The 72,089-nt window shown below is 28.6% G+C and overlaps 1 protein-coding gene across 1 annotated transcript; it reads left to right on the forward strand.

Moving 5' to 3' along the window:
- The first annotated feature begins 27,557 nt into the window (after positions 1-27,557).
- LOC129969218 (activin receptor type-1-like) lies at positions 27,558-48,747 on the forward strand. The gene is made up of 9 exons (XM_056083671.1): positions 27,558-27,890; positions 30,206-30,309; positions 34,854-35,064; positions 35,941-36,140; positions 41,420-41,519; positions 42,705-43,075; positions 44,820-45,069; positions 46,147-46,277; positions 48,218-48,747. Exons 1-9 carry the CDS (start codon positions 27,821-27,823, stop codon positions 48,359-48,361), a joined length of 1,581 nt encoding a protein of 526 aa, XP_055939646.1. The 5' UTR covers positions 27,558-27,820; the 3' UTR covers positions 48,362-48,747.
- Positions 48,748-72,089: the final 23,342 nt, after the last annotated feature.

A 72,089-nucleotide genomic window follows, 5' to 3' on the forward strand; every position in this document is an offset into this window, starting at 1 on the left:
CCTGCTCATGAGAGGAACAATTTATCAACTCTTTAGTGTTTACTTGATTTCGTTTTGTTATTTCTTTCTTAATTCCTCGGTCACAGATTAAAAGCGGACAGTCAAAGACCGATTTTAATTGGTTCGCTGCAGGCTGCAATATATCAGGAGGACGGACTCTTTCTCTTAAAATGTTAGGTCAAGATAAATATTTGCATTTCAGATTAAAGGTAAATGCTTTGAATATTTTAAACTGTGTAGTAGTGAATTGAATTAGCCTTTCAAATAAGTTCTATTAAAATTATAAGCCAATAGATATTTGATTATTTTATATTTAGATTATATTTTATATATTATTAGATATATATTAGATACATAATTTATTATTATTTGTTTTGATATTCAAAAATATATTACACTTTTCAATAATTATTATTTTTAACGCATGCAAAATTCGAGAAAGAATATATGCTGTATAAACACAAATAATTTTTGCACAATTATTTTCGAAATAAAATTGTTTAACACATTTATCATGAGGGCCAGTTAAAATTATGGAACAGATAACATTATTTTCTTTGTTACTTTTCCAGAGATCAATATATTGCAAAAGGTACAACATTATCACAAATTACAGCAGTTGGTCTGTTTGTAAGGAAGAAAGATAAACACATTTCTATAATGTCAACAAGCCCCTACCTTAACAAAAAACTTGACGATCGCTTGATGGTAAATTCTGAATTTTTGTAACTAAAATGAGAGTACTCGAAAATGCAAAGGCGATATCTCTACTAGACGAGATCGATGTATTCTTCTAAAAAATACCACGCCCTATGAAAAAATTTATATAAACTCGAAAGAGCCAGTCTAGTGAATTCTCTCATTAGACTGTTGATCGCAGAGCTATCTCTCTGCTTGTTTGCTCAGAATTATTTTCTTTTAAATGATGTAATTTTTGCATATGTTCAAATACTATTTGCTATTCTTCAAATGCTATTTTGATGCCAATTTAAAAATTTTTTCGTGGTTTTTCTTGCGGAACAAAGCGGCGTTATTCGTTATCGAGATTATTATTTTTCTCAATGTAACATTCCGAACGAATTTTGGCAATAATGTTATTTGAAAACCAAAATCTTTTTATCATTTTAAGAATTTCTTGGATCCAAATTTAAAAAGAAGTTGAATTAAATAAAATTTGTTCGCTGGTGTGCTATTTTTTTATTTATTTATTTAGTTTGAAATAGTGAATTTATACCAATATAATTCCAACCAACAAAGAGCAAGAAATGACTCTGTTACTTAACTTTAAAGAAAGTATATTGAAGTACTTGCTCTGGTGCAAATATCACAGACATCTAAAACATTTTAAAGTGTTTAATTATTTCGAAGTAACTTATGTTGTTCGAAATAATTATTATTATTTTAAAAAATTTAAATAATAATAATAATTTTATTTATGCAGCAGAATGTTAGGGATCTTCTATAAATTATGCATTAGAAAATAAATACTATACATTTCATAAATAGTCATTTTAGAATTGTCAAATCAAAGCTGTCCCTGTCTTACTTTCTGATTTGATTTAATACTATTTCAACCAGAAAAAAAAGTGTGTTTAATTTTTTTCCCCAATTTTTTTCCCTTTGGGGCAACTTTTATTTTGTTTATTCAATTTCCACCCCCATCCAAATCTTCCAAAGGGAAAAGAAAAATATTTCTTATTCCTGCTTTCAAAGAGAATCCAAACGAATAATTCCCAGCCGAATATCGAAACGCAATTGTAATGCTAAATATACGTGAGATCGGTTTCGTATATCCTTCGGGTGGAAAAAAATTCTGAAAGCATCTATTTCCATGTGTAAGGTGAGAATACAAAAAAGTATTCTGATGAAGAAATCAATTTCTAATGCCATTCCCATGACAGCTCTGTTGAGAAATCTGTTTTAATGAAGTAGTTGATAAGAAATATGAACTCTTTTCAGAAAAGAATATTCTTTGGATTGAAATAACTGGTTCTTATAATTCAAATTTGTAATGAAAGCTTCAAAGAATTCACAGACGTAATAATATAAAATTATGCTTCATTCCCTCACTGCAGTTATTTTCGAAATTCTGCAAATGTTAATTATAAGAGGATCAGGAAATAGTATTAGATTTTGTATTATTTTATTATATATTTCTTAGTAATATAACTCTTATATATCTCTTTAAATATATCTCTTAAAAATTCTTTCTTTATTTTTCGGATTTTAAGCTTGGAACTCGTTTAGATTTGCTATCAAATAAATTATTATTCATATGTCTGAGCTCTTAGTACACAAAGCAATATTTGTATTTTTCTATTTATTTAAAATTTTGCCTTTGAATTTTTATTCTTTAATATAATATTGGTTTTCTTTTATTGCCTTTTCTCGGTGCATTTCTGTTTCTTTAATACTTTAACGAAAATTATTTATTTTGCCTTTACTTTACTATTTTTATTACTAATTTATTTCTTTTTTCAACTCTCTTATAAAAATTATCGCAATAGACAGAATGGCTCAGATTAGAATTAATTTAAAATAGCAATTTAAATACATGGGTATTTCTTTGATGATAAGTGACCTGAAAAGAAATTGGGTCTTCGCTTTTCTTATTAGATAATATAGTAATATGATTTGCGATCTAATTTCCATCATAAAAAATAATTAAAAAGCAGAAAATCGTGCATAAATATATATATAATTTTTTAAGGAAAGTGTATTATTTACATTTTAATATACTAAAAGGTAATACACTTTTTATTGTAACATTCCCCGTTTCCCAGTACTGATAAGACATTTACAACCAGTTGTGTCGTCGCTGTTACTTACTAAACTCTTCGAGATAGCCAGATGGCGGATGTTTTCACCTGGGTGGTCTCGCATCTGTTCATCATCGACTGCAGTGAAAGACCACATGTGGGGATTCCTCGTCCAAAAGATATTGATAGTACCTTCAAAGAGAAAGGGGTGTCCAAACATCTGGATGCTAAATGTTTCTCATTGTGAAAGAGATAACTCCGTGTTTCAGAATAGTCAGTTATGAAAGGTGCATCACTAAAAGAACCTTCCCACGACCTACTGGCGCCACTGAGGGAGCATATTGCTAAACCCCGATTGGCCAAAAGAGAGCTCAAATGACCGATGTAAATTAAGAGGCGGAGATTGTCGCCGAAATAAAGTGCGGAGATTTTTTTTAGAGAGAGGAGAAGAAACGTATTGCAGGCAGACTGTTGGACTACACCCACGAGTTCGGAGTCCGAGAACAACCCCTGAAGTAGTCGTGTTGACTAACAATATGTTAGTTCCCTGTGGTGTTGTTTCTCCGTATTGATGGAGAACTGAGTTTAAAGATAAACCTTCGACTTCGACTGTTGTGTCTCCTACGACGGGTGTAAATAACTATTTATTTAACCACTATTAGAACAAGTTGTTCTTTTGTATATATAGGGCTGTAAAATAAAGAATTGTCTGGAAATTCTGCTTCGTTATTTGATAAGTCTAGATCAAGACATTACATTAGAAATTATTTTTTATTGTTTTATCATTATTAGTTTACAATGTGTTTCATAATATAATGCATTTTATTTTTCGATTTGATTTTTTGAATTTGAATGAATTTCCTACAAACGTAATTCATAATTAACAAAATTATATAAGGTCAAATTTTTTTCTATTTTCTTAAGAAAGTATAGAGTGTTATTTTTTAGGGGGGTACTAAATACTAACGACATAATCAATTAGGTATGTGTCTTTAAAGTTTTTCGTTACAAACATTTACAAAAAAATAATTCCTCAATTTTCAAAAAATATTTTTTTGCAATTAATAATTACCTCTGTTATTAATTTTTGTATTACTCATATATTTTTAAATTGCGACCGTTTGACTTGTATATTTTAAGTTATCATTATTAGGAATAGCTGGATACAGGAAATTTCTGCTAATATTTTTATGCTTGATATCCTAAACTGATTTTCTTAGCTCATCTTTTTCAAAATCACATATTCTACAAAATGTTGAAATTTAGGCACAATTTATTCCAATTACTTGAAATTTTTCTGTATTTCTACATCATAAGTTTACTCTATCAAAAGCATTGGTTCACTCTTGAAATCTTAGCCAAACTTTGTAGTCAAAATGTAGGCGCATTTGTGGTATGTACAGTATAATTCGATATATATGCTATATAAATACAATGATCATCTATTTAGATATTTATTTACCTTTTTTTAATATTTATCACTATACTGATACGAATTTGTAATTTTTCTTCGATGCATAGTTGACAAGAAATAGAGTTTAATGAATAAGTAAAACAAATCTTGAATGGATGCCGGATCAGTCACCTCGGAATTCAGAGATAAACATGGAGATCATTTGACGACGTTGGAGACAAAAAAGGATTCAGAATATTCAAGAATCTTGGCAATAGTTTCATTAGAACTTGAATTCCAATGTTTGCCCAAGAATATTCGATGCTCTGTCATAGGTAATCACTGAATTCCTTATTTCTCTTCATATAATACATGTATATTAAATAATGATATATGAAACATTTGATATATTATAACTATTCAATCAATTTAAAAATTCTTAAAGGATTCTAGACATTATCGCTCAAAATTAAATTCTTTGAGCTTTTTATTATGTTTTAAATAAAAATGAATTGTCATAATATGAAATCAGATAAAAGTGTTCTAGGAAACTAATTACTGAAATCAAAATGAAAAGTAAATGCATTTCATCGAAGGGAAAAATAGGTTTCAAACTTCAAAATAGTTAGAAACCTGCATGCAACTCTAAGATATTTATAAGTGAAAATTTAAATCTTTCTTGAAAATAATACATAAAATTGATATGGAAACTTAACGTTCAAATTCAAAAAGACTGATGACTGCTTTTATAAAATATATATATATATATATAGAAGGAATCGGTAAAACTAAATTTTTGTTATATAGTTTCAAAGTGCTCGTTTTTTTCCAGAAGAAGAATATCAATTATTTGAAATACTATAAATAAGCAATATCAGTTGTGGTCAAAATATTCCTCCTGATTGCCGAAATTAGAGAAAAAAATTGAAAACGATGGAAATAACTTAGTTTCAGGAACTGGAACTAAACATCTAGACATTATTTCAGATTTTTCCCTTCTGAAATCATGATGAAATTTCGAAAAATCATTGCTTTTAGTTAGAATATTAATAAAAACACTTTTCCCCCGCATCCGAAAAAGTACCGAAATGGCATCATTATATGTTAAATTAAATCTCTTTTCTTCCGCCTACTTCAATTCCGTGCTGTAATTACAAGCAAGCAGCTGTTGAACAGACAAAGGAAAGATTCGTGCAGATGATATTTAAAACAATTTCATGGTTAAAAGAAACAATAAATGAACAAAGGGTGGCAACTTAAAAAAAATTCTTTCGCATTTACTGTGAGCCTATTACTGAGAAAATAAGAGAAAGATGAGAAATTTGCATTCAGAGAGAGAACATTTTCTTTAAAGAAAAAGAGAATCTTTTCAGGTATTTAGAATCAAATGATATTTTTTTAGAATGGGTTCCAGACTCTCAAAGAAATGATCTTGTATGAATGAATACTTATTTTAAATGTTTTTTTATACGGTGATTATGGAATTTCAAATTTGCTGCTTCTTTTCAAATTATCATAAACGTAATAAGTATTTTTTTCTACCTAAAAATTCTTTATTTAATCTAATTGCTCATTGTCAAGCAGTCTCTATTTAATCATTTTTTCAAATGCCTTTAATTCCGTTTTTCTTATTGAAAAAATTAAGACTTTTTTTTTTATTTGCTCAACACATTTTGCTACTTGATAAAAATGTAACGGCTTAGGAGAAAATTCGATTTCTTTTTATCGGGCTTGTGATCTTTGATATCACATTTTTTTAATTATTTCATAACCGATCACATTAATGTTTGTAAAGGGGGGTTTACAATGGAATTATCCGTAAGAAAAACAACTCTTTCGTCTTCATATTCACAAAAAAAATAATTTTCTTTTGTGATTTTTAGAACACCAGTTCAAATTTTGTTGCTACTAGAAATATTGTAAATTTGTTTGATTATTACTATTTGCTTTTTCTTTAAAAATATTTTTAAAAATGCTACTTCATGGTTTTTTTTTGTTTGTTTGTTTGTTTTTTTTTTTTTTTTTTGCTTATTTTTTGTTGTAAAATGAGACGGCTATATATGCATTGCGTAGTATGTATTTAAATAAAAAGAAGCAAATATGCATTAATTTTCAAAGATCGTTTCTTTTTAGTCACCATTAACATTTCTTTTGAAAACAACAGCATCTTTTATATAAAAACTCAATCATTAGAAATTTTTATAAAAAAAGAAAATTTACAATTGATTCAATTTCAGAAACTATTCATTGAGCAACGTAGCAACTGATTTTTTTTTAAATAAAACATCTTTATTTATTTTTTACAAAAAATATACATTTTCATTTCCGAATAGCTTTGAAAAAATTACATAAATAAGCATGTTGCTCTAATTATTACCATTAATTTAAATGTGGATTCAAAATCTAAAGGCAAAAGATTTAAAATTTATAATCTGTTTCAGAAAATTTTGAGTAAAACAATAAAGAATTATGTTTACACTATTATAAATGCTACTAAAATTTTATAGAATCATTTTGTATGCAATTTTCAGAAATATAAATAAGTGTTTTAATTTTTTTTTTTTATAAATGTTTGTCTTTGCAACAGATTATACCAGTTGAATATCAACACGGTGATATTTTTACTGAGCATATAATCATTTTCAACTATGAAATATTCTGTGTTAAAAAGCCTTAAAATTCATTTTCAAATTCAGATCAGATTATTTAGCAAATTAACAAATGTTTTGACAAATTTCAAAAAATTTCAAATATAGTCGTGAAGTTTAAAATTTTGGTAATAAAAACAAACTTAATCAGAGAAACAAAGATTAAAAGCTGTATTCCATATCGAAAAGTAGAAATAGGTAATAGAAATCAAAAATTAATTCATATTTGAATTAAAAGTGTTCAAAAATCCATTGCAAATATGTTTCATTCTTTGTTACTTTGTATCAGAAGTTTTCAACATTTATTATAATACACTAATCGTACGCATCAATGAGCTGAACATCTCAACAAAATAAACATCTAGCGCAAAAGCTTTTTTCTAATCCTAACAAGTAATACGAAAGATTCAGGTACAGTCTATTTACCTCATTTCATGGATCAAAGCTGAAAGTACAATTTTCTTATTGGATCCACTGAATTGATCAGAAAAGCAAGAAAAGGAATACTAGAGAAAAATCTCAGGATATTCTCAAGTAAATCTCTCAAGAAGAATCTCCTCAACTCGTGTGATCCGAAATCAGTAGATTGCTAGAGCTATTAGGCTGAAGTTTTCTTGAAGGAAAATCTAATCATTCTTTTGTTTTATTTTTATCTAGCCGCCTTTGGCGACCAACCGGTTAGCCAATCTTAATGTTCGTTAAAATTTTAGTAATTAAATATTTTATGCAATTCCTACTTTAAAAGCTTCTTCATAAAATATTTTAAAACTTCAAATTTTAATAGTCATACAATTAATTCACTCATAATATTATACAGGTCTTCAGTCATAACGTAATATGTATCTCTCTAATTTTCTGTTAGCTCCCATAGAATTTATACTTTAAATTAAAGTAGAAAGGATTAATCTGCAATTCATATCATAATACTTTTTACTGAAACAAAGTATTTTTTTGTAATATGATTACTAAAAACAGAGTCACTGAGCGTTTTAACTTTATGGGCACTAAAGAATATCTTTCTTAATTTATGTAATATTTCAAGAATTGGTCTACAAAATTTTCTCAGATTCATCATGAGCAAATCGATTAATTAACAATGTTTCCTTTTAAATGCATCAAACACTAAGAAAATAAAACGAATCGTTTAAAATAATCGGTTGAAAATAGGTTCAAAAAAACTACTTAAAAAACGATGTACTTAAAACTATAAGCATATACAAAAAAAAATATATAACTAACATAAATGCAATTTAATTGTAAAAGCATGCAACTAACCTAAAAATAATTTAAATCCAGTCCGCATCCGTTGTTAATAATTTCACCAATCAGAACACAATGCGCATGCGTGAATTTTCAACGCCAGTTGGGGTAACGCTATGCAGATTAGTAATTTTTAATATCCTTTATTATGTTTTTTTTAAATTCAAAAGTACTTCAGAATAAATCTGAAAGATCGATTAATTAACAATGTTTAATTTTAAATGCATCAAACATTAAGAAAATAAACAGAATCGTTTGAAATAATCGGCCGAAAAATATTAAACCTAACCTCATTAGTTTGGAAAAAAACTGAAGCCTTACTCATTTGGCGGCGGGGAAAATTAAAGGATTTTTTGGCGGGAAAGTTAGATTTTAATTAATAATTAATATTCTAATTAAAAATTCAAAAAAGGGACCCCAGGTGCACCAGGACAAGGTATACATGTACCAAATTTGGTAGCTGTAGGTCAAACGGTCTGGCCTGTAGAGCGCCAACACACACACAAATTGAGCTTTTTATAAGTATAGATTACAGTGTTGTTCGACTTTCTTCCTCTCTATTATACTCAAATGAACAAAAAACATTTTTTGAATGATATTATTGCTAATAACAAAGTAGGTTATAACAAATATTAATATATTTTCATTCGCGTTTTATGATGAAGAGAAACACTTCTGCATCAATGAAACCTTGATTCGTTCATATCTCTTCATCAAAATAAAATTGCCCAGTGCCACTCTATTCTTACATCACATCCGCTAATTCATCAGAATCTGGCTGCACAAATATCAACTCTAGAGGGTAAAATTTTGCTAAAAATGTACAATTCTTGCTTTTTTAGAATAACTTCTTTGTCCTTTCATTTTCATTCAAAGAATAAAAAATAAAAAAATCTCTATAGGTAATTGCTGAAAATTTCTTTCAAACTTTGAGATATAAAAAATATACATCTAACTTCAGAACTTCCAATGAAGCATTCAAGAATTCTTCAACGAAAAGGCTTAATATTATTGAGAATAAAAGTGAACAAGTGATCAGGAAAATCCATCTTTTCAAAATCTTAAAAAAAAGAATTCGAATCCTTTGAGACTCTCAATTGCGATTGTTTAACTTGAGTTTCTGCTCGTCTGGCATTTTTGGACAATTCTTCAGTTTTATAACTGATCTGATTTTGCTTTAAATTTGCTTTTAAGGTTAAAATAAAAACTGTTAAAAAAAACTTTCTCAGAATTGTCTTTTAGAGATCGTAAAGAATTATATAATCTTTAAAAATAATTGTTATTTTATATTTTGCATTTTCATTCAAATTTAAAAGAATAATGAAATTATCTTAATTTTGATGCAAAATAAGCAATAAAGTTCAGATTTTAAAAATGTTTTCCATTATAAAGGCATCGTCATTTAATTTAAAGGTTTATCTAAAATAGGTTGTATCTTTATATTTCAACACATAAAAATGTCATAATGTAATTTCTCATAAGTAATATTCATTGTTTAATATTGCGTCCGTACGCAGTAAATCTCCTAAGGAAGATAGCTGCACTGATATAGTAATGGATGCAGAATCTACAGCCTTAATACCACACTTGCTGAACATTTGGCGAAAAGAATTAGAGACTCAGAATATTCGAGAACTTTGGCAATAGCGTTTTTAAGAGTCGAGTTCAGCACCTGTTCTGTAATATTCTATATCTTATCACGAGAATTATAAAAGATGGAAAAATTCAATAATTAGTTATTAAGCGAAGATTCTCTTCAAATGTTGATCACTTGGAAGTTCTTTCCGATCGTTTTGTGATTTAGGACTGTCTATTATTTATCTTCCTCTTGTGTCCTGCTGTTTAATGCAAATACTGTTTTGATCTGTAATAAATACCTTCCTTTGCAAATACTTTCGTTTGTGTTTTGCCACTGTATAGTCGTTTTACTGTCCAAAATAAATCGCCTTATTCAATTTGTTGGACCATTTTTAAAGTACAACGCAGGATTTTGAATTTTTCGTAACACCAATGTCAATAGCCAGGAGGTCTGTCCCTAGGAAATCTGTCTGACTCCATCCATCTCATTTTGGGTCAACCCCTTTTCCTACTTGTTAAGGGTTTGTGTAAAATATTTTTTTTTTAATATGGAGTCATCATCCATTTAAAATATATGAACCACACAGTTCATCTGATTTATTTTTATGAACTTAGTAATATCTGGCTCTCTATAGATTTTATATAGCTCAAAGTTACATCTTTTTCTCCAAACATTGTTGATTTCTATCCCACCAAGAATGGCTCGCAGAACTTTTCTTTCGAAAATGGCTATTTAATTTTATCCAGCTTTGATCAGGATCCAGGTCTCTGAGCCATAGGCAAGTATTGGTCTAATTAAGGTTTTATATAATAAAAATGTTGTATTTCTTGATAGTAGAGGGGATTTAAAAAAATCGCTTTAGTCCGTAAAGGCTTTATTTGCATTCATTAGACGACCTTGAATCTCCTTGACTATGCTATTGCCGTCAGTAACTATAGAACCAAGATAAGTAAAACTTTGGACAACCTGAAATTTGTGAGAACCAATTTCTAGATGGGATTCATGGGAGGTTCCATTATTTAGTATAGGCATATATTTGGTCTTTTCGCTATTTATGACAAGTCCCACGCTATTAGCAATCATTTCAAACAGTTCTTGAAATGATATTAATATTGTCCGCATAGGCCAAAATTTGTGTTAATTTTGAGAATATATTGCCTCTGATGTTAATTCCTGAATCTCTTATGAATTTCTCTAAAGCATTAAAAAGAAGACATTATAAAGAATTATAAAGCGATTATTATAAATTAGAATTGGAACATTAAATTAGAGATCATTAGAATTAGACATTATTAGAATTAAACATTATAATTATTTAAATTAAAAATTAATAAACATTATATAAATTAAACATTATTAGAGATTATTAGAATTAAACATTAGAATTGTTTAACATTATTAGAACGAAACATTAGAATTAGACATTATTAGAATTATAAAGTGAACATTATAAAGAATCATCCTGCCTGACTCCATTATTAACATTGATTTCTTCTGATAAAGATCCTAAGAATTTGACCCTGGAAGTGGTATTGGAATTACTTGCAACTACAAGTCTAATTAGTTTAGGTGATATTTGAAATTCAGCCAGAGCTTCATACAAGCGATTTCTTTTAATAGTATCAAAAGCTTCTTGGAAGTATAAAAAAGATTATGTGTAGTAATACTAAATTTTCTGGTCTTTTCCAGAATCTGCCTAAGTGGAAACATCTGATTTTTAGTAGCTTTTTCCTTGCGAAAACCACATTGATAACTTCCTATTTGTGAGTTTTGATGTTTAATTTCAAAATAAATATATCTATTTGTAACCATATTTAAAAAAGAATAATCGTGAAGCAGAAACATCACGTTTTCGATGTAGAATTTTAAGTATCATAAAATAAAATTTCAAATTCATGACGCGTACTTTCAAAGCACGTCATAAATATATACTCAAAGTAAGAATGGTATAGTAAAAAAATTTTCTTGCTTTTCTAAATAGTATCTAACGATACACGCACGCTTTCTTCATTTGTTGTTTTAGTGTTAATCTTGTGAGTCTGTTTATTTTTAATAGAGCTATTATAGAACTTATAAAAAAGCATGCTGGTGATTTAACATCCTAGAGATCGAAGAATCTAATGAAATATTTTCTAAATTTTACAATAACAGAACCGAGATGTCGCTAAACTATGCATTTAACTAACTATGAAGGCTTCTTCCTCACTAAACTATTCGTTTAACTGCTGTAACTTCTGATTTTAAATTTTCGATAATAGCGATAAATGAATTAAAATTATTTCAAAGAAAAATAAAGCGAAATGTCTATGGAGTGATCAAAAGAAGTTTGTTTGGGGTGATCAAAAGAAGTTTGTTTGGTCCATTAAATCTATCATTGGAAGTTTTCTATTTATAAATAAGCGGACAGATTATGGGGGAATTTATACTTGACAGAATTTCTAACTCTTACATGTAGCTGAAGATTAAAATGATCGACGGATGCAATTAAAACAATTACAAGCTACATCACACAGCCTAAAAATACGAAATATCGAATATTCTTTCCCTTTTCATTGCATTAAACTGAATTTGCTTTCCGAAATATTGTAAAACTGGTATAAATTTGCATATGAAAGAGAATCGTGTGTGTAGGCTGATATGTGCTTTGGTTTGTGCATTTTCATACATGCACTTGGATATATAATTACTTTGCATCCAATACATGTTTCCTAGATCATATAATTCTTTATTATATAAAAGGGTCTACTTTCCTTTCATTTATCTTACAATTTGTGTATTTAATTCATACTTATTTTTTATTCATGAATTCCATCATTTTCCTCAAATTTTATAGTAGTGCTTGGTACCCCAGTAAACAGTGTAGACCAAATAAAAATAAAGATTTGATCGCATGTTAATATGACTGATAACCTTCATTGCTTCCATTGGCAAGAAATATTTAAAATATTCATAGACGTATATTTAATATTCTTGTTTAGTACTTAAGCATTTTCAGTTTCACATTTAATACAAAAGATGCAGCTAATGCAAAGGTTTTCGCCTGTTTATAATACTTAGAAGGAAAAAGCAATTATTTTGTGAGTATCAAGATTCACTAATTATTGATATTAGTATATAAAACTGTATCATTTCCTGATACTCTGTGAAACATTCATGTGGCTGATTAATCTTCAGTGGAATATTTATCACAATTCCATAGTGCTCCTTTCAATGTCCTCAAAAAGTTTTAGAAAAACACTTTTTATCATCATCAGTGAGCAATGAAAAAATATCGTTATAACCATTTCCCTTGGATTTAGACCATTCTTTGTTCTATAGCTACTGTTCAAAATATCAAAAATTTACTTGACACAAGATTATATTTTTACTTATGTAAACTTACTTACTGCATAAAACTTACTTTACTTACTGCATAAAACTTACTTTACTTACTGCATAAAAAAGTTCTTCTTTTACATTTGAAAAGTAAAAGTGAATTTAAGATGTGCATGTCTCTAGTACAGTCTCTCCTGTTGTCAAAAAATACTGAGAGTTAATAACAACACACATGGAATTTAACGAGTTAAATATTTATATTATTATGTATACCTAATATTAAAGAATATATTTCAACGTTTCAGCTGTAAAAATTTAATTTAATAAGGAAACAGGAATTTGCCATTTTCGCTGATGTAAAATAAAAAGATTTATAATATTTTCCCTGCGAAATAAATGATCACTCAAATTCTTTGCTTCTATTTTTAATATAAAAGAATTTGAGTTAAAAATAGACAAAAAAAAAATGATTCTACTCTGCTTACTTTTTATTTCAAAAAATCAATAATATAAATGTTTAAATAAAGTGAAAGAAATTTTTACCAATCAAGTACACGATTTCATTAATTTCTCTTGGTGGATTTCCTTGTTAGTTTCCCCCTTCCTCCATTTAAAATACCATTAAAATTTACTTACAAATTTGGATGTGTAAGGAACATGAAAACTTTTAACGGAATAAAGTGTCCAAGCAAAAATAAAAAGGAGTTTAATTCTACATATTGTTATACATTTCTTTTTATTTGTCATTTTATTTGCATCTAAAAAAATATAATTTGATAACGAAAAAGGTGTGTGTTATTATTATCTTTGACGTTAAGTAAAAGACTTTTAAAGAAATTAATAAATAAACTCTCAAATTCTTTGTTTCTATTTTTATCGCAGTAAAGATAATCAAATCAAAAATTGAATCTGTAATATTTACTTTTAGTTTCAAAAATCCATAATATAAATTTACAGAAAAAAATCAGCGGAACTTTAAAAAATTAAGTACAAGATCTTTATAGATTTTTCCTGGTATGTATCTTAATTAATTACTCCCAGCCCCTATCGTTCTGTAAAATATCGTTGAAATTTACCTGTAAATTTGAAAATTCGAAGAACATGAAAACTGTTAAAGGAATTAAAGGCTTAAGTGAAAGTCAAAAAGAATCTCATTTTACAGACGCTTGTACATTATTTCTTTCAGCATCATGTTATTTGCATCTAATTATATTTCAATATGTTTTATTTACTTTGTAGAAACAGTTTTGAATTAAATATGTGGATCTGTTTGACATTTGATACATTTATTTTCCAAATTTTAATTAGTTTATCTATTTTTCCTGTTATATAATGCATCTAAACGAAAAGGGCAATGCAGTTTATCTAAAGAGTATCTTGTTTCTATTGTTATGCCTACTTTTAATTGGTACTAATACACAGATCCCTTAATTACCATTTGATTGGCGCAGTGTAGCCAAAAAATGGCTTTTGCGCCATTAAATCTCACACAAACAAACAACTAATACATAAATTCAAGACATCCTTCTTTCACACTTGAGGAAACTGGATACACTTTCAATAAAAATTCCTTAACGGGGCTGACGACTCTAGTCATAATGCTCTTCACTTTCTTGTCGTAGTTGAATCGTTGGCATTTAAATGATCCCTTTGAGAATCCGAAGTTATGCGAATTACATGGAAAAATATAAGAGTTAAGTTCCCTTTGAAGTGGGCGTGCGAAGTTTTGCCCCCATGTGGCCTCTCTCTTTGATTACCCCTATATATTTCAAGAACTTTTTGAATTTGTTTTTAATGGCATGTTTAGGCCTCAGCTGCTTGTTGATTACACTTGATCGTTAAATTCTTCACTATGAGAGTCATTCAGCTAGTCGTTCTTTATTCGAAAAAGAAACTGGGGAGGATTTTCTGGCCTTCATGGTATAACGAATCTTGAATGTAGCGAATCCGATGACTGCGATTCCATACTCCATTAAGAAAAGCGAATTAAGCTTTTGTAATAAGACAGAACAGTAATAAGACAGAACGAATTAAGCTTTTGTAATAATTTCTACACATATATTCTTTTCAATTAGACATGTTTTAAAGATTATATTAGAGTATTTTCCATCTAAAGTAAAGCGTTTTCTTCAAGTTACCTAATTTTTTTTTCTGTGGTGAAATTTATTATAGTGTTGTGATGATTTATACAGTATATGATCATATTCTGTGCTGAAAACAGAGTGAAAGTTTTTGAAAATTACATTAATGGTATCTTAAATTCAAAGCTTTGCTAAACTAAATAACTATAATCTTGAATTAAAATTTTGTATTAATTTCTATTCCATTAAATGATATTATAGATGTTGTTCAATATATTAGTCCGTTTTAATAATGGTTAGAAATCATAAAAGAATAAATTTGATACTCTGTGATTTTGTAAATCTTAATGCAAATTTTGCGTCTCAATTCTAACTATAAATATTTCACACAAATCTAACACAAACTTCCAAAGAAATTTATTAAAGTTATATATCTTAAATCACAATTTTGACATTTAAGAGTTCTTTATGTTGCAATTATAACCTTATTATTGTAAATGATGCATACTGTTAATCTCGGTTTTAAGATCTCGTGATCATAATTCGAGATCAAACCAAGTGCATCGTAAATTTCATAAAAACGAATTAAAACACCTCAAGGCTCTCGCACAAAATAATGAACCGTTGTAATATGATAAAAGCGTTATTACGTCAGTTAAAGATTTCGAAGTCTATACAACAAATTAGTCGAGCAATTACTAAAATTGGATGTTACATTGGCAAATCAATTTACTTTTCTTACATTAAATTTGTGAAATTAAAAATTAGTAGACATTTATTTTTGTTATGTATTAACCCATTCTCTACTAATTATTAAATATCAGATGGTATTGGATAAGCCGAAAATATTTTCCAAACTCGATTCGAGTCACTACGAAAAAAGTATTAATAGAATCTTTTAGTTTTTGCATTTTTGATCAAATCTTTAATATACCAAAACATAATGCATTAAATGAAATATATTGAAATTTCAACTTCGAGATTTTAAATGATATATTTGAAATTAAATTAATTAGACAAGTTAAATAAGTAAGCATGCATCAAATAACTGAATTTAGATTTTACTGCAATTAAAAATACAGCTATATAAATCTTGTAAGATGATGTTGTAAGATGTTTAGACCCCAATGAAATGAAATGATTAGCCTATAACCATCATTGAAATTTTTAGATGTTATTTCCCAAAATCAGTAGATTTGCTCTCCAAATTTTGAAAGATTTATCGATATTATTTTTCTATATTTAATCAATATTAAATATAACTGGCTTGGAAATGGTGACAGAAAAAAATAATTTGCAGAATCTATTGTGCACACAACCGCCCCCCCCCCCACACCTTTACGTGGAATTCAAATACTGAACATTTAAACAATTGAACATATAAATATGAACTTTATAAAGCAATTATACATTTCTTACAGAATCGGAAATAATAATGCTTTGGTCAATCGAAAAATTTATGAAACGTTTTCTGTTAAACTAACTTTACGCTTTGTTTTCTAGGAATCATCATTGCATTGAATCAGTATTGCAATTGAATTCATCATTGATGAATCAGCATTGAATCATCAGTTAGATCATAAATAACATTCACATTTAGAACTTATTTGTTAAATCAAATGTTTTTAAATGGCATGATGAATTTTATTCAGAAAGTTTTGATTGATGAGTAAAAAATTATTTCATCGGAAATTGGTTTTGGAGTTAATTTTTTTAAAGTTACATTTTTGAAAGGAAACAATTTTCTAATAATTTACACGATAGTATCTCTATTTGATTTTATTTTCAAATAATAATGTATTTGTTATTATACTTTGGTAATTCTAAAATCTACCAATGCAAATTTTTTACAAATATCATTTATTTTAAGCTCAAACAATTTATAAAAGTTGATACGGTTCCTGTAAGAAGTATTAATTATTACTATTTGTCAACACTCATATTTATTTTACTTATGCATTTTGCCTTTTTGAAATTTAATTCGTACACTTTTAGGATTAATAAATTAATTTACGTATTCCATTATATTTACTAGAAGAATATTTTCTTCATAAATTTTTTAACAACTCTAATTTTTTAAAATTATTTATTTTTATTAAAATATTTAAAAAAAAATTCTTCTCTTCTTTTATAACTTTCTTATTTTCTTTTTCTTCTTAATTATATTAACACAAATTTGGGCTAGAGTTAAAAATTGTGAATTATAATATAGTTCTGTAAAGTTAAATGAATTAAAAATATGGATCAATTCGAAATTTAAAATTTTAATCTATATATATATATATATATTACAATTTGAGCATTTTTAATTGGAATTTATAAGTAATTAAAGTCCTAAATGTTAAGTTTATGACTTATAACTGTACAAATTCTATGTTCTTCAGTTATGGAGAAAATAATTTCTTTTGTGCTGTTATTAGTTCATATTTCAATAGCTCATTTTTTTATGCATGGTAGTAATTATTTGGATAAACAGTAGATACGAATACATTTTTTTTTATGTAGGCACTGTACCTATGGATAAGACATTATTTGTAGGTACAGGGTACCTGAGTATTAAAATATTATTTGTAGAATTTCTGAAATTGAATTTACTTCTTTAGGAATTTAGAAGGTAACAAATAATAAAAGAAGGTTTTTCTTTCTCTTATTTAAACTTATTTTTCAGATTATTAATTGCGAGTATATTTTCAGTTTCATTCGAGGACATGTGACGCTTTTGGTTTGCATTTAATTTGCTAGTTCCATATAAATTGATTTAATTTCCTATAAGCACTGTATTTTATGGGGTTTCTTAATGATAAAATTTAATCTTTTGACAGATTATCGAAAAAAAGCTTCCGAAACTAATAAATTTCATAAGCCTAAAAGTTGCTTCACGAAGAATTAATTTATTCTTTGCAGCAGTCCAAAATAATTTACTTAGAGCTGCTTACATCACCAGTGGCAAAACTTATTAAAATAATAAGAATTAAATAGTGTGAAATAAATTTGGACAAACTGAATAAACAAAAAATTAATAAAATAATCATATACCGTTTATTATGATGGTTATTTTAAAAGAAGCAGATTTAAATCCAGTAAGAAATTTCAGCACTCTTTATTTCCTCTCAGCTGCATACCTAGTTTAAGATTCGAATTCTGAACGATTTTTTTAAAATGTTGCCAGTAAAATTCAATATTTTATTTGACTTCGCCTTTTTATTCAAATTCAGCTAATTTTCAGAAGTAAATAGAATGACTCAACTCCTGCAGGCATTCCTATTATTTGCATATGCCCTACATTTAAAAGTGTTTAAATATTTATTTGAAGTATTTTCAGCTGCAAATATACAAGACAAATTAAAATATATGTGCAATGTAAGTGTGCAAAGAATTCTGCAAGCAGAATGTCTAAAAAGTTCGAATTTTCTATATACTACGGTCAAAAATAATGAATTAAAAACAAACAATAATCATTTTTAAACATGAAAGAAACATTTTGAAAACAGTGTCAGACGTTATTATAATTATGTAAAATAAATAATAAATAAAAATAAAATTTTTAAAAATGACAATAATTTAAATATTTGTTTTTAAGCTGAAGATAGAGTTTTTTCAGTAGTTATTATACTGTTTGGTTTCCTGCAAGTAATTAAGTCTATGAGTTAGATTTAAACAATGTCCCTAGTGTAAAGTCTCGATCCAATAACAGGTAGCGTTATGATCAAATTCTTTATTTACAGCTTTAATACATAAAAACAACTCTTTCTCATCTAGGTTAAATGAATGATGCTATTTATAGCACGAAATTTAAACAAGAATAGTTCCTCGAACAAATTTGTAGAAAACGCCTTCACAAGAACAGCTAACAGGCGGTTGGCGTCTCAGGCTACTGCAGGGTTAGCTCTAGGAATCCACCGAATTTCCTTCGGGTTGAATTTTTCTCAGAAGTCCACTTCATACCAAGCTCCTCTCTCCCTCTTCTTCCGAAAAATCTCACCTTTTATCTTTCTCTCAGACTCCACCTTTTCTGTCCACTCCCTGTTACCCAATCACCGTTCAGAACAACCTGAATCGTCTCTGGTCGCCCGTGGGAAATGTCCATTGATGATCCACCCTCCACAATGGGAAAAATGAAGGACATCTGGACATCTGGAGTGTTTGACACTCTCGCCTTTCGAAGACACGATTTATTTCCCTGGGAAACGCACGTGTGGTTCCTTATCTGGATTAGCACTAATTGGCCAGACGACCGTACTTAAAAGGAGGGTCTTCCATTTGGAAATCTGGAGGCACTTAACACTGTGGGAGTTTCGTTGATGAAGAATGGCCCGGAATGTAAATTATCGAGTGTGGGAAAAAGGAATGTTACAGTGGTCACCCAGGGAAGAAGCTGAATCATTACACTAGACAGTCAGTCACCTCTCACAACTGTTGACCGCACTCGACTGTAATGATCAGACGAGAACCTGCTATTAGTGCAGAACACCTACAAATGATTGTGATCAGATATTGTATGCTCTTGATTAGATATTGTAAACGTTTTATCTGTAGAAACTGAACATATACACAAAGCTGTTCTTAATAAGTACCAAATTTATGAATTTCGTTGTTTTCAAGCATGCCATTTATTTATCTCTTACCATTCGGTGTTCAACTACAGAACAACAATCAAATTACTTAAACTTCGATTTTTACTGATAACTTCTATGGAAACTGCTCCTTTCTTGAAAGGAAGAAAATGATTTTGTAGTATGGGAACAAAAACGATTCGGTCTCTGTTTTAAATAACGCAACGTCACGATCGCCAAGCCTAAAAGTACGCAGACATTGGACATTGATGACATCAGATGATCATGAATATAAAGTTTTTTGAAGACAAATCAGAAACTGTAAATCAAAAAATTTGTGGTGGTAATATTATAAGCCAGATAAGAACTTCCGGAGAAGAGAGTACTCTTTTGTCTAGTGGTTATGTTACTCGGCTATGAACCCTAACGTTGCGAGTTCGAATCTCAACCCGCACATTGGTGACCCTGGTTCTGAACAACCGAATTTTTCATTCTGCTGTCGTGGCTCCATCTACCGGCAGCAACCACTCACACACACTCGCCGTCGCCCGCCATAACACTTGGCGCGATATCAACTTTCGTCGCTCGCCATAACGCCTAGCGCGATAATCACGTTCGTCGCTCGCCATAACGCCTAGCGCGATAATCACGTTCGTCGCTCGCCATAACTGGCGCGATAAAACTCTACCGACTCACTGGTGGGGGACTGTTATGGTGGTAATATTATAAGCCAGACAACAACTTCCGGAGAAGAGAGTACTCTTTTGTCTAGTGGTTATGTTACTCGGCTATGAACCCTAACGTTGCGAGTTCGACCCTCAACTCGCACAAATTATTTTACCACTTTAAAATGTAAAGAAAATAAACATACGTATCTATTCAATAATGACAGCCAGATTTTCGCAATCATTACGCAACCCTAAAATTAAAATTATATATATATTCAATAATGAGAGTCAAATTTCGGCAATAATTATATCGTACGAAAATGGAAAATATATATATATTCAATAACAACATAACAGCCAGATTCCTGAAATGTTAGAGCTTTTAGAGCTTTAATCTTTTAAAAGCTTATTTAAAATTCTAAAAAAGGAAAGTATTTATTTAGTCTTAAGATAACATAGGAAGAGGATTGAAAAAAAAAAGCAGCCAGCTTAATAATAGAAATGTGTGGTGGAATGAAGAACATTATGATCCGCGCAGTGGAAGCAAGAGACCCATGTTTTCCAGAACATTCCTTTAATGATCACATTTCACACAAAACAAACACAGACATTAACACACGGACCTTAACAAAACAGCATCTCCTCTCATTATAATTGCAATTGCAATGCACTATGGGATGCTTACCTAATCGGGCATCGCCATCTATTATCCAAAAAAAGAAGATATAGTAATACAACTGCTGCAAAAGTTGTTTTTGAAATGAGTAAAATAGGCGTAAAAAATTGATTTGCCAAATGTATAAGGAATTAATTTACATAATTTAAACACTATTCGGAATTTTATATGCTAACAAAATTATTTATCAAGAGATAAAAATTGATAAAAAAAAATGTATAAATGTAATTCACGAGAAATAACAGTATTGTGCTTCAGAGTCCAGTTTCCTGGGAATTTAAAAATATTAAAAGAAATGATGGAAAAGACTTCCATCCTTTTACCAACAATTCGAAGATTCTTCGAACTTTTGTTGGCAGCTATTTTCTTATACAAAAATTTAAATAGTAAATGAAAATAACATCCAGTCACAATAATTCCTGTTTATACGGCTTAGTTTTGCATTAACGAGGTGACTGGTTGTAATGAAAAATAATACATAAAGGCTTAAATTTTGCCTTTTTTGAAATTTAGAATTTATTTCATAAAGATATGAGAACTGCAATGTAATCATAAAAGAATTATTTCATAATTGTCTATTTAAATGAGGTGGAATGAAAAAAAACGTTTAATGTTTTAAAAGTCACCTGAAACCTCTCGTTTCCTCTGTAAGCTAAAAATTAAAAAAAAAAAAAAAAAAAGAAAGAGACAAAAGTAAATATATTTCAAAGTTTTTGTATGAATTTGTAATAAAATATTTTTACATAACTGAGAAATTTAACAAAATATGTGTTCCCAAAAAGTTTACTAATTCTGATTTTTAAGTATATTGGCATTCATTATTTCTTAATTTTATTTGGTCCATTTTGCGCCTCATTTAGAATGCAAGCTAAGAATTGAATAAATTTGTACTGACGAATTTTCAGGTAGTTTGAACCTAAAAAATACTTCTTGAATCATAAAAACTATTTAAAACTGTTTATTTTTCTATGTGTATGGAATCAATAAGATATTTATTTTGCAGCCAAAAAAAAAAATTAATGCTGAATGCATAATCTAATGATGTCTTATATCTAAAATTAATTATGTTTAAGATTAATTAATTATGTTTATTTTTTAATGAGCATTAAGGCAGATTTATTTTGTAATATCTGATATTTTCATAAAAAATATGAAAACAGAAAATGAACCTTAGTAAGTTAATAAACAAAAATGACTTTACTTGCTACAAAGTACAGAATTTGTTACGAATCAGTTGAAAATAAAAATAATTTGTTCCTCATATCAGCATATTCGTAAAATTACATTATTACAAGTTATCAAAGTACTTTATAGGAGAAAAAATAAATATCTTTCATTGACTACTTAAATTACGTCAAGGACAGTCTATGAGCCTCTAGGACAAAAACCCTTCCGCCAGATTTAAAACTAGAGAATATTATATCACTTGAAAACATTTTTTACTTTGCGTAAGTATTCTTCTTATTACCGAAATTTTGTGTATATTTTTTATAGTAATAACGTAGTAAATATTATTTTTAAAAAAAACAGATGATCAATAGTAATTGAATATCAAATAAAAGAAATGTTTAGCGATTTTAAAATTTGTAAATGTATTATTTTGGAGTAAATTCTGAAAACATAATGTAAGGGAAAAAATGCTCATAAGAAAAAGCTGAAATTTTACAAGAACGTATAAGATGGTATTTTCCATTGACTTATGCCAAAATTTAGGTTTACTGACTTGCAAAACAGTTCTTTGATACGAAATTTCACACAATATTATAACATATAACTTATTTCAAATGCTAAAAATTACTTTTAAATTATAAATATATGCTCAAATGTGTAGAATATTTTAGATTTTCACAAGAAATAAAAGGTTTAGAGTAATAAAGATATTGTTTTTCAAAATTACAAAGAAAATTCAGAATTTTGTGTTAACACTAGCCATTAATGGTGATTGCTTCATTCAAGTACTATAGTAAATTTCAAGTTGTTTCTTTTTTCTTTGTTTTCTAATATTTTTATTATTTCTAATTATTGTATACATTTTAGAGAAAAATGTTTTTAAACACAATTTTTTCTTTCTGTTCTCTCATGATGTGTGGTTTTCCTTATAAAATGTTATTTATTTAGAATCCTGTCTTGATTTTTAGGAACTTTATATTAAAACTATTGGAATGAATATAAAAAAACAGTGTTGAGCATTTTTAATTGATCCAATTTAACTATTCTAAATCGAAAGAATGAGTTGGTAGTCTAAATTTTAAGCAATTTTACGATTAAGTAATTATCTTTTTTGAACTTTTTTGTCAGTTATATCATAAGCAGATTTCATGTTTTTAAATATGAAGAAAGAAGGAATTCAATTTTTAGGAAATCAATTTTCTGTTTTATCTAGTTTTGAAAATCCTGTTATCCATACAGCATAAAAATTTTATTTAAATAATGAATGCATTGTAACTTGGCAGAAATATTGAACGGTGGGTTGGGGAGATGATTCCAGTTAAAAGTAATTTTATAATTTAAGGAAATGATGGTAATAAATTTTTTTTATTACCATTTACCATCATCTGAATTTTTTTTTTAAATTCAGTTTTCATGTTTTGAAACTATTTTCGTATTTTGTAACATTATTTTAGCACGTTAATTTATAGTTACAGATGAACCTTCTCTACTTTACCTTTTAATAAACTTTAATTTTATGGAAAAACCTTTATAAACATTTGAATACTTAAGAGATTTCATAAATTTTACATTATATGAATACTATATTATATGTTTATTACGTTTTTATTTTTTTAAAGAATTTACAACTGATCCAGTTCAAGACTTAAATAATATAAATTTACAGTTAAATTTCTAAATATAAGTATTTTTTAATTAAAAAATATTTTTCGAAATAACTTTTTAATTAAATAAAATTAGTATTTATACTTTGATTTTTATTGAGAAATTGAAACTCTATTTTAAATAGATATTTATTTCATCAAAAATAACAGCACTAACTACAATTGATTTGCGGAAAATCCAAATTTAAGCTTGAGAAATTCTTTTATCTTTTATTTGATTGATTTCGCCTCATATAGCGTTTAAAATCAGTTTAGCTAACATAAGTTTAATTCTTAATTTATATATCATTCAATATTCAAGTTTAATAATAAAAATCATCTTCGTTTATTTCGGCTATTATCTTACTTTTATAAAATTTAAATAATGCGAAAATCTGTTTCCTAATACCCGTTTAGTACATTTAATTTGAATACCCTTCTAGTACATTTAATAAGAATATTACCGATTCTTTATTTTCTATTAGTCTTTGCCTTTCGATTGTACATTTGTTATTCTCTAAATTATTCAAATGGCTAATTATTGAAAATAATTATTTATTACAGTTAAATTAAGTATTAAATTTGCAGCTATTTTGATTCAAAATTAGAGAAATTTTGTTGATTGCCCTCCGTTGATCTTGTCCTGCTCCTTTGTTATAAAATTTCTGTCGCTGCCTCTGCCATTGTTGAAAAATTGCCTTCTATTTATATTCTAGATTAAGAAAAATAAATGTTAAAATACAAACAGGATTTGAATGTTTAACCTTCTACAAGAAATAGTAAATATTCCAGTTCTCATTAATAATATTCCTATTTCAAGTATATTGCCTTTTAATTCTTATTATTATCATATTTTATATTAAGAATATGGATGTCAAAACAAAACCATAAAAATGTGAAATTTTGATTGAAATACTCTATGTCAATTGGGATTTTAATTATGTTTATAATGGTTTAGCTTTCAATCATAAAAAATCATTCATCTCAATGATAAAATATCACTTATTCAAAATATCAAATACTTATATGGGGTTTTATGGCACAAGAACTTATATGAAGGTTATACTGCGCCACAGTTTATTTCTGATTCAAAGTTTAATAAAAAAAAAAACAGTTTTTATAAAAGTGATACAAAAATAACCATTGGTAAAACGATGATAAATTACAAAAAGTCACAACGAAGCCATAATAGTGGGTTCAAATTAAGGAATAAAAAAATCTATAGATTTAAAAAAAAAAAAAAAAAAAAAAAAAAAAAAGGTTCTCATGTGTATCTCTGCCAAGCAACAATCGCAAAAACACTGCTGTTGTTCTGAAATAAAGCAAGCGCTGAGCATCAAAATATTGTTACGAAATTTCCCGAGGGCGTTTGGATAGTGGGAGTTATATGGTGTGAAGAACGCTCAATCAGCAGGCGGCAGTAGAAAATAAAACAACGACGTTTATTTACATGAAGACACATAGGACAGCAGAAAGACGACAACTATATACAGCACAACAGACGATTATCTTCAGCCAAGACGTGCAGCATACAACAAGTCTCTACTGTAGACAGTAGCGCACAGCTTAGTTCAGCACTAGCTTCACTCCGTCGCTGCTCCGCTTAACTCTGGAAGGCCAGTTCTTTACCGTCAATCCCGACTACCCTTCGACTCCATTGGTCCACGACTACTCCGATCTGGTTCACGACGACTTCCCGGCAGCTGCAGCTCCTTTAATAGGTCTCAGGAGGCGAGGCTAGAAGCCTCTCAACCAATCAGGAACGTTCGAGGCGTAACTCGGTTCCTACTGCACGGATCGGGAAAATTCTCGATGTTTCGGGTATAATCTATTTTGGCGCCAAAGTCGCCAACTTCGTCGCCAAGTCGTAAAATGGTCGCCAAGCTCTGGGACCTCCTATGTAACCAGCTATGCTGGGAAGCAGCATTACAGATTCGTAACAATATGCACATTGAATAAGGATATGATAAACTGTTATTCCACATTCACAATGTGTGCATATCGGCAATTGATCATTTAATAACAGATGTCTATGCATGAATCTAGTGTGACCGATTCTCAAAAGAGTTAAAACTATGTCATGTTATCGATAATTTGAAGAAGGTTAGTTTTCTATGATAGGTTTGAAGTTTGTTTAGAGTTTCCGAATCCCATTGAGTTTGCCAATTGATGTGTTTTTACCTGTTTCTTCAAATCATGCAGGTATGGGTGTAAAGTAAGGGCCACATATTCCCACATGGGATGGTATCCAGTAGAATAAAACTGTAAAGCCTCGAGATATAGTCTTATAAAATAAGTTTAAAATCTTTAAATCAAAATATTGAAGAATTTATTTTTTATGTTTTAATTTCTCTATAATATGGCTTAATTTTCAATATAAAAAAATCTTATTTCCTATAAATGACCTTTAAAAGTTTTCATTTCCATATTTCTGTGTTTCATTGATTTATACTTACAAATATTATGGAAAATAAAAATTAATTTCTCCATATTGACTACAAGATGGTGCAACCTTTGAACAATTCTCTTTAACCCAATTTAATGTATTAGTTAGTAATTAAGAGTTCTGAAGTTATTAAAATATTCTATTGACAAATCTGGCTCCATTAATTACACAAAAGTTTTATTTCCTAATACATGATAAAGTGAATGAAGATTTCATTAAAAAATCCCATCCTTATAAACATAAAATTTCGAAATAAAGTAAACACGTTTAGTTAATAAATAAATAATAATAATTAAAGATAGCAGAGATTATTAAGCTTATTTTAACAAGAACTACATTGTCATATTGAGAACTAGAGTATGCAAAATTGGTAGTTGGTACTGAATAACGAAATGAAAATCTTTAATTTTATACTATTTCAAACAATATTCTGATTTCAAAATTTACATTATATAATATCGTCTGTACTTGAGTATGTAAAAAAAAAGTTTTTTTTTTTTTTTTTTTTTTTTTTTTTTCCTTTTTTTAGCACAAAATCGAACAATGGTTTTATCATGTTGTTCGATATTGTGAATGCTGTTCTAGTATAGCATAAAGAACGCATATAAACATTTCAAAGCATCTTGTGCCATTTTGGAATGTATTGCTAGTGATCGATAAGCTACAAAGCGTTCTATCTAATATATAAAAATCTCGTGTCACGGTGTTTGTGTTCGTACTCCTCCGAAACGGCTCGACAGATTTTTATGAAATTTTTTATGTGTATTTGAATGTATGTATGAATTATGTGTATTATGTGTGTGAGAATAGGTCGTAAAGTATATTTCATAACGCTAGGTAATTAGGATGTCCCTATCCCGTCATTCCACGTTCAACGAACTCAGATGAGATCAACGCTTGCTTGAAATCACTTTGGCTTAATGTTGAAAAAGTCCAGCTAAAAATAAACATGCGCATCCAAATGCTACAAGATCCATCTGCTGACACATTCTCGGACAAATTGTTAGATATCGGTGATGGAAAAGTTGCTGTCTATAAAAATACTGGATGCATAAAATTGTCCAATAATTCCTGCACTATCGTTGATTCGCAAAATGCTCTCATTGACAGCATTTTTCCCGATGTACGCACACAATACATAAATCATGCGTGGCTGGCAGAAAGAGCCATTTTGGCAGCAAAATGTGTGGACGTCGACGATTTAAACTTCAAGATACAGCAGTTGTTGCCAGGCGACTTGGTATCATACAAATTGATCGATACAGTTTGCGATGCTAACGAAGCTGTAAATTATCCAATAGAGTTTTTGAACTCATTGGATTTGCCAAGCATATCACTACACCTTCTACGACTGAAAGTTGGATCTCCTGTTATTTTACTTCGTAACTTAAACCCACCATGGCTGTGCAATGACACGCGATTGGTCATTAAAAATACCGGGCTTTTCGATTTGTCTACATTCCTTAACGACGCCGGTTACTCGCGTTTGCCTCTACTCGTGGGAACTGACGCACTGTGCTTAAACTTTCGCCTGAACACGTGCTTTATTATTATAATTATTTTATTTTATCTAAGGCATATAGCTATTTTTTTGTTAGTTATATCGATTTAGTCTACATTGATTCTACCATGTATTTTCTGTTACTTCTTATGGTAGTTGCATCTGTTCATGAACATTCTGCCTCAAACACGACTGCACGTAAGTTAATTTTTCATTCATTAATGATGCATGTGCTTATTGTTTTTAACAAATGTCAAATTTGTTAATGTATGCCTAATTATGTCGTTTTTGAAATTATAATTTCACAAATTAAAAAATAAATACGATTACTATGTCATATTTTTAATTTATTTGTTTATTTGTTAATACAATAAAATCGGATCAAGATTGGTTTAAAATTTTATTTTGCTTTTAAAATTAATTTATTATAATTTGAAATTCGATGTTGTGAAAGTTAGATTTTTATCCAACTCAAGGTTGATTAAACTTGATTTTAAAAAAAGGGGTGAAACTAATAAAAAATATCTCTAACACTAATTTAAGAGTATGTATTAAACTATAAGACGCTTAATTTAGATATCTTAATAAAATATATGAAAAGTTTAACATTGATTTTATCAAGAATAGTGTACAGTGAATAATAATTTTTATATAAAATAATAGCATACATGTCATGCATCAAATTAAACAAGGAATAATCGTTGAGTCCTATTAGCACAGATATTGTATATTTTTATATTTTTATTTGTATTCTGAATGTTTTATATCATAAAGATATATAATCAACATTATTGACCATCTTACGTTATTTGAAAAGTGTTGATTTTGTAAACAATATAAGTAGTAATAATGCCAATAAAAATATTAAGGATGCATTCCTTGATTTACATTTCATAATAATGCAGAATGCACTCATATATATATATATATATATATATATATATATATATATTGCACATCTAAAAGAGATACACGTATTAACTTTTCACAAAAGAATTGGACAGTTAACAGATGAAATTGATTTTTTTTTATTGTATGAAGAAAGATATTTCCATAATCTCTTACTTTGTAGTATTTTATAATAATTAACATAAATATATGATTTGCAATATTCCATGTAATTTCTGTTAGGGTACTTGTGTACTAATAACATGTCATTCGCTTCATGCAATTAAACCTAAAGCTAACAAATGGCTTTATCATTTATTAATTTTACATGTTACTGCATGTTATTGGTAAACACAGTCAATAGACTAACATGACAACTTTTGTGATTAATTGTTGGCTGTAATAGCAATGACTATTTTGGAGGTTCATACACAAGTACTTTATTTGCAAGAGTGACAACAAAAGTTTACAAAATTCTATATTTAAAGTGTTCGATGCTTTACAAAAGCCATTTGAAACAGTCTAAAATATAATAAGAATTAAATTTCATATTTGGTTCATGCATTTTTTTTTTCTGATTTGAAATTTTCTTGCATTAAATTATTCTTTAAATTTAACATTCAATATTTAACCAAGCTTGATCACGACCTTGGCTTGATTACCAACTCAATATCTTTATTTCAAGAATTTATCACAGTTCTTGAGCAATTATTTAGAATTTTTATTTAACAGTCCTTCAATAGATATTTTGAGCAATGTCAATTATAAAAGTTTTTTTTTTTTTTAATTTTAAATCTGAAATATTGCAAAAGTAATTTGTAACAAAATGCCTATGTTAAAAATACATGATCTGAGAGCTTAGATGACAGTTTTTCTTATTAAACACTGTTTTTAATACTTTATCTTCTTATCAAAATCAAGATAGTATAATCAAATAAGTAGAATCAATATCCATTTCTTTAAAACATCTTTCTTGGAATTTTTGAATTCCATGATATCTTACGATGCATCTTTTAAGACTTAAAAGTTACCTAATTCATTAACATAGATAATATCAAATAACTTTTAGAATATAAACTTCTAAATATTGCATATTCTGTTAGTACAATCTACTCTATAGCTCTGATATTTTCACTGTTAGAATTATTTAGAAAATCGTATACATATCAAAGTCGTATCTTATGTTAGTAAAATATTGTTAAATTTTGATCTCATTAATTACATGAGATCAAATGAGAATTTATAATCTCATTAATTACAAGAACTTTCAAAATATGTCTCAAGTATAGTAATCTTCCATTGTAAAATGTAGCTATGATTTCTTTTCTTGGCATGCTTATATATATATTGGCAACTGATTTGTAAACAAAAGTAGTATTTCATTCCACTTTATATGTCAACTATTGGCAGCTAACTGAAAATTCCAAATACAACTTCAAAGTTATATAAAAACTATATTTCAGAAATAAGTATTAAAAGTTTAGCCTAAATCTACCTCTGCAAATTGCATTAACTCAAAAACAATCTTAACTGGATAATAAATAATTTTTCAGGGAACAAATTTATTCACAATGGCTGATCTTTATATTTTGCTCTGAATTTTAATGTTCATTATTGATTGACAGGAAATCTTGAACAAAGGTTCCAGAATTATCCTCCATACACCTGTTATAAATGCCTTGGTAGTAATTGCAGCAATCTCTATGAAACATGTGATGAAGCCTTACAAGTAAATAACACTGAACATATTTTTTGATTTATAAATATTTACAAACTGTATTATGTTATTAATATTTTTCATGTCTTATGCTATTCATGTTGTATTCCAAAGTTTCTTAATCTAGCTTAGAAGGTGGTTTTGGAGGGGATAACACTGGAAATTTAATAAAGACATAGAAAATTGCTTTCTCTTTTTTAGGCTTGCAGTTTTTTTTCGTATATGTACTCGCATTACATGCAAAATGCATAAAATATTTAATAGAGTAAAATGTAGAGTGCATAATTGTTTATGTTTCAGATGGAATTCATTCTGTAATTTCATTTTTTATATTATTAAACCTAATCATTTTTTAATTAATAACCCTATAGTTGATTAGCATGTTAAAACAGAAAATTCAAGTAAACTTTTTTAAATGGCAGTAGTTTTCCATTTTAATAGCAATGAGATTTTAGCCAGTTAACTTCTGAATTTAATTTAAATTTCTGTCATAGCATATATAAATAAAATCGTACAATGAATATTATAAATTCAACATATGTTACAAATACTTCTTATATTTAAAATAAAATTAAAAAAAGCATTTACTGGAAATTTTTTTGTTAATATTAAAAATGTAATAAAATTTTTGGAGGGAAAAAATAGATAATTGATTGATCTTTTTAGTATAGTATTAATCATAAATAAATTAAAATGGGAAAAAATTTCTTAAAATGCATGGTAATTTTGTTAGCGATATAATATTGGTATCAATCTTTTAAGACATATAGACTTCAATTGATTAAAATAAATTTTTGAGTCATACGGACATTTATCTGCTGCTGTTACCTGATCAATACTTTACATTCTCAAAAAATTTTCAGATCTATATATTAAATTAAATTCAAAATTAGAAAGATACTTTCTGGAACTGCAATCCATTGTTGGTGCCAATATGGCATATTATCATTACTACAAATCATCCTGATCTACATGAACCATAAAGTTGTTGGGACAAAATGATTGATTAGTTTTAACATCAGGAATGAATAACTGTGTCTTCCTTTATATAAAAAATTAGAAATTTAGGGTGCAAATTTGTTTTGTGTACAAACTTATACATTTTTTAATTTTGTTTATTAATACTTAATATTTATGTATTAAAATTATGTATTATTAAGAATTCTTTGATTCTTTCAACTAGTTAGATTTTATTTTCAATAGTTACATTCTAAACTATTCAGAAATATCTTGTGACAGTATTCTTTTATCCCTCTTTTTAAAGAATTTCCCTATTATTTGTTGTTTAAAAATGGGGGGGGGGGGAACCTTCAGAAGTTTTGCAAAGAAAGTGGCCTTAGAATTGCTTATTTGTTTAGCAATTTTTTAATGTTAAAAATATATTACAATATTTTTAATTTTAAGAAGAAGATTGAGCATTCTGTCATAGTTTTGAAAACTTGTTCCCTCTTTAAAATATTTAATTGATGATCAAATTTGTCTTAAAATTATATCTAGATATCTCCAAGAAAATATTTTTCTTTGGTTATAGTGTTTTCTTTTTGTAATTTTAATTAGTATCATGTTAGATAAAACAATTTTAATATAAGAAAGTTTAAATTCTTAAATGTCGTATTATTAAGGGAATAAAGAAAATCAATTTTAATTTCTTTTAAAAAATGAACAGTGTATATAAATATCAAATTATCCTACTTAGATAGACCTTAAAAGTGAATGTTGTTAGTATTCAATAAATTTATTCTGCTGAGAAACTAGGATTATTGTTACTCAAACTTGTACTGTGTTTACTAAAAGGAATACATGTATTACTAATTAATATATTTGAATTTTGATGCTTTTTAACAAACTAGGCATGTTCAACACAAAAGTTTGTAAAATAATGTTTTTCAGATATATTTTTAGTAGACTATTGATGTTAATATATTGGTATATCAAACAAATTTAATAAAAATTGAACGAGTTAAGCTAAATATGTTTAGTTTACTTTTTAAAACTGTTTAGAAAGTTCCTGGACTTATTTTATTACTGAAAGCTTTGAATCCAAATTGAATTTGTTTATGGAAAGTTTCCTTCCAACTAATAACTGTACATTTTTGTCATCAACCATACAATACATATGAATGCAAATTACGAGTCCTTTTTTTTATATATATTTCCAGAACCTTTGTAATTGCTTTTCTTTAGAACTTAAGATGGCTGCAATGGCCAAGTGGTCTTAGATTTAGAGCCTGAATGGTTTCAGATTTAAAACTATTTCACAAAAATTGTACTTGTATAGCAGATTACATCTAAAATCATTAGTAAAATACTTTTTACTGAGGTAGCATGACATTTGAAAGAGAGAGTATCAGCTTTGGTATTATCCTTGCTGCCTGGCTCAAAATAATCTTTGTGCTGGTTCAGATGGTTGGTTGGTTATCAATGTAATTTAAATTTAAAATTTGAAAATCATTGTTCCTCAAGCAAGTTTTCCAACCACAGAAAAAAGTTGCTTGGAGCAAGATCTGGAGGATAAGTTTGTTATGGAGTTTCAGAATGTTATACTTTGATGGATAATTTGATTGTAAGAGGGATCTAAAAGTCAGCCTCTAATCATGATGCACTTATAACTTGGCCTTTCTTGTGATAAGGTTTTAATACCTATTATCTTGATATTATGTGCATACACTGAATACATTTGTATATGGTGAAATCTATTCTGGCTAAATCAGCTGAACATGATGCAGTCTGCTTGTTTTTTTAGGAAATGGCATAATTCATTTGTACTTGAAAACATTTTTTAAGGCAATATAAAAGTAAATGCCATTTGAAACTTATAAAAAATATTTTCTTTTTAATAAGGCTTTAAAATATAAGGAAAATGTAAAACTAAAATTAAAAATCCAAACTATAGGTAATGAATAACTTGGGTAAGGATAAGCCTTTAAAGCTAATTTATTAATCAATAATATTTAATATAAATGTATAGTTACTTAATCATTCCTAATTGTATCAGATACAGAAATATTAGGTTAAAGTATTGGGTATCAATAACAGTCTGTACCTGACATAGCAAAATTGGGTATAAGTCCAATCTTACCTAATAATCTATGAGATTTTGCTTCTTAACAAAATTAGAATTGTTTCTCATATTTCTGCTATCAAATTAACAGAAGAGATATATCGATTTTGAAATATGTATTGATTTTATTGTTGTCATACAAGTTTTTGTTTGATTAATGGGTAAAGCATTGGAATGTATAAATTATTAATTGCAAGCAGAATTACGGCTGATGATATTCATAAATATAGGTTCTCTGGAATAGTAAATAAGAAAAATTTGCTAAATTTTTGTATTAAATTGTTTTAATGAATATTTACTTCCTTATTTTAAATCAATATTTTCTGATTTTGAATTTAAATTTCATATTATTCTTCCCATTGATATTTAGCTAGCTTTTTCCATAAGTTTTAATTAATTTTTACATTTCAATTGCTTGCTTCTTAGCTTATATTGAGATATATTTCTCTGCCTCATTATCGAAATGACAATTTATGGAATCCAATTCTTTTGTCCCAATCTGTCTGTTATTTTTAGCATTTAATTCTTAAAATTTGCATCCCAGTGTAGTATTAAACATTTTGAATGATTTAATAAACTTATTCTGTTCATTCATATTCAGATTTTATAGGATAGCTGCTGGTAGTCTCATGTGTTTTTTAAATCTAGGTTCCAAACTTTTTGAATTTAATTGTCATTATGAATGTATGCTGGTTCTGTTTCATCAGAAGAATATAAGAATACATTTAAAAAAAATTATAACCCTGACACTTAGTATGGTTTGAAATTTGTAAGTAGAATTTTTTAAAAATATTCTTCGATTTGGATTGGTCCAGTGTAAGCAAAATGAAATCAGATCCTATTTCTGGTGGTGTATATGATTAGTTTATTTCAGTGTAATTTGACCAGTCTTAAAATTATACAATAAAATTTATAATAACTCCTTTTTTCAGCATAATGGTTTATTTCCTGAACTACTTATATCAATTTAATACATAGCGATTCAAATTTTAAACTACTTAATAGAGATAATATATTTTTAAAATTATATTTTCTTCAATTGCATTAAATACTTAGGAAATTAAATTAGGCTTGAGAAATAAGCCAACTTGTAGAATTAAATACAATAAACTACTACATTAAAGTTCAGTATGGTGTAAAAGCTTTGTTTTATTGGTAATCAGTGTACAACATTCATTTTCCTATTTCTGTAATAAGTTGTTTTTTTAAAGCATGGATATAAGAAGCATTTTTTTTATTGTTTTAATTTAAAATAACTATTGAAAGTATGAAATGTAGAAGGTATATGTAATAAAATATTTTAAAAATTAAGATTTTTTTTAAATGATAAGACCTATCACTTTATTTTTCAGTGTTTAATGTAAAAAAATAAATAAAATGTATATTTTAAAGTATGCAAGTTATTGTCCTTTTTGGTTAGAAGTATTTATGCTCATCTCTAATGTAGTTATTGCTAAGTTAAAAGATCATTACTCACATAAATATCTTTTAATAGTGCTTTACTCACACTTCAACTGTTGACAATACATATCTCCTGGTTGAGAAAGGCTGCTATAAAAAACCCTTTCAAATGCTTGCATTCTGCCATAATGGAAGAACCAAGTTAGCAAGAAATGAGACCGCTAATGTAACAAAATGCTGTAGTGGGAATCTCTGCAATGATGATGAATTCATAACGCCAAATATTCCTGACCTCTGGACCCCAAGTATGTATGGCATAATAGTTAATGATATATGTGATTAAACAGTAAAACAGGTTTAATATTTCAATAAAAATTTAAATTGATAAAATTATATTTAAATTTACTTTGAAAATAAATTAATAACTGGTGAAAATTGTACAGCAATGAAATTGATATCACATTCACATACAATAAAGTTATTTTTTTATTGCAAAATTGTATACAAATTTTGTATGCTGATTTTTTTTCAGAAGTTATGACAGAAAACGTCAAAAAAATTAGCCTTCCCACTTTATTTCATTAGTGGGGCATTGATATTTTTTAACAGCAAAGTTAACCTTTTTAGGTACTTTTAAGATATATAAGTGCCAAATTTGAATATGTTAAAAGGAGAATAATTGTATTCTGTTTATACAAAGGTCATTAAGTTTTTATACATACAAAGATGAGGCATTTCAATAGTAACTGTCGATAATATAATTGAAAATTTTCCAAATTAATTATAAGAATTTCCAACCCCACATTTGTATTCATTTTTACAGGAATAATTGCTATTTATCCCTTTAAGTTTGATAAAAGATATAAGAAAGAATAAAGAAAACTAATATCATTTGCGGAAGATAACATTAAAATCTTGCATGATTATTTGCATATCAAGACTTTTTTACTTTTACCCAGTGTTTCTTCATATTATTTTCATGATTTTCAATATATATTGAAACATATTTTTACACACTTCAAACATAAAAATATGCAGGATTTTTTAGCATTTTAAAATGTTATGACTGATAATGTAATTTTTAAAAATAAAGTTTTTTCATAATTTTTTTTTTTTTTTTTTTTTTTTTTTTGTAAAAATTAAGATTTTGATCCTAAAAATAATGTGTAATTTTGTTTCAGCTTCTAAAATCGGAATTGAAAGTATGTACACGAAGGAGATTAAGTTACCAAATGGAATTTTGCCAGGATGTATTGCTATTTTTGTTTTTTCTCTTGTTCTGGGTGCTGCTTGTCTGACATATGCTAGAAGAAGAGCATCAGACAAAAAATTGCAAAATCTCCTCCCAACTGTTTGTTGTAATCCTACTAGTACTTTTAATGTAAGTATCTCTTCCCTGAATTTTTAAAATTTATTACAACTGCAGAATAATATATTGGTAATTGAAAAAGATTGCTTTGATTACAAATAGTGACCCTTTTTAGGCCAATAAGTACTCAGATATTTTATCCTATGTAATACATAATTTTAAAAAATTTTAATGTCATTAGTTGGTAGAAATACGTACTTTTCAGGCAATAAAATTTTATTATTTTACCAAATTCAGTTTCATTTTCACCCTTTTTGTGTAAACTGATAATTTTTCTTGTTATTAGTTTCAGATAATTAATTTCTTGAAGGTGAATTCCTGATCTCGTCAACTTACGTGCAATTTTTTAAGACAATGTCATAAATTTCAAAATAGATTTTTCTCTGTTTCATTAACTTTTCTTTCATTAGCATGTTGATAATTTAATCAAGTATGTTTAGTGTAAAAAAATATTTCTACCCAAATGCTTTACTTAGTAAATAATTTGTTCACCTGAAAAGTACAAAATATTTTTTTGTTTCATTGTAATAAATTTTGCAGTAAAATAATTTTTTGAAAAATTTGAAACAGTAAATTAGTAATTGGTAAACTGAGTCATAGCAAAGTGTACTATGATAATTTATACTCTATTAGCACAAAATATTTAACAAAATTGTTGGACTTTCCTTATTTTGTCCAACATTCAGAATGTCAAACAACATCATAGAAATATTGCACTTTAACTTATGCTAGAAGAGTATAGAAGCAGTGAATTATATTTTTAATATTATTTAGACTTGGAAAATATATGCCTTAGTAATAGTTGATAAATTCATGTCACTTTAAATGTGCAATCTATTAAATGCAACATAATAGGATGTGTAGTGTCAAGAAAAGTGCTTAAATTTGAAAACCATTTTTAAGCATCTTTAAAAGTGCTTAATTTTGAAGGAAAAAAAAAGTCCTTAAAAAGTACCTGCTTTTCTTGAGTGCAAAGAAAGCTGCATCTTATTTCCCACACGTTAAATACAACAATTTGTTAACATGGTCGTAAAAGCATGTTTATTTGATGCATCAAGGAAGAAAATATGCAAAAGGGAAATATTCAGAAAAGAATCCAGGGTGAAATAGAACCAGGGATTCCAATATACATTAAGATAACATTTAATAAGCATTTTTGACCCTTCTCTGTTTCTTCAATAATATACAATGCCATGTTTATTGAGATATTGGAACAGTTATCAGGAAGAGAAGTATGAAATAAGTAGTATTGTGTCAAACTTGTTGCAACTCGAAAAATGTAAAACTTACAATTTTTAGCGTTTTAGATGTGCAAACATTTATTTGAATTATGCTTAGTAAGTGTAAGAAGAATTGATCTGATAACCGAACAAAGAAAAAAATCAGCAGGATGGATTTGAAATTAGCCAAAAAGATAACCGAAAGACAATTTATTTTACAATAGAAAATATTACAAATTTCTATTACAGACATTGTGCAAATACAGAAATGTCGACGATATATAGTCCTGACATTAAGAAAATGTTGCATCAACTTACCTTATTCCATTTGAGGTTAAATTATCGAACTTCTTTTAATAGGCAAAACTTTAAAAAATTAATTTGGATTAAATTATATATATATATATATATATATATATAATAATAAAATTATCGAACTTCTTTTAAATATACTTTATTCATATCCTAACATCACACTTGCCAGCTGAGGGAGAACTCTCCACCGTTGGCTCCAACTCGTATCATTACGTCACCGTTTATTTGCTACGATTGGTGGGGAAAGGAGAAGGCGCGAAATACGTCACTCTCTGTTAGGAGAAAACGACAGTAAAAGCGAATGGCTACAACACATTTCATAAAAAAAAAAAATAAAAAAAAAAAAGAAAGAAATCTAGACGTTATTATGAAATGGAAAATATTTTGTACTAGCCGCCTTGGCGACCAGCCGGTTCGCCAATCTTAATGTTTGTTTAAATTTTAATAATTAAATAGGTTGAACCGGAGTTTAAACCTCTTCTTCGCCAAGTTACGATAACGCGCCAAAGCTGACAATCTTTATTATGCACTATAATTGAACATCTGCTCCTTTGCTTTCGAACATTTCGCAAGGCCATTGTTGGCGATTTTTAAAAATTGCGCAAGCAGGGGGTTAAACTCCGATCGTACCATTAAATATTTTACGCAATTCCAAATTTAATAGATTCTTTAGCAAAATATTTTAAAACTTCAAATTTTTATAGTCATATAATTCACTCATAATATTATAAAGGCCTTCAGTCATAACGTGATATGTATCTCTCTAATTTTCTGTTACCCCTCGTAGAATTTATGCTTTAAATTAAAGTGTAAATGATTAATCTGTAATTAATATAATAATATTTTTTACTGAAACAAAGCATTTTTTTTAAATAATATGATTACTGATAATAGAGTCACTGAGCTTTTAAACTTTATGGACACTAAAGAATATCTTTCTTAATTTATGTAATATCTCAAGAATTTTTCAACAAAATTTTCTCAGATTCATCATGAACAGATTGATTCATTAACAATGTTTAATTTTAAATGCATCAAACACTAAGAAAATAAAATGAATCTTTTAAAATAATCGGTCGAAAACAGGTTTAAAAAAACTACTTAAAAAACGTTGTACTTAAAACTATAAACATATACAAAAAATATGTAACTAACATAAATACAATTTACTTACAAAAGCATACAACTAACCTAAAAGTAATTTAAATCGTCCGTTGATAATGGTTGCCATGCCAACAATCAGAAAAGAATGCGCATGCGTGAATTTTCTCCGCCTTTTACGGTAACACAAATGCGGGAATTTTTCTACACCATTTGGGGTAGCGCTATGCAGATTAGAAATTTTTAATTTCCTTTATTCGATTTTATTTTAATTCAAAAGTACTTCAGAATGAATCTGAAAGATCGATTAATTAACAATGTTAAATTTTAAATGCATCAAACATTACGAAAATAAACACAATCGTTTGAAATAATCAGCCAAAAAATCTTAAGCCTAGCCTCATTACTGTTGGGGAAAAAAATTGAGCTCTTACTTATTTGGCGCTGGGGAAAATGGAAAATTTTTTTGGCGGGAAAGTTAGTTTTTAATTAATAATTAAAATTCTAATTAAAATTTCAAAAAAAGGTACCCCAGGTGCACATTCCCGACCTCTAAGGTATACATGTACCAAATTTGATAGCTGTCAAATGACCTGGCCTGTAGAGCGCCAACACACACACACACACACATTGAGCTTTATTATAAGTACTAGCCGCCTTTGGCGACCAGTCGGTTCGCCAATCTTAATGTTCGCTTAAATTTTAATAATTAAATGTTTTACGCAATTCCAACTTTAATAGATTCTTCATCAAAATATATTAAAACTTCAAATTTTGATAGTCATATAATTCACTCATAATATTATAAAGGCCTTCAGTCATAACGTAATATGCATCTCTCTAATTTTCTGTTACCTCTCTTAGAATTTATGCTTTAAATTAAAATGGAAAGAATTAATCTGCAATTAATATAATAATATTTTTTACTGAAACAAAGCATTTTTTTATAATATGATTACTGATAACAGAGTCACTGAGCGTTTAAACTTTATGGGCACTAAAGAATATCTTTCTTAATTTATGTAATATCTCAAGAATTTGTCAACAAAATTTTCTCAGATTCATCATGAACAGATCGATTCATTAACAATGTTCCATTTTAAATGCAACAAACACTAAGAAAATAAAATGAATCGTTTCAAATAATCGGTCGAAAACAGGTTTAAAAAAACTACTTAAAAATGATGTACTTAAAACTGTAAGCATATACAAAAAAATATATAACTGACATAAATACGATTTACTTACAAAAGCATGCAACTAACCTAAAAATAATTTAAATCATCCGTTGATAGTCGTTGTCATGACAACAATCAGAACAATGCGCATGCGTGAATTTTCTTCGCCAGTTGGGTAACGCAAATGCGTGAATTTTTCTACGCCAGTTGGGGTAACGCTATGCAGATTATACATTTTTAATTTCCTTTATTCTGTGTTATTTTAATTCAAAAGTACTTCAGAATGAATCTGAAACATGGATTAATTAACAATGTTTAATTTTAAATGCATAAAACATTAAGAAAATAAAAAGAATCGTTTGAAATAATCCGCCGAAAAATGTTAACCCTAGCCTTATTACTGTTGGGAGTAAAAAAAGCTGAAGTCTTACTCATTTGGCGGTGGAGAAAATGGAAGATTTTTTTGGCGGAAATTTGGCGGTGGGGAAAATGAAAGATTTTTTTGGCGGGAAAGTTAGTTTTTAATTAATAATTAAAATTCTAATTAAAAATTCAAAAAAAAGGGACCCCAGGTGCACATTCCCGACCTCTAAGGTATACATGTACCAAATTTGGTAGCTGTATGTCAAATGACCTAGCCTGTAGAGCGCCAACACACACACACATTGAGCTTTATTATAAGTATAGATAGATTTAGGAAATACGCAGTTTTGTGTATGCATATATGTATAAAAGTGCTTAATTTTTTTTTACTAAAGTGCTCATAAATGCTTAATTTTCGAAGAAATTTTTCACAATGCACCCTATATAAAATTTGACCAGTTCCTCTTAAAGCCTTAAAAATGCATTTCTTTAGTCTATTGCTATTTCAAGGGCGTGGTAACGTTTTAGAGTAGGTATTACAAATTTGTATTAATATTAACTCTAAACTGTTCAATAATGTCTCGTTAGAACCTGCAATTATATTTTCCTGCTTTATATTTTCAATTTATTTATCTGAATCTAAAATGCTCATCTTTGATTATTTTGAAGGTTTTTTCTACAATAGATATATAACTATATAACTTAAAATAAAGTACTTGAGGATATTTTAAGCTATTGGGCTTAGTGGCCAATCAAACAAGAAATATCTCAAAGATGGCTGCGTAAAGAAGTATGTAATGTGTAAAGAAGCTTGGCGATCCTACTGAAACAAAAAGTTAAATAATTTTTAATTTCTTAACAATTTTTCATAAATATTTTTTTATATTTTCAGCTTTCCTTTATATTTTCAGCTTTTTATCTATACTTAGCTTTTCTCATAAATATTTAAGAGAGTCCAAGAAAATATTTTAGCAATATTAAAAGTTTGTAAATTTCAGTGTCAGATTATAGTAGTGATTATGTTGTAAATCATAGTGCTGATTGTGTTGTAAAATTTTTATAAATATAAATTTTACCTTATATTAAATTTTGTTAATCGAATTGTTTTGTATAGGATACTTTTGCTTGCTTTATGCCATCAGGTAGTGGATCTGGCGTGTTTACTTTAAATCAACGTACCTTTGCTCAAGATGTAACTCTCATTCGATGTATTGGTAAGCAAAATTATGACCTGATTGATGTTTCAAATCCTATGCCATTTGGCATTTTTTATTAGGAATAACTGTACTTCAAATATAGTATGGATTCTAAACTTTTTGTTTTTAAAATACAAATTTTCCATATTTATGAAACGCAAAATTAAATTTTGTTTCAAATCAAATGTAGAAATCTTCACTTGATAACTAGACATCTGTATGCTATAAAATATATAAAGGCAATAATTATCAGAATTCTTTTATCAGGAAAATTAAATCACACTAAATGGTGATCTTATAGATATTGGAAATATAGGTAAATCGAAAAATCCAGCGCCCGTTCTTTGTTCTGTGCAAATTCCATGAGTACTTTTCCACTATTATTACAACTCTGATTATAGCTATTATTTCGACTACTCCTCTATTACTCATTACTGACTTTCGACCTTTTATAATTTTTGAGAAAAGGCACAAAGCGTTCGGGAGTAAACGGTGGAAATCGAATTTTAATGTTCTTGCCAAGATTCTCGAATATTCTAGGTCCTTCATTTTTGTCGCCAAATGATGGAAAAGGTCGTGGGTCATTGACTCAGCTTCCATTCATTGGCCATTACTACATTTGTAAAACTATCTTCCTTACTGCATAGAGAAGCATTATTATAAATTCATTACAATATTTTTAAAAGTTGATATATCAGATCATTCATAACTTTGTAAAACTGCATTGAAAAACAGAAAATTTAAATTTCTACGTTTTGTTTCGTCAGTTAAAAATTTAAAAAATGTGTGTATGCATGTATCTATATTTATCACAATAATACCGATGTATTTTAAAGTTTTACAATAATTTCTCTGATTTTTTAGTGAAATAGCAATTACTTCTGTATTGAATTATTTTTATAGAAAATTCCATCAGTTAAAGTCTGGATGATTCTTAACATTTCTTAAGGGGGATGAAATGTATCGTTAGCAAAAAGATAATTTTATGTTTTTTTAGCAGTTTATTTTAATATAACTATGCGATGTTATTTAGGATTTGACATGAATAAATTTATCTTAATCTGATGTGTATATAAACTCCTAGTTTCTAACTCGCCTAGTTTTCTTTTGATATTTATTTTTATGGAAATATTTATGCAAAAATGCGTCGCAATTTCTAACTTTTATATTCATGTGTCTTATCACATTTTCATTTGAATATAGGTCATGGGCGCTATGGAGAAGTCTGGCAAGGCATGAAGCTCGGTGAAATTGTTGCTGTTAAAATATTTTCTTCCCGGGATGAAGAGTCATGGAAAAATGAAGTAAACATATATACCAACATTTCATTATGCCATGAAAATGTCCTTGGTTTCAAAGGTTCAACTATAGCATCTCGGTCTGGTGTCACTGAGATGTGGCTCTTAACTTCATTTCACGAACGAGGCTCATTGTATGATTATCTGTTGGAAAATACTGTTACTCATAAGCAAATGATAGAATTTGTTCGGTCTGCTTGCTCAGGTCTTCTGCACTTACATGTGGAAATTTTTGACGCCAAAGGAAAACCTGGAATTGCTCACAGAGATTTAAAGGTAAGTTCCATTCTTAGTTTGTCTGTATTTAGACGGGGGGGGGGTCTTTCTACTTTAAGAAAGATTATGTTTTAGATTTAAAAGCTTAAAAAATTATTTTACAATTTCTTAAACTTTGAACAAATACGTTACCAAAACATTAAATTTCTATATAATATTTAAAAGGGAATTTTCATAAATTCGACATAATGGCTCAGTAAACAGTAAAAAAATTTCCGCAATAATGAATACTAATCAGAGCTTTGATGGAGGATTGATGATGAGACTATGATTTCGTCTCAAAAGAGAATCATCCATATTTCCCCAGGTAGCAGTACTGTATTTCTTCTTGGTCTTTCCATTTTCAATGAAACTTTGTCCGAATTCCCATAGTAAATTACTCATTCACATATTCCCAATGAGCGAGGACAGACAAACGTCCTTCATTATAACAAGTCCAAAGGCAGCATTTCCAAACCACCTCCACTTTCCCCAGAGCTCTTCTTTTCTACTCTGAATTTGAATTTCTAATGGCGTAGATTATTACACACCCTTCGAAAAGTGTATGGGCAAGCCCATTTCGTATGGTTAAAGAGCAAATGGTGGATGATGCGCCTGCGGTGATTATCATCACTTGCATGCCATCACCGTCTCAGACCGTTACCCCAACCCCCCCTTCCCTTTAACCATAACCGCACTCTGGTATTTTATGGAAAGCAAGTGTTTGTAACATTAGATTTAGCTCGCACGCGTGATCAACTGTCGTTTAATCTCAACAACATTGAAAGAACTGTTGCAACAATCCCATTCGGCCAGCCAGAATTTTTATTTACTCCATTTGGTATATGTAATGCGAGGCAAACTTAGTGGTATTCTCATAGCAATTTTCAGTGAGGATGAGCATGAGGACATCTAGTTATGACAGATTTTAGATCACCTTCGGATACTCCCAGCTTGGAACTAAATTCGGCTGAATGTATTTAAGTCTTCCATTGCTTTCCTGCAGTACCTTATAACACCTTTGAGCCTGCAGGCTCTCCCTGAAATCTCATAACCAAATTCCCCAAATATGAAATTGTAGAAAATTTAGACGTTTTTGGTCATGATAAATTCTTACTATTTTATTACATACGCAATCCAAACACAAATTCCCTAGCACAAACTTATAAAAATTCTGGAAAGGATAACAAGTGAACGGTTCTTTAGAACGATATCTTGGCGCAAGCATTTGAAGTGTATAAAGGGGACCTTATGAATTCGGCGACTCTAGTTTGTTATAATCCTCATCAACAACTATTTCTGATGTTTGATGCTTCCAATAATGCCATTGGCGCTGTATTGTGTGTCCTAAATGAAAGTAAAAAACATACTATATATTCGCAGTTAAGTTGGTATGTAAATAAAAATGATAAAACAGTTGACAAAGCAATATTAATAAAATAAAAATTACAGATAAATAAACAATTGAGTTAAAAAAAGTTATCCAATTTCGTTGATGTTAATCGATTACATATTGCATATTAATCTTTTGATTACAAATATTTCTATGCCAATGTTTTAATCATCTATATTTGGCTAATTCATAACACATAACACATAATAAATACATTGAAACAATATTATGTGCTAGTATGGCATAGGAATAATATTGAAGGAAAAAAAAAATCCACCAACTAAATTTAATGTTGGGCCATCGAATATGTTGAAAACAATAAATGGTAACATTTAAAATAAAATTTAAATATACCGAAATATTTTTTTTCAGACTAGAAATATTTTGATTACCTCTCGAGGAACATGCGTGATAGCCGATTTTGGTCTTGCTGTAATAAAGGGAATTGAAAATTCAAGTACCGATGTGCCAATAAATTACCGCGTAGGTACTAAAAGATACATGGCACCAGAAGTGTTGGATGAGAGTATGAACCTTAGCAACTTTGAATCCTTCAAAAGAACCGATATTTATGCCTTTGGTTTGATTATGTGGGAAGTATGTTCACGTTGTGTCACAGATGGTGAGTTTCTATTTATTTTAATTTTATTTTTTTAATTCATGATTTGGAATGAATGGGATTGCTGGTGTTGAAGAATAATCAGATTGTGAAACGAGCAAGATAGGCAATTGATTAAAACTCTCGAAATATTACATTATCCCAAATTTGGATACATTATTTGCGATATTTTTGAAGTATATTAATTTTATACATTTATTTCAATTCCCTTATATTTGAACTATAGTATAGAACTTAATTCAAGTATCGTTTAAATGTTAGAATACTGTTCTAATTTTCCTCATTGAATACCTTCTACTCGTAGTACATTACGTTTTTTTAAAAAAACTTTTTTTTAAATGTGGCTTTACAATTAAAAAAATGTCAGATTTTATAATTAAATATTATTTAAATTTTGTCCAAAAGTCTTTTAATTGAATCTTGCATTTTCTTTATATGCTATATTCTGGAACCAACTCTAGAGATCCGATTGCTAAGTGACATTTCTTATATATCTTTAATTGAAATCAAAATATATTCGATACGAACAATCGAAGTAAAATGGAGGGGGAGGACGAGATTTGCATTGGTCAAAGACCCTAGAGGACTTTCTCTGACCCACGTATCGGAAAGCTCCATGTTTCCTTGAAAATATACTAATTCCTTGATGGCCACTTTTATAGTTTTAAAATCATTTCTTATGTGATGTTAGAGAGTTATTATTACATGCTGGTTAGGTCTCAGATTCAAAACTGAAGGGTTCCATATTCGAAACGGTACTCTACGAAAATCTTTTGTGTAAAAAGACCTTCGGTGTCTAAACTTCTCTCGATGATGTGGTGTGAGAATTTAGAGCAGGATTCTGGTGCCTGCCCTGTTATCTGACCACAGTTGGGAACAATATAGCTCCTGGGTCACTTCGAAACGAGTCGATAATATAATTAAAACTTTTGAAGTTTACCAAAAATAAAGCAAAGGGTTTTGAGTTTTTATTTACATAACTAAACCAAAGAAAAAACTTTATTTCTTTTGCTCTTGTATAGAAAATATTTTTATTTTTTTTATTTTTACCTGAATTTATCAAACTTCTGTTCTCTTTAGGAGTAGCTGAAGCTTACCGTCCGCCGTATGATGGATATGTTCCAAACAACCCTGATTTTGAAGATATGAAAAAAGTTGTGTGCATTGAATCGAAAAGACCTGAAATACCCGACAGATGGTTATCTGATGAGGTATAATCTTATAAAGTTTATAAATTGCATTTATAAATTGTCACTGAGTAAAAATTTTCAAAGTTATTTACAGAGTTTCAATCTGAATTAATAAATGGAGGCTTTAAAAGAAAAGTGTTATTCTAAATATTTGAATACAGCATTTTACAAATACTTGTAGTTACAGATTTAAACGAAAGAAATTTTTTTTTTACTCTTTAGTTTTTATCCTATAAATATTTGTTGGTTTATTTCCGTTTTACTTTTTTGTATACTGAGTATGTAGAAAGAAAATATTATAATCGTCAAAAGATTTTGAAGAAACATCGAAACTTCAGACCTTCCCAAAAGTGAATTCGTATCACTGACTCTCCGACCCGCCCGAAAGCACACGTATAATAAATATTGAATGACCGGACCGCTAAAACAGCAGCACTGGCAGGAACTGTAGTTGAGTCTTAAAGGATATCACCGGTCACGAAACAACCCTTCACTAAGGAAGTACGTCCCGTCGTCGGTGGGTGGAGAAAGATCCCCACTTTTTCGTGTACCTTCTAGGTTGACGAAATCCAACCACCATGCCGGAAGCATCTCATCTGCATTTCCAGATGCCAGACGGCGGGAGGGAGGGGGATTTCCCAGAATGAAAAAACTCATTTTTGTAATTATGTTTGTCTGTGAACACGATAACTCAAAAGAGTATTGAGATAGAAGGCAAAATTTGGTATGCGATCTTTATAAAAACTGGAGATTTCATTTCCGAATAAAAACTTAAATTTTGTATTTTTTTTAAGTTTAATCCCCTGAAAATTTTAATCGATTTCATAACATTTTGCACCTTTTTTTACGCAACTTTGTAATTTACAGTATATGTCTCTAATCAATATTTAAGGAATAAAAGGCGCGGTCAAGGTTTTTGAGACACCCTGTATATTGAATCCTTTGAAGTCCTTTCGATAATCTTATTGACGAGCATATTGGCATGTTTTACGTTTAGCTTTGTCATGTAGTAAGAAAAACGGAGTATGCATGTTTAATCTCCTTTGGTCAGTTTTAGGTTTAAAGTTTGTTAGATATATGATTCTGACGTCTAGTTTCATTTCTCTAGCTTGTTGCATTTATATTTTTATTTTCCTTTTCAATTGTAGATCAGGGTTCTTGTTGAAATTTCATTTAAAATTTGATAGAAATTTACAATTTTTTTATAAGACCTATTTGTCTAATTTTTTCTTTATAGATCGTTACGCCTTTGAATTAATTGTGTTCAAAACAGTTATAATTCTGAAGGAAAAAAAAAATCAGATTTTGGGTTAATTTAAACCATGTCGATTCATTAAAGTCTCGCATTTGCATTTTTCATGATTGCAGTACTTCCTATGGCATTTTTCGCAAATGAAGTGTGAAAGAAAGCTATGCCATTTTGTCTTATTTCAGAAAGAAATATGAATTAAAAAAATAGGTTAATAAATGAGTAATGAAGTCTGGTATTTTCTCAATTTAATACTTTTTAAAAACTTTTCTATAGCAAATCTCCCTTGGAGTTTTCTATTTAAAAGAAAGAAGAGTTTTAGAAAACTTCTGGTTTCTAACTTGAATCTTTTTTTTTTCTGCCCTAATTGTTTTATTTGGTACAAATTTCTCTTGGGAATTAGTAAAGGATAAATTATAATTATTAATTATGAAAAATAATTTGTACAAAGGATAAATTATAAGTGTACAAATTTCTTTTGCTAATAGATAATTAGAAATAATTCTTATGTAATAATTTAAACTATATCTTACATATCTGTCAAAAATATTAATCTTTGCATTTCATTATTCAAATTGGTTATGATGCTTCTTATAAAAATTATATAATTTTTCTTACAGGACTTCATTTCTGTAAAACTTTAATGTATATTCTAAAGCAAACGTGGGGGACAATGCTTGCAATTAAATAATATATATATTTTTCATTTCAGCCGTTGGATGCTATGGCTAAACTAATGAAACTGTGTTGGCATGAAAAACCTGAAGTGCGTTACACATCATATCGAGTACTGAAAAGCTTGGATAAGATACGTGCACAGATCCAAGAACAACAATCATCTGCTCAATGTGTGTGATTGCAATCATACATAATTCGTCTACTTATCCCACTGCTTTACACTCACTCTTGTTAATGTAATGAATTTTCAGGCTAGTCGGTTCTAGTCGTTGATACATTTTAATAGTTAGGCGTACGAATTCAACCTTGTAATGACCTATAAGAAAACATTTTTATCATTTTCTAATTGTTAAAAAAAAAATGCCTGTTTGAATATAATTAGAGGGGGGGGGGAAATTATAAATCTGTTTTTTTCTCATACTTTTATATTGTTAATGACATCATCATGTTTAACGAAATTAAACTATTCATACATCAATTTTATGCAACACTGATTACTGGAGCATTTAATATTTTTTGTATCAATTATGAATTTATACAATTGAGCTTATTTTTATATTACCAGTCATGACTAGTTTTTATGCCGCTGTATTAAACAATAAAAATGATTTTAACAACAGTCTTTCTTTATTTTTCCATTTAAGAAACATATTTTGCATTCTTTCAATATTGTGTTGAATGATGAAAGAGAGGAAAAACTCGAATTTCAGTTCAAAGTAAAATCCTCTATTAAAGTATCATTTGCGAGAAATAATTGAATACAAAATTTGCTGTAAAACTGATTGTCACATCAATTCAAAAGCTCATTCATGCTGCAAAAATTCGTTTTCCAAGGGATCTAATATAATACATAGTTTCTGTAAAAATTGGTTACTATGATACAAAAAAATTTAAAAAAAAAAAAACTCTTGCATTTAGGATTTTGTTTTGCATTTTTAATTGTATAATGAAAGCAGCTTTGATATCTATTCAATCTAATTATGCAGTAATACTCTGACTTATGCATTCGATTCTCATTTTCCCTCTCATTATAATTATTTGTTGTTTTAAAACAAGACAGTCTTAGGAGGCACAAAATCAGATTCGGAAAAAAATTGAAAAGTAAAATCTAATTTGTTCTGTAATATTTTTAATATAATTTGTCTGTATAGAATTTTAACATTTTTTAACGATGCGAAAATAATAATAAAGAAAAGATTATTCAGAAAATAAAACTAAGACCTAAGATCAATCTGTGCAAAAAAAAAAAAAAAAAAAAGTGTTTTTTTTTTCAGAATTAATAGAAATTTTTTTTCACATTCTAAGATTTTTTAGCTAAGTAGAAGGTGAGAGGAAATGAATTTCCTAAATTTGAAAGCGTTAAGAGACTCGTGTAATAAACCAAAATAAATTCCCTATCTTCTCCATCCTAGGTATGCCACTCCTCAGAATCAAGAATACATTGAAGTCTAGCGTGATATTAAAATGGAAATAATCGGTCCAATTTAAAGTATAATATGGCCCTATTTTGTTTTAGAATATAATACAAATTTGAAATTCATAATTTCGAATATTAGAAACAAGCAGTAAAAGAGCTAGAAACTCATTCACAGATGTGAGCCTTACCAAACACCAAGATGTGGAAGTCGAATATAATGGCATCAGTGAGCTGTTGGACTTCTCTTTGCACTGCAACTGTCGTAAGCCACTGGCATATGTAGAAGTTCACCCGTTTAGCGGCCTGGCCCTTTTTTTAAAAATGCAATTCGCACAATTCTACCGCCTTTCCTTGGAACTTTATGGCAGGGAGCACTAAGATTAAAATTGTAACAAAGCCTAAATAATAATACTATATAAAATACTTTTGCTTTTGTATGACTCCAAATTAGAACTAATTTATTTATATTATCCAACTTTTATTCAACTTCTTTAATTTTAGGTGAACATTCATTGCTGCAAACAATCGAGAATTAAATGGGAAAATATAATATATATAAACAATTAAAATAGAATCAAAAATAAAAAAAGAATCCGACCTGAAGACTTTCTCAAGGGTCACCTTCAGGCAGGGATTCAAAACAAGAGATTTTTTTCTGTGATGGGTCTGACTTTTTGTCCAACAATATTGACCCCTCGTGACCCGAAAATCCCCTAAGATTGAGGCCTAAGAAATACAACCTCCTAGCGAAGAGATATTTCTGTAAAAAAAGGATGTATCTCTTAGGCCTCAATTTCAAGAGGTTTTCGGGTCACTAGGGGTCAATATTGTTGGACAAAAAGTCAGACCCCTCACAGAATAAAACTCTTGTTTTGAATCTGAGGGCCATTGAATTGATTTTGAATTCTGAGGGTGACCTTTTAGAAAGTCTTCAGGCCAGATTCGTTTTTTATTTTTTACTTTTGATTCTATTTTTATTCCTTTTTATTGGTTATGTTCATCTATGCTTTAGTTGTAGCAGCATTTGTGCTCTCTAAATTCAATTGCGCTTTTTTAGTTTGATTCAGAAATAATTTTAGTTTTTTTAGGTTGTTTCAGAAATAGTTTTTAATTGGAATTTTCATAATGCTTATATTTTTGTTATATAAACATTATTTCTGAAAAGTAGAAGGCAGGTTCGAAGACATAGACGAGACTTTGTATTTTTAATTTCGTTTTATTCTCTCCCGGGAGACAGGCATGATTTATTTATAAGAAGGCGCAGTGCGGCACAAAAGCAGAAGTAAAGAAGGAGGACGAAACAAATGATCACTACTCTTAAATAACATGGGATTTCCGGCCACGTGGCGACTAAATACATGTGTTTGACCTTTGAAAAGGGCACCGGAAGTGTCATTTTCACTTGATACGTAGAAGTAATTGCGCAGTAATTTTTACACAGCTTCATACGTGGAATGAGGTCAGGAAATAAGAGAATATTTTATTAAGAGGCTAAATTAAGATAAAGTTTTGGAAATTAATTTGGATTAAATTAAGAGTTTTAAATATCATATATAATTACTAATTGAGCAAAATGTGCTGCATGGAAACGGCTTGCATGTATAGCGAATTATCAATACATTGTATAAAATGAAGTCCCCTGAAAGCATCTGTATGTTTGAGAGAAACTCGAGAAATACTTAACTAATATTGGAAATATTTGTATCATTTTGTAGGGCAATTATTGGGGAAGGTTTTCGTGCATTAAAAGCATATATATATAAAAAATGGAGTTTTATAATTGCTATTTTAATTATTTTCCTACTACGATTCACGAATGCATCTGTGCAGCAGTACAGTATCTGTGCTTTGCACTTTCCGCACATACGCGCAAACAGACGTTCTTTGTTTACGTCTGATTTTAAACAGCGATTGAAAACTCATTATGCAACAAAAAAATTAACTGATATTGGAGATATTTGTACCATTTTGTATGACGTTTATTGAGAAAGGTTTTAGTATATTGAAGTCAGATAATATCGTGTTAAGGCTAAACTTAAGTTAAAAATTAATATTTCCTCTTGGATGTTATACCACGGGCAATGCTATGCGGTTACCGTTAGTAAATTATATTAGATTAGGGCACTAAATTGCAAATAAAATTGCTGGAGATTTTGCCATCTTAAAACTAAACAAAAACAAAATTATTATCTAATGAAATACACAATGCATATGTCTAGAATATATATATATATATATATATATATATATATATATATATATATATATATATATATATATATATATATATGTATATATATATATATATATATATATATATATATATATATATATATAAATCATCGTTTATTGACATAAAAAATGCATCCAAATATGATACAAAGTATAAATGAGTATATGCTCTTAATTCGTAGGCTGTAAAATATCTCAAAGTTAAATTTGTGGCGAAAACTATTTCAAATTTGTATATATATATATAAATAAATGTTAAATTATCCATCCTTATTATTCAAAAGATTATTACAATAATTGCATTGATTGATGATTAAAAACTTTACATTTAATGTAATTATATTACATTAATGAATAATAAATCCATAGCTGTAGGTAATTTGAAAATAAGAGAATCAACAGTTTCTTATGAAATGCGTTGTTAAAATTGTGTATCGCTTTAGAAATTTCAAAGATCATTTTGTGTACATTTAACCTTCCGTCGGGCACAATGCAAATCCTAACACGATCGGGCGCAATTCATCTAAGAGATTAATGTAATCAATTAATGCACTTTTTGAATGTATGTTTAAAAAAAAATTAAACAGAACTTTTCACTTACATTTGAGTATATTTAGGCTTTAGATCTTGCTGATTGGTGCATAAAAAAAAAAAAAAAAAAAAAAAACTCGTGACTTCATCTCACAGATTAGTTGCGCCCAATGGAAGGTTAATAAGTGTCTCATAAAAAAATCTGACTTTTAAATAAAATTATTTGGCATTTAAAATCGTAAAGAAAACATAACATTTGTAGGCTATGAAATCTCTTACTACATTTTCTTAGTTTAACAATAAAGCAAAAACCATGTTTAAAAGAATTACCTGATATAAGGATATTTCCAAAAGAAGAAAAGTAAGCGTTTTAAAAACTTCGATAGAACTAATGTTGCAAATCATGTTTAAAAATTGGTTAAAATTAGGAGAAAAAAATTCACATTTAATTTATATCCGAAAGGATATATTTTAAAAATTTAAGATAACGCATCTTTTGTGTGTGTGCGAAAGTATTTTCAGAGATTCTCTTTAGAACATTTCACTAGCTTTTTAATTAAAATTATATTTTGTCTTCAAAACATTTCAATTAACACATTCCAAGGCTTCTAAATACATTTGCATTGAATTTAATAATTATAAGTCCAACGATCTACCCTATAATGCGCACTTGTAATAGGTAGCAGATACAACATTGTTTTAAATATAAGAAATTATAATCATATAATTGGTATTAAATATTTATGGTTTTTAGAGCTAAATGGCATTAGAAAGTAATACCACCAAAATATATTTAAAAATATTCAAAATATTGCAGAACTTCCTCAGAAAATTGACATTTTATAGCTTACATCTTATAAAAAGTGCTGAAATAAGAAATTCGAACATTTGTTTGTGTCGAAGGTTTTATAAAGAAAAAGAATGTAAAATAAAGTGATCTCGTAATTAAAATACATATTATATAAGTTTATTTTAAATCTTTTCCAATGTAGACAGAATGGAATAAAAACAAGAAAGTGCATATAAATATAGTAATGAAAAATCATATACATTTTTCTTTATCGATAAATGTTTAAATGCTAGCAACTAGGAATTTACTTTCATTACCAAACAAATAAGTTTTTTTCCCCCTTGCTGTTTGAAAAAAAAAAAAGAATATTATTTGCATTTTATTGAATGTGTTCCTAATATTTGTACTGCATCATCAATTTTTTCTCTATAGGATTGAAAATGGAGGCTATAAAACTTAATTGTCATGTATACCTTATGAAATTCTTATGGAAGATGATCAAATACTTTCACCCCACTTAAACCTAAATCTTTGAAAAGTGCCTTATCTTTTCAGAGATGGAATTCTGGTTAATAGATTTCTGTTACAACTCCCCAGCTTTAAATTTGTTTTGAAAGATGTAAGTTCATTCTCAAATAATTAAAAGGATTGTATTTTTTATGTTCTCCGCTTGACTGGAATGACTTTCATTTGAGGAACGCCGTTAAATGAAAAAAAGAAAATACTTTTCTTCACAGTGTAATAAACCAATTCCTCAACTTTTGATCTAATGGTAATGACGTCTGGAGCAAACTCCCTGCTTGCCTCACTCTAGTTATTCCACTGTAAGGAAAGGAAAAAAGAATAGTATGAATAGAAATACCGAATTGTATAGTAAAACACGGTGGCGGTCCCGTGGTACGGCAACCCTACCTATCAATAAACTCTCATATTAATAAATCACAAAAAAATTCTTTTCGAACAACAAATTACATTAATTAAAATAGTTATTTCTTCCGAATAACAATTAATACGGAAGAAAATTTCGAAACAATCCTTAAAATCCTTCCCAACGATGGACTGTATTTCTTTTTCACGGTTTAGCAACAAAATGTATTCGAATAAAAATTTTCAGTCATCTCTTAAATAATTTATTATACGATTAACATGTTTGTAAGCGAATCAATTAATCACCCCCTTCCAATCTTTACTGGAGTCTTTTTTTTCCTTTTTTTTTTTTTTTTTTCTTTTCTGTTTGAGTTCTTTCTTAGCTATTTAGAGCTGGACAGTCAAAGACCGGTGTTAATGGATTTCCCGGGAGCTGCAATTTGTCAAGGGACTGAACCGTTTGTCCTTAAATGTAAAGACAAAGTAATTATTTGTATATAAAGTTAACTCTGGTTCCCAAGTTTGAATATTTTATGGAACAAGTGATTGGAATTTGAAATGATATCTTTACTACTCATTTAAGTTAATGAGGCTGTTTGATGAGCAAAGTATTTCTACCGCTCATTTAAGTGAAACTGGTTGTTTGATGAGCAAATAGTTTGAGGTGAGTAAATGAAATCTAATCTGTAATGTTTGCTTAATAGAGTTTTTGTTCTTTTAACAAAACTCCTGTATCTGAATTTCCTAAATGTTTAAATATTCTTTGGGATTCTATTCGTCGATGAAATGCAGCACTATTACAAAGTAAAACAAGCATAGTAATAGAATTGCTACAGCAAAAAATTGCATCATTTTGATCCATATATATATATATATATATATATATATATATATATATATATATATATATATATATATATATATATATATATATATATATATATATACTCATCAGCCTTTTCTTTGACAATCTTGATTTACATATGTTTTAGCTTGAATTCGGAATAGTTAATTCCTTAATAACCACAAAAAATACACTTTCTGTTTCATTATCTCTATTTCTGTTAATAATAAAAACGGAGTTTACATGTTTTTTGCTGCAATACAAACCAGATTGCTAGATTAGAACATGCACAATGAGCATTTTCTAAAATCCCCACATTATTATCTCGTCGAACATACAACACATGTTTAATATAAACATTTGGGCAGGGTTTCTATCGGGGTCGTATCTTCAACCGGAATGCCTCAGTGGCCCAACGTTTTCTCAATTTTCCTATTACATGCTTACATCAAATTAAAGATTATAAACTTCCTTACATTTACAAGCTTTTATTTCTTCAAGTTTAATATTTTTGCAGATAAGGATTCTAAACTACTCTCCCATTTTCAATAATTTAAGACCCCTGGATCATCAAATCGGCATGCTACTTACATGAAAATAAAAACTTTAAAGAATGTGCTTTCACTTTAAAAAAAATCACAGTTGAAACATCCTTTGTTATTTTATCATTAATTTTTTACAGTTTCCATCCATTTTCGGCTCCCTATAATTTTGCGACTTTCACCTACTAACCGTCGGTTGGGACGTTATGTTGTATAGTGATTTTTTTTTTTATCCTCTTGATGCTTATTATCCCTTTCTGACTTTGTCAGTCGAATTTATATAATACAAATCAGGTTTCCAATGAAGAATTCCAATTTCACAGAAGTTGCATCCAAGGTGATTTGAAATATAATTACAAATATTTCAGAAATTTTCCTCGTTTTCTCGTCTAAGAAAAAGATGTCCACGCCTTTGAAGCGCGATTTCGCCTTTTATTACTGGACTGCTTAGAAGAAGGCCACAATTAAGTTTCATTTCATATTTAAATTTGAATAAATTTGCTTTCTAAAATAAATATCACAGTCTAAATTTGTGACTAAACCTTCTAAATTTCTAAATTAGTGCGTCTCAAAAGAATACGGACAGGTGAAATTTTGAAATAACAAATGCAATAAAACATTTAATCTTGATTATAAATAGGTAAATATATTGTTATTTATTTGGTGTAATATAATAAATTGGTGATTTCAAACAAAAGGTTCATGAAACCAACTTAATATTAAATCCTGCGCAAATATATGCTCACTAGTACCAAAGACGCATGATGAAGAGTGAAAGTACTGGTGTGAAAAATTCCCTACATCGATTTAATATCAAATTCTATGCACATATATGCTCACTGGTGTTAAAGGTTCAAAGAAAATATTAATTATTGGTACCAGACGTTTTCGACACTATTTTGTATTAAATTCTGCCAAGATATGTGCTTACTAGAGTCAAAGACTCACGACAGAGAGTAATCCCTTGGTAGCAAATGCTTCCAATACCAACTTTAAATTAAATCCAGAGCACATGTGCATTCATTGGCGTCAAAGGCTAAGGACACCGACCTTATATTAAATCTTGCTCACATGTATATCCTTTTTGTTAACCTTTTCAAGATATATCCAGATTTAATGTTATATTATTGTATTTCAAAAGTTTAATGCGTTTTTTTATAATCTTAAATTTGCATGGTACTCATTCTTACACAGTTCGTTTTCTATATCTTAATAACATATCGTTACAGCTATGCAAAAAAATAAACCTTTCCCTTTATTTGTCTGAGTCATTACAAGTAGACAAAGGAAGGATATCTTTATCGCTATTTTCCAAAAAATAGTTGTCCTAAAACTTGAGAATATCTCGGATGAAGTATTTTTCGTTCTGCGAAATATAAAGAATAAATATGTCGCTATGACAAAATTTCCCTTGGGATCCTTTCAAATATCTAGCAATTTCTTAAATTTGAAAAAAAAAAAAAATGTTGAAAGTAAATATATAGTTTGAAAACGAAAACACCATCCATCGTTATTCAAAATATTTCATTCTACCTTTTATGCAAAAAGTAATCTTATATCTTTATATTTTTTTCTGAAACTTGTTTATTTTTAGAATGATATTTCAAGTTTGGAAAGCACATTTTACAGAGGCGTCCATATTTAAAATATGCTTATATAAATATATCATACGCAAAGAAATCACCAAACATTGTGAACAGCATAATTTTAGCCAGGGGATTTGATATTTTCTTTAAATTTGTCCACTTTAAATTCGATCCCATATCTGAGTGCATTAAAATTTGAAACTGAGATTCACACAAATCTGATCAATAATTTAAGAGAAGAAAGGAACGTGAAGAAGAAACTTTATAATACAAGACTTCAAAACTATGGCTCATATAACCTACCGTGACCACAGGAGTCAATTTAAAAGGGGTATGGTAACAAAGAGAAAGGGAATATAGTGGTAAATATATAAGTAAAACTTGAATTCTAAAAGCAATAGTTGAGTTGTTTTTATTCTTCATGAATATTGTTCCATGTATAACTTTTGTCAAGATTTCTTTGTCTAAGAGATGCCGAGAACAGAAAGGTGAACCGAATAATTAAACAGAAAGGTTGAAAAAGAGAACGTTGATTTGGAAGAAATTTGGGTGTAAATGGTTTAAGAAGGAATTTGCTGATCTACAATGGGTTGATTCCGTAGGGAAATTAATGGTCTTCTCAATTATGCAGTTAAAGTTACAGTGAAGACGGAGTTCGGATTAGAAAATTATTTTAAAATCTTAGCTAATATGAAATTACTACATACACACATACGCATATATATAATATTTTTTGTAAAGATAATACCATAAAACATAATGTAATTCACTAGTGGCACTTATATCTTCTAAGCTGAATGAATTATACATAATTGAAAATTTCGGGACTCTATATTATATTAGAAAATGAGGTATATCGAGACCTGGAATGATTAGTGCGCAAGTACCAAAAAACCAAATATATATTTTAGCTTCCTTGTTCCACCCGATTAAAACTAAAATTTGACAAAAAAAAAAAGAAAAAAAAAAAAAGACGATTTCGAAAGATCACATACCAAATTTTATACATTTAAGTCAGTATGCGCTTGAGTTACCGCTTTCACAGAATTTTGGAAATGCCTATTTATAGATGATCAACGCTTTGACCGAAGTTATTCAATACTCGATTAAAATCTACATTTTAGATACAGAAATTTTATCTACCTAAGTTGTTATGTATTTAAATTATCGCGTTTATATGCATGAAATGGAGCAGACTGAAAGATGTCGAAGCTCTTATTGGATTTGATTTCAAATTTGATTCCAAGTAGGCTTTAAATTGGTATACTAAATATTATCCGTCTATCTCATGTAATTTTCATGTTGATTTCTATTCGACATCCAGACATATAGATTTCCTCTCAATGAAATTTCGATTAAAATTAATAGAAAGTTAAACATTTGGTGAAAAGGCCATAAACAGAATTTCGTTCTAGCTCAAATCGATTTAAAGTCCTCATGTTCACATACAGACAGACAGACGGACGGAGAAATAGACATAATTCCCAAAATGTGTTTTTCGGACTAGAGAGGTCTGAAAACGTGGGGATTCCCTAAAACCTTTGAGTCCGAATTTTTGGACTATTATATTATTTTCTCTTTTTATATTTCGTATACAATAAAGTTAAAGGAGTTATTTTATTAAATGGTATGTTTTTGTAGAAGTGTAAAATAATTAAAAATATGCACAGACATTTTATTTTTTTATCTTCACTGTACTAAAGTGCAACTTAAACCTCAATGAAAATGGAGTTAAAAATAATATTTGCCGGTCAAGAAAATTACAAATAAAATATTTAACACCGATTTTGCAAACATAAAATTTCCGTTTTGCGAACTAGAGGAAGTAATAAGCATTGAGAATTTTACTCCACATTAGTTCAAACAAAACTTATTTCTAAAAATAGCACCACAGTGTTTGATATGTTTCAGTTAAAACTCAGAGAGGAAACGGAAAAACTTAAATGAACTATAACTAACAGGAAAGGGAAGCCGTATCTTTCCCTGGAGCTCTTGAGTTAGTTTGAGGAGAAAACTATATGAATGCTTTAACTAATGGCGGTACTTAACGAAGTTAAGCTAATGCGCGTATACCGTGCCATTAGAAAATTAACTACTTCTAACTGCACAAATAGTAGAAGCGAAAACATTCCAGTTTCTAGTTTGGAATGAAACGGTGTAAGTAAATTAGCCGGGAAAAAACACATATTAAGCTCTTCTGTTTATCTTACAGAATATTCATGCATAAGTCTTACAGTAAGTGTAAATTTACGAAAATGAAAAAGAAAAAGAAGTGTTTGTTTCTACAAGTAATTTAATGAAATTAAATGAACATTTTTTTTGGTATCTAAATAATTAAGCCTCAGAAATTTTGAAAAATATTAAACTTTCGTACTTGTAGGATGAAAAACAATCGAGACTATTTTCTCTTTTCTCTTTAATTTTTAATTTAAAAAGTTTAAAAAATTAATATGTATAATCATATATAATTAATATTCATATATTGATAATCATATCATAATCGTCTTAAAGGTTGACGAGATTTTCAAATCATTTCTTTATGACTCATTGAGAATTTGAAGAATTCCAAATTTTCATGAGACTTTTAAAAAATTCAAGTTTTTACGGTAATAAAACACTTTCAGAATCATGCCTATCTGCAAGCACAAATTTCAAAGTGGCGAATTGAGCGAGTGAAATTTTATATGGGGTTTTTAACACTAAATCTTTTTAACACTAAATCACTTTTTTAACACTAATTATAACACATTTAAGTCAGCAGAGTTATATGCATTTTTAAAAAATAAAATTTCTATTGCTAAGTAATTTCCAAACTGCTGCAAGAGTTTGAATGTATATATATCATTTCACAATTTGAAAAATGAGATGTGGTCTCACAATCTTTTTAAAGCACACACAACAAATATTTTTTTGTAAAATTATATTTAACAATACATATTTTTTTCCTTTACAAAATTTGTTTTGTTGCCAATAAAACATCTTCCACAAAAAATAAATAAATGAAATAAAAATAAATATATGTTATTTGTCTTGGGAAAAATGCGAAGGATGAAGTAGATCATTGTAGATTCCATTTTTAAAAATGGATCATAATGCTTAAGAGTTTGGTGATCACTGTTCTGCTTTATCACCTTTAGACTATATTGATGAATTTTAATTTTTTTGAATTCATTTAAAAAAAGTATTTAAATTTTAAAATAATGCATGCAAATTTTAAAAATGAACACTTTCCATTAAATACGGATGGTAATTCCTTTTGAAAGTATATCTAAGAGTTATAAGAGAGCCCTCTCTTAAATATGGTAAAAAATAATTTAGAAGATAATTTAATAATTAGAGGGTAATTTAATAAAAGATATAATTAGATTATTTTAAGAGGAAACTCAATTTTTTTTAATATACAAGGGGTGTTCAAATGAAACGGTACGAAACGACACTGCGGGTGTAAATGAAGACTTTATTCAAAGTCTACACCATAAGTCTGAGCACAACGATCCAATTCATTAACGAGCCGAAGGATTCCTTGTTCCCAGAATTCCTGTAGTCGTCACAGCGTCCTTGAGTTCGCCGTCCGAGTTGAAGCGCTTCCCTTTCAGATGTTTTTTCAGGGGACCAAACACATGAAAATCGCAGGAGGACATCTCCGGGCTGTAGGGCGGATGGTCGAGCTGCTCCCACTTGAACTTGGCCAGTTCCAACCCTGGAGACGTGTGGAAACGCGTGCGTTATCATGGTGCAAAACCAGACCCTCAGTAAGCAGCCCCGGTCTTTTGTTCTTGATGGACCTGCCTAGTCTTCGGAGAGTCTCACAGTACACATCGGAGTAAATGGTTCTTCTGTGTTTGAAGAATTCATCAAGTAGCGGACATCTAAAAAGATGGTGAGCAACAACTTGCCTGTTGACGCCACGGCTTTGTACTTTTTAGGGGAGGTGACGTCGTATGCTTCCACTGCATGCTGTCCCACTTTGTTTCTGGCTCGTAGTGATTGGGCAAACTCACATCACCTGTGACGATCTGCTCCAGGAAAGCGGGGTCTTCATAATGCCAAAACAGATGTTGAAGAGCTAGCCCCATACGCAGTTCCTTGTGCCAGTCGGTCAGCTGTTTCGGAAACCACTGAGCGTGCATCTTCCGATAACGCAACCTGTTAACAATTGTCCACACTGTTCCGACGCTGACATCAACCTTCACCGCCAACATTCAACAATGTGACACGCCGATAACTCCTCACCAGGTCGTCCACCTTGTCAATAAGATCGGCCTTGATACTGTGTTTGCCTGGCCTGGTCTCGGATCATCTGTCAAACTCTCATGGCCTGCATGAAAACGGCCACTGCATTTTATCACTGACTTGTCTGACTCACAGTCTTCCCCATATACGGTGACCACCCAGCAATGAACAGTGGCCGGTGTAACACCTTCCGCTGTCAGAAATCAAATAACGCCGTGCTGCTCCACAATCATCGAATTTTGCAATGTGAACGCCATCCTATCTTCACATGCACTGCCACGTCAATTGGACGGCGCTCTTTATAAGAGCCTCTTATCTCTCCTGTGCCTGTGGGTGCCCGCGCATGCTCTGATCTACGCCGGAGACTCCAATTGCATCCCTAGATGTCTTGCTATGTTCTCCCATAACGGCATAGGCAAATATGTTAACGGTTACGTTGTTATAATATTTCATGCCTTTTTATTTGAACATCCCTTGTACTTTATTAAATACTCCAAAAATAAAGGAAGAGCAAAAATATCTTTCAAGGTGGAATGTTTGCTTAAATAACATCAAAATGTTGAGTCGCTTCCATTCATCATATATCATTAAGCAAAATAACTGTGTATGAAGCTTCTATTTTTTATTTTTCCTGAATTATTAATTCGGAAAGCAAACTAGAAGAAATTTGAAATAGTGTATGATCTCAATCCTAAATTTTTACATGAATTTTAAAAGAAATATTCTCGCTATTATTATTCATTATAGAAATCAAAATGAATACTCTGTCATTTCTTTTCAAAGGATTTTGGTTTGAAATCCATAACAATTTGTTTTGTCATCATTTATCCATTTTATTCAAGATGGCGTAATCAAATAATCCAGCAAATGGGACTTTCAGGTGGATAAATTGATTACTTCTTGCGTTTAGCATAGATGTCTGTTCTTAGCTTTCGTCTTTCTTCTGCCTTATTTTCATTTTGTTAAAAGGGTGCGGAATTTATCCGCCAAGCTGCATTAGTTTAAAAGGGTTAGGATTGACGAACGAAAAAATGATTGTTACAACAAAAGCATACTTATCTTTAATTATTTTTTCTCTTTTTAAAAATAGATTAATATTTAGTTTCTCTACAATGAGATGTTGCTATTTTAAATGCATTTTTGGAAGAATATTTGCAAACATAAATCTTGCAAGAAATTATGCTGTCATTTATTAAGTTTCAGAACTAGAACGATACATAAAATTTCGGGTAATCAAAAATTTTCCATTAGATTAAATTAGATATAAATTATGCAATTAAATACGTTTTGTTATTCTTAAAATCTATTTGAAATCTTCAAGAATAAAATTACTATTACCTGTAAATGTAGCAGCCTCAAAAGAATTACAAGCTCCCTCTCTGAAAGCATTTGAAATTTGGTGAATAACTTGAAAGTCTCAACAACAATGAGGCGCCAACTATGATTGACCTCTAATATCTATTACTAACCATGATACAATCTCTCCAGTAGAAGGTACGTCCCGCCATCAGAGTTAATCAGCCGACATTGTTAGTGTTCCCACAAAGTGGTGAGAAGCAGTCACCAAATTGGAAGCTTTTTATTTTTATATCTGACATGACCACCTGACCGGGATCTGTAAATACAGTAAGGAGGTCTACCAAGTATTCTGTTTTAGTCTCTAATAATAATAAAACTGTATGTCTCTCTCTGTATCTGTATATTGGTCTCTACAGACGGTTGAATTAAAAGCCATTGAAACTGGAATGAACGTAGTTGGGAGGTTGAAAAAAAAAACTGAAATGTAAAAACCAATTTTTGAAATTTTATTTAGACTTTTAACTAATTAGGAACTTATCGAATTTGGCTTTTTTTTTGCCAATAATGTTAAAATATATATTATTCCATGAGAATTTGTAAATACTTATTGATGTTAAAATACAAATTTTTTAATAATGGAAATTTAATGCTATTTTTGTAATGTATTATAATTGCTTACAAATTTGATTTTTAAAAAAATTCTCATTTTTGTTAGGAAATTCCAATCATTTTCGTTTTTTTTTTCCACAAGCGATCAATTTCGTCGTGAGCTGTTACCTTTGCCATGTGCTATCTTTTGAACTAAAAGCCACTAAACCAGACAAAAGATACTTTCTTTAGAATTGCAATTAAATAGGGTTATGTTTAAAGTTTATGCATTTATTTTCGTTCGGAAGTAATATTTAGCCAATTGATACTTACTAAGATAAGGTAATAATGTCATGTGTATTAATCATAGCTTATTTCTAACCACCATTAAATGAAGCAATTCAAGTGTCGTCAAAATTATTAAAAAAAATAATTGCTCATGTGATCCAACATCTTGTTATATATTGTGTTAAAATTTATCTTCCGCAAAATAAGCAATGGATTCCAAAATAAACTGATGCAACACTTGAGACCTACCACACTTAACAATGAATTCAGAAAGGAATGTAATTTTGATTTTCAGTCTCATTTTACAATATTAAAAAAAAGCAAAAGCAAACTATTTGCTTTATACTCGAAATATTATTATAAATTTGTAATATTATTTTCGGACACAGTTTGTCTGATAATGCTAAACGCCTAGGTCACCATTTGAATATTTTGGCGACAAAAATGAAGTTCCGTGAAATACAAGAATTATAATGATATCTCTATTAAGAACCGAGATTTAAAAGATTCCATGCCCACTTGGAGTCAATAAAAGTGACAAAGAGTACACTCTTTTCACATTAGAATGTTATCTCATTAGGTGAATGAAGTTAAAAACGAAGTTCTGTGAAATGCGAGAATTATACTGATATCTCTATTAAGAACCGAGATTTTAAAGATTCCATGCCCTCTTGGAGCCAATAAAAGTAATAAAGAATACACTCTTTTCACATTGGAATATTATCTCATTAGAGCCTGGTATATTAAGCACTATTATGCTGATGCCATTATTTAAATAGCTATGTTGTTAATTTATTCAGTAATTATCTTTGTATATTTCGACTGCGTGTTTGTTGCATGTGCTTAATAATTTTCGTGAAATAAAGCGTCGTTTGTCACTATCAGCAGTTGTGTTCAATTTGTCGTGCAATTCTTTAACAATGCTATTCTATAAGAAGAAATAAATCATTTTTATAATGTAACATGATGCAATAATAAAAAAGGATGGCTTATAATTTTAATCAAATTTTATATATATATATGAATTAGATGCAAAATCATGAATAGAATCATGGTAAGCTTAAATAAATGAATCGTATAACAAATGATTACTCATCCCGTTCAAAACTCGATATTTATTTAAGGCTGCTATTCATTGACTTGAACATACAGAATATTAATTGTTTAAAGATTTAAGATATAAATAATAGATTTTGGTCATATGACCCTGATATCAAGCTTTATCCATACGTCTACAGAATGCGATTGTTTAAATCAAAATACTCAAGAATAATAAAGTCTCTATAAGGGAGAAAAAATAAGAGTTCAGTTCTCCGTCCTTTCAATGCGCCATCTGTTGGCATTCTGACAAATCACCAATGGAAACAATAAGGGGTTATCTGTGAATATAATAAGAGAAATAAATATCCAAATAAAATGTCTAGTGTAAGTTTAAACGAGTGCAGCACACATTTGTACAGTATACTTAGTGGAATAAATACCATTATTAAAGTTACTTCATGATTTATGAATGACAAGTACAACTAAATGTAAAATCCAACTACTGGACTACTTAAAATAAATGTTCAACGGCGATTCCGTCCAAATAAATAGGAGCTCCATATGTTCAATTTATACAGTTAGCATTGTCGCATTACGGTAAATTTTCATTTCCTTAATATTGTGTTCCCTATTTTATCTGGTTTGATCCAGTTTTTACTTTATTAGCAAAAGCAAATCTTTTCGTAGTATCCCACTTTCTTTCACCTTGTGACCTTGTGTTTTTCAGTAAAATTAACTCCTTTTTGTATGTTTAACTTTTTCATATATAAACTATTTAACAAGTTAGCTGTCACGTGAATCGTCTGTGATTCACATCAGCTTTCTAATTAGATAACCAATTCCTTGTTATAGTTAAAATGCAGCAAATAAAGGGCAATCTAATTAGATGGATGGTCCAATTCAAAGTCACAGTCACGGCAGAGAAAGTACTAAATTGGAAATCTTGTAACAACATTGTCATATTTTAATATATTTTAAGAAATGCCATAGCGATCAATTTACTTTTATATGATACTTACAGTGTAACTTAAAGCACCAAAGAGAATTCAATTGAGTTTCCGCATATCTTAAACAAAAAGTATAATAAAATTTTAGCATATGTATCTTACAGATAAAATTCGAATAAAATTTCTTTGAAACTTACGGTTAAAGAAAACTGAAATTTTACAACAATATATTCGATGCTACCACAATTCGATCCATTTTAGAGTAGTTTTAAAGGAAAAGTTTTATTTTACAACAGGTAAAGATGAATGGAAACTATAATATTTTGTGCTCTAAAACTAGTTTTATTGCTAGCTCTGATTCCATAAAATAAAAAATGATATTAAGAGAGTTTATGTTTTATTCATTTCAACTTGAGCAATAATTTTTTCATGATATATCGTATTCACGACATGTCAGCAATTTCTGACTTTACGGACAAATCTAGAATGCATTTATTAAAATGAAAGTAGTAAAAAAGTTTAATTCCCAGCCGATTCTTATAAAAATATCAATAATATTATTCAGTTCCCCAGTTAAATCCAAGAGAAATTAATTCGAATTGATTTTGATGCATTTTAATAAAATAATATTTCATGAAATGCTTCTTTTTCATATTCTTTTTTTCACTGCTTACGAAAATCATTTCATTTATGATAAAACAAGAAACATCAAAGAATTCAAAGATAATATCAAAGAATATTATTTTCAACATTATTATAACTATATTTTTTAGTAAAAATTTCCTAATAATGAAAACAATTCCTTAATAAAAATTTATAACACAATTTAGAAATCAAAGTGTCTTTTCTATTGAATATACTGGGCGTCTATTTTAATCGTGGCAGGCTAATTTTTAAACCATTAAACATAGGCATATAATTTCACTGGAAAAAATGTTTTTATTAATTGAAGAATTATATTTTATATTGTTTAAAGAAATAAATGCACAACTGAGAAATTAATTATATTTTTAAGAAACATACTTTTATTTTGATTTCTTTTGAAAACCACAGAATAAATATCTGTAAAATTATACTTTTTGAAAAAAAAAAAAACCTTGTTCGTTTTTAAAGGGATTCTTAAAGAATTTAAATTTTGATGGTTATAAGATTAGAGTCATTTGTATGTCAGAATATGAAATCTGACACAGCGTTTATAATTTTACAATCTTTAAAGAAATAATGGAGAAAAATGATATAAAAGTGGTAGAAAATTATTATTAAATAGCGGAAGGACATTTTTATAATAAATACAATCCTATTTGATTGGTTTTATTTCTTTTTAAATAAAAATTTGAAAAATAATAACATGTTTATTTAGCAATATATTTCTTTTGATTATTACTTCAATGAGATTTTTTATTGAAATTTACTTTAATGATTGTAATCCCCATTTCTAACATACCCAAATTCGAAATTTATTATTTTTGGTATTATTTAAAAACAAAACAAAATGTTATTAAACGCAATTGGATCATAAAGAAAAAAAAAGCATCAAAACAACATATTCGCATTATTTTACAAATTCTTTTGCAACAAAAAATAATTTAAATCTTGAACAATTATTAAAATATGCTTGCAAAAAACTGTTCTCGAAACCGTTTAACGATGCCATTAAACATTTCTTTACTTTTGAAATTGTTGTTTTTACTTTCTTCACCGTAAGAAAAAAAAAATGACTCATAATGGATATTTAGTACTCTCTTTGAGTCACTTTCTACCTAGATTTCAACAATATTAAGACTTAAGTATTATTTATGACTTTATAGCTCATCCATTAATAAATGCTTCATCGACCTATGTTTGAAAATACATTTCAGTAAATCTTGATGACCACAAAAATAATCACATGTTTATATATCTGAACTATCATTTTTCATAATTGCTTTTATATTTAAATTGGAATAAAATATTTAAAAAAAACATAAGCATTTCTCCCCTCCCTCCAACTCCCCCCCCATTTTTTTAACCTTCTCCCCCTGTAAAATAAAAGTTAAAATAGCAGTTATTGTTCTAACTCATCCTCTCCCCCAATGAATATATTCATACATCCCTATGGGTTCAAGAGCAAACCAATAGTTTTTATGAAGGAAAGATGAATAAGACAAAAAAAAGGACTTCAAATAACTGCTGAAAAGAAGTATAATCATATTGGGAAATTGTTTGGTTTTAAAATTACATTTATTTAGAAAAATGTAAATAAATATTTATATTTTCAGTCAATTAAACCTTTTACTCTGCTGAACATGTTATTTTCCATATTTAATATAAAGGTACATTTATTTTAGTCTTATAGCTTTTGTAAATTGGATGGCAGACTTCCAACTCGCCAATGTTTATTGTATGGATTACCATTATTTTAGGTAATAGAAGCAAATATTTTTTTTTATCATAGCGCTAATTTTAAGTTATAATAATAGTTTTAACCTTCTGATTACCAAAACTATCAAAATTTGAAATCAATTTCTTGTTATTAAAATGTCATAATTTCTTTAAAAGGAAATCCGTGCCACTCAATTTAAATACTTAATTTTTTGGAGGTAAATTTGAAGTAATGAAACTATTCAGCTTATGATATTAAATATTTAAACATGTCATATAACTGTGACATATCAAGTGTATTCTCTCAGCTGTAAATATAATGCATTATTTTTTTCTTTTAAACTCATTTTTTGGTATTTCAAACTGAGGAAGGCTTCTGATCAAAAATTTCGAAAGACCTTTACAAATGACAAAACATTTTATAAAATACGCAACTGGAAATAAAATCAGAAATTTATTATGATCTATAGAATATGAGAAAGAGGCAACAGGTTTTAAATAACTAACACATTCTGTTTAGAACTTCCGACCAAGTTTTTATTGTCTTGGTAAGATTAGACAAAATGGAAAATCCTAAACTAACATTTAATGAATTCATAATAATAACTTTTAATAAACAATTATTCTTTGTATAAATTATTTTTCTTTTTAAAAGTCCATATTTAATTTCAAGTATAGATGTATCAAAATATAAGTGTTTAAAAATGGAAGACAATTCAGTTACTGCAAATGCAATCAACTCATTCATTGATTTTCTTGCACATCACACATGAGAAAATTTCAAAGATAAATAATCAATTCATGTCCACTTTACATATACAAAGGTGAGTAGAGCCAATTGAATTTTGGTAAGCACTGCAAATTTTCATATGAAAAAGAAAGCGATATCAGCACAATGATAAGAAAACACGGAATTAAAAGTTAAGATTTCATGAGGCTTTGTATGAATGACCCAATTTTAATTATTTTGTAATGCACCTTCCATCCTTAATATTTTCCCATATCAAGTTATCAAAATATCTTACTATATCCTTCCGTATCAAGATCAATTATCCTATATCAAGTTAAATGAGATCATATTATTCCTTATCATTTCATATCAAGACATTTGGGATCATATTATCCCATATCATTTCAATATCAAATCATAGGGATCAAATCCTTACCTATCCTTTCATATCAAGGCATATGGAATCATTTTATTTTATTTCATTCTAAATCAAGACATATAGGAATCATACTTTTCTCTGTCATCCCATATCAAGGTATATGCGCTTATATTATCCCAATCATTTCCGTATCAATACAAATGGAAACACATTATTCCTTGACAACTTATGTTGAGGCACATGAGCTCATATTATCCCATTCTATTCCATATCAAGATATACGGTATCATATTCTTATCATTCAAAATATAGGCATATGGGAACATATTATCCCATATTGTTTCCATATCAAGTTATTTGTAATCATATTATTCCATATATTTTCCATATCAAGACATGAGGGATTCTATCATACCATATTATTTCTATATCAAGATATATGGGATCATATTGTTTCATGTCAAATTTGATCTTAAATCAAGATATTCAATTCTGAAAAAGAAAATATACAACAGAAACATTTATACATAAAAATGCGAGTCAAAAATATTCCTTTTTTTATTTTCAGAAATTCATTTGTATACATAACTGTTGTATGTAATCAAAAGAATAGGTCATTTTCAAAATCTGATTTATTTAAATTCGGAAAAAATTGCTTACATCTTCAGAAGCTTTACCTTATCCATTCATTCTACAAAAGAGAAAAATATCTTTATTTTCTCTCTTCTATCCAAATATAATAGAAAAAATTTGGAAATAAGTTTATCAAGTTTTATATGGAGGTTCTTTTCGAAATATATTATACTCAGCACATAAATTTAGTAGGAAAATCGATTGTGTATTAAAAAGAATTGTTTAATGCTAAGAACATTTTATAGATTTAGATACACATTTTGACTAAAAAACATGTTAACAAGTGTTAAAATAATCTTAACATTTTGAATCCAATTTTATTCGAATGCGAAGTATTTTTCAAAACATATTTTTCCTTCAAATTATGAATAAAGCTATAAGTATTATTAACTAATTGAAGAATGTTTTCACCAGTCCTCATGAAAGGCATTTACAAGACTAATAAAAAATTTACTAAACGAAAAACAATTATATTAATTTAATTTTGAAAGAGAGTTAAAAAATATATATTACATCATTTTTGTACTTATTTTTTCATTCCTTTCAAATCTTACAAATTATTTATCAATTGAAATGTTTATAACAACTTTTGACAAGCTAAGAAATTTAATCAAATTGATAGTGCATTCTAAGAAATAACTTGTAGTGATTTAAAGTTAAGTAACTCTAGAATTTTACTTATTCGCACTTCTAACAATAGCTTCATGGCTATATATATATAAAATAGTTGAGAAAGTAATTTTACAGATTTCATCTGCGTGTCTCCTCAAAAGCTATTCGAAATTCCTCTTCTATAAAAAATTTCAAGTTCATTTTAAATATTAAAGAAGCTCTCTGTTATCTCAAAGGAGTTTACTTAAGAATTTATGTTTTCTGTTAGGATCGAAAATGGGATAAATCTTTAAAGTCGGAGCTAAAGAACATTTCAAATCTTCGTACAGAAGTACTTTGGATAGAAAAAAAGCTGAACTTTCCTAAAGCGGTTTTTTTTCTTCCTATTTTCTAAATTTATTGATCATGTATCTGTAGAAGATATTTGATTTAAATTATAAAAATTGATTAAGAATCAATATTTAGAATTCGTCAAAGAATCTTAACCCCCTTCTCCTCCGAAAAAATATTTTCAAGTGAAAAATTTTAATTATTTTTTAACGTTTTTGAGAAAGATTTATGTGGCAAAATATGGATTTTTATGAATTTAGGATTTAATATTATCAGTTAAGTCAATTTCATTTATACGATTGATGAGACTTCCAAATACTTTTCATACGCTAAAACATATATCTATATGTAAATATTTAACGTAATTACAATTATACGCACCTATATAAACGGAAGCCAACTTTAAATTATGCATTCTAAGAATCACTGTTTTCTCAAATTGTAGATAAATATAATTCTATTATTACATTTTTTGAAAATAATTTACGTTAGCTGTCTTTGGTGCGCGATTGTTCCACTAATAATACTGGTTGTGTTGAAATTTAATGAAATCTGATAGGCCTAACTTGATGTTAATGGTTTCCTCAACTAAATATTATCTAATACTAAATTTATGCAGATATTAAAACCATATTGTTTAAGTAGTCTTAAACAATATGTTTAAGACTACTGTTATGTTAAGACTAAAGTTTAAGATTGCGTGTATAAATTTCTCTAATTGAATTAAGTCAAAGGGCATCACATTAACAAGCAAATTTCAATGCTTGCGCTATCAAAGATTTAATCCATATTGTTTGCTAGGTGTAGCTTTACTTTTTTATTATTATTATTCATAAAAACGCAGCAGACAATTGGCAAAAACGTTTGATTTTGATTTTGAAAGAAAGTCATACCATAAAATATTTGATGAAACTAAGAAAACGGTTTGAATTTTATTGCAAAAATGAAAAAAAAAATATTGTCGAAATTTCTATAAAAAATATCTTTTTAAAATCATCAAAATTTAGAAAAAGAATTGTTTGATATATAAACAAATAACATTAAAATGCTTTTAATTTTAAATAAGATTTAAAATTATTTTTATGCGGTAATATTTTCAGAAGCTATCCTGGAAAAATTTGAAATTCTCATTTAATTTTTAATTAATTAAAATTTTAAAAATATCTCGCAATAGCAAATTTATATCCTGCTCTTTAAAGTATATTCATGTCAAATTGTATAACCTTTGAGATGCAATTGGATTATAGGCAGCTCCCACATAGATACATATAATTGCTGAGCAACGCAGTGGAGTTGCATTATTGAACTATAAATATTTGAGAACAATTTACAATCCATAAACTGAAAATTGAAATTCATACACCGAAGGCTGATTCCTGGTTTAATGCTACGTAATTTTCTTTTAAGATTCATTTAGTTAGATTATGGTATAATTCCTATTAGATAAATAAACAAGATATATTTATCTTAAGATTTATTGTAGGATAAATTACTCAATTGTGGGACTTAGACGGCGTCCACGATATCTGAACTTGCTTGCGCACTCTCCAAATTTCTCCCAAGGCTGCGGTAGCCTGGTGGTAAGGTTTTGGCTTGTGAGCCGTAGGGTTTCAGGTTCGAGACCCGATTCCATCGAAGAACCGTCGTGTAAGGGAG

The sequence above is a fragment of the Argiope bruennichi genome, chromosome 5 (genome assembly GCF_947563725.1).
Source record: "Argiope bruennichi chromosome 5, qqArgBrue1.1, whole genome shotgun sequence".
Classification (NCBI taxonomy): Eukaryota; Metazoa; Arthropoda; class Arachnida; order Araneae; family Araneidae; genus Argiope; species Argiope bruennichi.

Bases quoted from the DNA above. Each gene is read 5' to 3' on its own strand.
- LOC129969218 (XM_056083671.1), top strand. From the start codon at position 27,821: ATGTATTTTCTGTTACTTCTTATGGTAGTTGCATCTGTTCATGAACAT. The intron at 27,891-30,205 runs GTAAGTTAATTT...ATTGATTGACAG, and splicing joins TGCCTCAAACACGACTGCAC to GAAATCTTGAACAAAGGTTC. The intron at 35,065-35,940 runs GTATGTATGGCA...ATTTTGTTTCAG, and splicing joins TCCTGACCTCTGGACCCCAA to CTTCTAAAATCGGAATTGAA.